General features: G+C 39.8%; 1 protein-coding gene across 1 annotated transcript; it reads right to left on the bottom strand.

The window, feature by feature from the left end:
- Positions 1-16,752: 16,752 nt before the first annotated feature.
- LOC121482642 (heterogeneous nuclear ribonucleoprotein D-like) lies at positions 16,753-51,139 on the bottom strand. The gene is made up of 2 exons (XM_041740478.1): positions 51,009-51,139; positions 16,753-18,050 (listed from the first exon to the last, which is right to left on the bottom strand). Exons 1-2 carry the CDS (start codon positions 51,137-51,139, stop codon positions 17,036-17,038), a joined length of 1,146 nt encoding a protein of 381 aa, XP_041596412.1. The 3' UTR covers positions 16,753-17,035.
- Between the last annotated feature and the right edge of the window lie 20,950 nt (positions 51,140-72,089).

The following is a 72,089-nucleotide window of genomic DNA, read 5'->3' on the forward strand; positions in this document are numbered from 1 at the left end:
TTTATATGTTGAAGCCCTAATCAATAATTTGACTCTATTTAGGAGATAGAGCCTTTAAGGAGGTAATTAACATTAAATGAAGTCACGAGGTAGGGGGGTTTCCTAATCCAGTAGTACTGGTATTATAGGAAGAGAGAGAGACATGAGAGGTACATGCACAGTGAAAAGGGCATGTGAGGACACCTGCAAGCCAAGGAGAGAGGCCTCAGGAGAAACTAAACCTGCCAACACCTTGATATTAGATTTCCAGCATCCAAAACTGTGAGAAATAAATTTCTGTTGTTTAAGCCAGTCTGTGGTCATTTGTTGTGTTAGCCCTAACAGACTAATATATCATCTACATAAGAAGCAGTTAAAGGTCTTGTTAAAAATGCAGTTTACAGGGGATCCCTTGGTGGCTCAGCGGTTTAGCACCTGCCTTCGGCCCAGGGTGTGATCCTGGAGTCCTGGGAGAGAGTCCTACATCAGGCTCCCTGCATGGAGCCTACTTCTCCCTCTGCCTGTGTCTCTGCCTCTCTCTCTCTCTCTCTCTCTCTCTCTCTGTTTCTCTTATAAATAAATAAATAAAATCTTTAAAAAAAAATGCAGTTTCCTGAGTGCTATTTCACATTTAATCAGAATCTCTCTGGTTGAGGCTCAGGGAAGCTTTATGTTTTCCTCAGGTAATTCTTATACACATAAATTTGAGAACCACTGAAACAGGGACCTCAGGGCACTAGAAGGGGGCTTTTTTCACAAATCTATTTCATGTTAGGTTTTTGTTCTCTCTTCAGGGACTTTCTACCTGGGTGTTAGCAGAAAATAACAGAGATTGAATATTCCAACTGGATATCTTTGGGATATTTGGAGGTATGAGTGAAGATTGCAGAAAGCCTGGAGGCTGTGGGGACTACATATAAAAGATGAATCAAGGAAGAGAGGAATATAGCATTTTAGGGAGCTGAAGTATCAAAACGAACCTAAAATTAGCTCTTCTAAAACAGCATTGGGAAAGCCGTTGAAGCTGTATTTGACCACTGATCACCTTTTCCCTTCTTCCCTCTTTGGAGCTAATAAATAACACTTGGACCTACTGCTTTGTCCCCTTCCTGGGGACGGGGGTGGGGGGTGGGGGGCGGGGGCCCTTAAGAAGCTTTGGCTTTCAGGTCTTTGTCTCTCAACCAACCTACCTCTAGTAGAAGCAGTTAGCCCCCAGGTATTAAATCCCATCTCAGAGGAGGCTAGATTAGTGACAAGGCAGGTAAGAGAAATGGATTCAATTTGATAAACATTCTATTCTCTAAAGCTTGAGCTGTTCATGCCTCAGAAGTTAGGTTACAACCTTAATGTCAGACCTCGTTGTAATTAGCATGAATCTCTGCCCGTTCCATGGCTTGTAGAAGTTGAAAGCCTCCCCTGGATCAGTAGAAATTCTAATTTCTCTCCAAATAACTTGAACAAAGCATTTTTAAGCAGTATAGATTTCAGTGAAAGTTTGTAGAGGATACAGAAAATAATTTATGTAGCAGTGTAAATGACTTTAATGGGTGCTGTAGGCAGTTCTTAACTATCCATTGTTACCACAACCCTGTGGAGTTTCACTAGCCCTGTCATCTGAACCCAGTTTCTTCTTTCTTTGACACTTCCTTTCATATTCGTTTATATTTTAAGATAACAACCAAGTTTCTTCCCCATTTCATTCAGAGCAACTGCTTCCCTACCCTAAGTCTTGGTGCTACCTGGCTATCCAGGGTTGTTGCTTGTTGCTGTTTTGGTTTGGAGTGGGGATGGTGGTGAGAAGGGTCACTTTCTATCTTTTTGCCCTAAGCACTTAGCAAGGCAGTCTTCCAGTTCAAGACTGTGCTATTCTTTTTTTTTTTTTTTTAAGATTTTATTTATTTATTGAGAGAGAGTACATGCGGGAGTGCAAGCTAGGGGGAAGGGCAGAGGGAGAGGGAGAGAGGGGAATCTTCAAGCAGATTCTCTGCTGAGCATGGAGCCCTCAGGACCTCGAGATCATGACTTGAGCTGAAATCAAGAGTTTGCTGGCTAAGGCACTCAGGTGCCCCAAGACTGCTATTTCTTGAGAAATTTGATCACTATTTCTAGTGATCAAATTTGTCTCCATCTCATTTTTCACAAAAGTATATTTACTATTGTTATTGCCATGGAGCATATAGAGATATGGCATAAATAAATGAAAAGAAAATTTTTTAAAGATTTATTTATTTATTTATGAGAGACACAGACAGAGAGGCAGAGACACAGGCAGAGGGAGAAGCAGGCTCCATGCAGGGATCCCGATGTGGGACTGGATGCCGGGTCTCCAGGATCACGCTGTGAGCCAAAGACAGGCACCCAACCCCTGAGCCACTCCGGCATCCCATGAAAAGAATATTAAACTAAAATAGAAGAAAACTAATTTTAACTGAATTTGTCCTTTACTTTCAGCACAAGGTACGTGTTTTAGGTTTTTTTCAGTCCTTATAATGTGAAGTAGATTATTATTATTAGTTCTACTTTATGGATGAGAAAGATTAAGAATCAGAGAGGTTAAGTGACTTCAGCTAATGAAAGGAAAATTTAGGTCTCAGTCTTCATGTAATTTCCACTATACCACCATATGCCTCTGAATCTGGAGTCTTGGGTCAAAAGTTCTACTAATAGTTTGTGTGCTGGTAGAAAAGTCATGTTCCCTCTGAGTTTTAGTTCCTTATCTATGAAACAGAGACTGGATTAAATTATTTCTTTTTTTTTTTTTAAGATTTTATTTATTTACTCATTAGACTCAGACAGAGAAAGATAGAGAAGCAGGCTCCCTGCAGGGAGTCCAGTGCGGGACTTGATCCCAGAATCCAGGGATCAAGACCTGAGCCGAAGGCAGACGCTCAACCACTGAGCCACCCAAGTGCCCCTGGATTAAATGGTTTCTTTCTTTCTTTCTTTTTTTTTTTTTTTTAATATTTCATTTATTTATTCATGAGAGACAGAGAGAGAGAGAGAGGCAGAGACACAGGCAGAGGGAGAAGCAGGCTCCATGCAGGGAGCCCAACGCGGGACTCGATCCTGGGTTTCCAGGATCACACCCTGGGCTAAAGGTGGCGCTAAACCACTGAGCCACCTGGGCTTCCCCCCCCCCCCTTTTTTTTTGATTAAATGGTTTCTGAAGGCCTTTTGAGCACAGACAGTATGATGTTCTCTCACCTCTCTGCACATCATTTGACAAAACTGGAAGGTGTAGTATGCCTTAGTTAAGGCAGGACCTCATTAAGATCTGGATCCTGAAAAAAAAAAAAGATCTGGATCCTGGGTTTTATTGTCCTGCACCTGAGGTAGGTGACTTATGTATAATTTGCTTTTTTCCATATTGGAGATTGACTGGGTTTAGATTCATAAGGTCCAGAATTTTTTATTTTTTTATTTTTACTTTATATTTTAGGCCCCAGAATCTTTTAAAAAGTGGGATTATTTACTTCGAATTTTATTTTCCAAATTTTGAAATGAATTTCAACTTTACCCTCAAATGGGAAGGCTGGATGGTCTTTACAATGCTGTGAATTATATGGCGACCTTGCCCTTGGTTGTAAGAAGCAGTATAATGGATGTTAGAATCAGCAAGTCTATAGCTATCAGTCCTTAACTGTGAAGGTTGTTTCTCATACTAAGCATCAAGGCCTGAAATGCTGCCATCTTTTTATTTATTTATTTATTTATTTATTTATTTATTTATTTATTTATAAAAATTTGTTTATTCATGGAGAGAGAGAGAGAGAGAGAGGCAGAGACACAGGCAGAGGGAGAAGCAGGCTCCATGCTGGGAGCCCGACGTGGGACTCCATCCTGGGTCTCCAGGATCATGCCCTGGACCGAAGGCAGCACTAAACCACTGAGCCACCCCGGCTGCCCTGCTGCCATCTTTTCTGATGGCTTGTTGGTAAGGTAGGGAAGACCAAAGACAAAGATACTTATTGTCATGATAAATGCTCAGACCAGGCTGCATCACCACAGTTGCCAATGTAGAGGAGATTGTAGAGCTTTAGGAAGCCTCTCCGTGGTGAAAAAATGTCACTGTATGAGATTCATGAGTTTGGTGGCTAGATATTGGCCAAGTGAAGAGGAAGAGATTGAAGGGTGGTATACAGAATCCGATTTGGATTTGTTTGAAAGAGGAAGAAAAGGAATTTCTTAGGAGAGATGCTAGGAGTTGTGCTTTATTGTAGAGAATTCAATTACTTGGGTTTTGTCATCCTTGTCTGGCTAATCCTCTTCTTCCAAAAAAGAAAAAAGCCAATGATATAGATACCACTTATATTAACTGTGCTTTATATGCATTATTTCATTTCACCATCACAACACTAGATAGATACAAGGTAGGTAGATCGATATTATTGTCCAAATTGTACAGATGAGGAATGTGAAGCTCAGTGAGGTTCAGTGACTTTCCCAAGGTCATGTGGCTAGTAAGTATCTGAACTAGATTGTGAACTTGGATAGTCCTCTCCTTGTTCCTTCCCCTTTATCTACTCTGCTTACATCGTTCTCACTCAGCCTGAATATCAATATTTAGTGATTATCTTATGAAATCATTTGCGAAATAACTTCAAAGAGAATTAATACCATGGCGCTAAGTAAATAAACAGATGGCAGTAGACTGATTAACTAATGAAGTAATTAAGTACTCATTGAATTGTTAATTGTGCAGGCTCTGGGGATACCATGTTACAAAAATGCCAGAATAATCCTTGCCCTCATGAAACACAGAATCTAATTGCTGGTGCTGTCCACAGTGACAGCCCCTGCAGCTAGTGGCCAATGTACTGGACAACAAAGAATATTTCCATTATCGTAGAAAGTTCTATTGGACAGTACTTAGATAATTAATAACAATTGTTTTGAGTGAATGTGTTATATGTTGAGACGATGTGTTGTTATTATTATTAGTTGATTTTTTAAAAAGATTTTGAGAGAGAGGGGGTGTGCAAGCAATCTGGGGGAGGCTCTGGGGGAGAGAGAAAGGGAAAGAATCTCAAGTGGACTCTGGTGAGCATGGCACCTGATATGGGGCTTGATCTCATGACCCTGAGATCATGATCTGAACTGAACCTGAGCCTAAATCAAGAGGTCAACTGACTGAGCCAAGGTGCCCCATGCGTTAAATTATTTAATGAGTGAGCTAGTCGGAGAGGCTTTCCTGAGGAAAGCGATATTTGAGCTGAGCTTTCTGTCAGAAATGGGTAAGCCAATAGTCCTAGGCCATGATTCTTCCACAATTGCTCCCTGATATGAGGTAAAATAACTCTCATAGAATTAAAGCAGTGAGGTGGATTTGCGCAACTTGTCAGGGTATAAAGATACCCTCCTTCTTCCTTCAGTAGACCCAACCTTGGCTAAGCAAGAGAGAATAAACTAGCGGAAGGTGCAGAGCTGTCTCACATCTGTGCCTGTTAGAGTCAGGACAGTAGAACCCGAGGCCATGAGTCCCTGCAAGTGAGGAACTGCATTCATTCTTCATGCCCTGTGAAGCAGTTCTGTATCTTTCTTTGAAATATTTTGGGGAGATCCAAGCTTAGGCACCAGGATTAAGTTTGATAAAGCCGTGATACGATTCAGGATATTCTGGGCAAAGTCAGAGAAAAAGGCTGAGCAGGGGAGAAAGGTGTTTGTAGCTGGGTGCGTGTGCTCCTTGAGCTTCTTAAGAAGAAGCCTGCACTGCAGAGGTAAGAGGTATTTATATACTCATGAATCTACAGGCACGAAGTGCAGTTCTAGTTCATCAGCCAGCCAAGATACAACCTGTGTGGCAAGTCGGTATATCTTTAAGTTAATTAGAATGAAATGTGAGTCCCATATTGTCATCGATCTCTGTCTCATCATTTAGATCTGTCATCTATTTCTATCACCCATTATCATCTATTATCTATCTAGATCTGTTTTCTGGAAGTTCTAGGCAGGATTTCCAATGCTGTACAATCCCCAGATCTTTCCTTTCTTTGTGTTCACTCAGGCTCAGATTCTTTTTCTGACCAGAGCACCATGGAACAAGGTGTGGGAAGGCCCGCTGTTTTTCCACTGTCAGCATCATGAGCTAGGAATATTTCATATTTACTTTGCAGAGAGAGACAACAGAGCCTCCAGAAGATGAATTTGACTTGACTGATAGTCATGTCAGTAAAAACTGCCAATAAAAACTACCTCTTGGGTATCATAGAAATGGGCAAAAAGTCTGGATGGTGGCATGAACTTGTCAACTCTCTGCCAGTTACATTGGTACCATGTGGATGTCGCAGTACTGGGAATTGGAATGACTCAGTTCTCCAAATGCTTCCCAGTTTTTAAATCCCAGAAACAACTATGTCAGCTTCTGCACATCTGCCTGCCGTTTGTCTCACTTGCATATTGAAGTGCTTTTTAAGTGCATCTCATTGCTACTGTTTTTCCTGGGGGCAAGGGGGAGGGGAGTTGCTTCTGGAGATGCTAGTCTCTTTAAAAAGTACTGCTTCTTCCTCTTCCTTCTTCTCTTTTCAGCATCCTGCTTGCAGCTGCCCCTCAGAGACCTTGACTCACTGGTTATGGCTGGAATCCAGGTCCTGTCTCTCTCAGTTTTCATTGCGTGTTCTGAACTTTGTCAGAGCCATTCTGTATTTGATTTATCTTCTACCAGGATGGTGGCTCCATATTCAGTCTGTGTGCCAAGTACTTCTGAGGCAGCATTTCCAAAGCAGATAATTTAATTTCTCCATTTTCAGAAAGCAAAGAGCAAGCCACCTTATTAACTAGAGATGTGCTTATTTGGTGCTGCGTGGGGGCTGACATTATCCCTCTGAATCTGAGGAAGCTCATCTTGTTCTTGAGGTTTAATTCTCCTTAAAATCTCTCTGCAACTCTCCCACCCTGACCCCCACACACATCCTCAGACACAAACATACATACATACTTCTGGTAGTTCTCTGAGGCTCCTTTAAGGCTTTTCCTCTCCATGGACTTTTTTCCAATTAGGGAACCTACGGTGTATTTTCTACTCTCCTCTGGTACATAGTGTCTGCAATTCACTATTTATTATTTATTTGTAATTTATTTTTATTTTTAAAGATTATTTATTTATTTATTCATGAGAGACACAGAGAGAGAGAGAGGCAGAAACACAGGCAGAGGGAGAAGCAGGCTCCATGCAGGGAGCCTGACGTGGGAATCGATCCCGGGTCTCCAGGATTACACCCTGGGCTGAAGGCAGGCCCAAACCGCTGAGCCACCCAGGGATCCCTGCAATACACAATTTAATACTTGCCTTATTATACTGTCTTGTACTGTCCTCTTAGTGGACTCAGTCCATATCTTATAATTCTCCTGGTGATGACTTTATTCACTCATCTATTCAACGAACATTTATTGACTACTTGATATATTAGGTCCTGTGCTAGGTACAGGAGCTTTGAAGATAATTATTGATACATAGTGCCTGTCTTCAAGGAGTGCCCAGTCTAGTAGGGGAGATAAATAACCATAGAAGTACAGTAACGTATTCTAGGTACTGTGATAGAAATCAAAATAGAGTATAGGGGAAGCATAAAGGAAGGAGTAGGGGCCAGTTCTACTCAAAGTAGGAAAAGCTTCATAATAGAAGCGATTGATTCAGCTTAGTTTTCCACACTTGGTCTGTTTTTAATTGGGAGAAAAGAAGAATATTCCAAACAGTAAGAGCATCAGAAGAAAAGTTGCAGAGGCTTGCAAAAGTACAAAACATTAGAGAAATGTAAGTGGTTTGGCATGACTAGAAGGCAGTTGGGTCTGGAGGTGGGTAGAACAACTAGTGAGAGGTAGATCTGGAGAAGTATTAAAGGCCAGAATATGGAGAGTCTTGTCACATTAAGGACATTGAACTTTAGGCTACAGGCAATGGTGAGCCACTGTGGAATTTTGTATGGAGGAGTTACATTGTCTGATTAGTGATTGAAAACATTTATTCTGATAGATGATGGCATGGGGGCTGATTAGGTTGGAGGTTGACACGATGAGGGACTGTTAGAGTGAGTATCTATGGCAATAGGAATTGAGAGGAAGCACAGGTTTTAAAGGTGGTATACAGCCAAATAGAGTTTAGTGATCGATCGGAGACGCAGAGCCAAAGACAGGGGGAAGTCTAGAATGCCTGTCAGGTTTCTGGTTTGGATCGCTGGGTGTGTGGGAGTGCCATTCACTGAGGCAGAAAACAGAGAAGTAAGCCCACTCTCTCATGGCTGTCTTCCACTCCCCACTGCAATGCCGTGTGGGTGCACAGTAGATGCTCAGAAATGCTGAACATTTATTCAATTTTATTCTGTTAAGAGGGAGAGGAGAAGGTCTAACCTTTTCTTTGTGTCCTGCCTTAGCTTACAGAAGATAATTTTCTGCAGTGCAAAGGACCTAAGTTTAAGTTTCTTGGCCTCTTTGTTGATCCTACTTTATGACCCTTTTCTCTGTTGCTATGATCTAGTTTTGCATTTCTCTGTCTCTGGTGCAGGTTCTGGACTCACTACTCATACCCAGCTTGCCTTTCTTGTAGTGCTTTGTCTCCCTGATCCTTGTCCATACATATGATTTAATAATAATCACTCACATTTGAACAGTGATTTGGAGTTGATAAGGCATGTTCTAATATCCTTTATCTGCTTTGATCCCTATTACCAAACTGTGATGCGTAGGCAGTGAAATATGTGTTTTTTTTTTTAAAGATTTTATTTATTCATGAGAGACGGGGGGAGAGAGAGAGAGAGAGAGAGAGAGAGGCAGAGACACAGGCAGAGAGAGAAGCATGTAGAGAGCCTGACCCGGGACTCTATCCCGGGTCTCCAGGATCACGCCCTGGGCTAAAGGCGGCGTTAAACCACTGAGCCACCCGGGCTGCCCTGAAATAAGTTTAAGTTTGCATTTTGTAGAAAAGGAATTTAGGCAGCGGTGATAGGATATGTCAAAGATCACAGCTCTAGTAAGTGGTAGAACCGAGACTCTGGGTTGCCCCCATACCCGTTGTACTTTAATAATGCAGTCCTAATCCATGCCTTGCTCTTTGATACCCATGTGCTTCCAGGCTACCTCATGGCCTGATTTCTGTCCCCTGCCACACTCCTATCTCCTGTGCTTATTTGTGTCTCCAGTCCACGGTGACCTTCTGATTTCAGTTACCTCTCTTGCTTAGACCTGTACTCTGCCCTGTATATTCATCTCTCTTTTGGCTTTCTCAGTCTGGGCATCTTGCCTTGTCTCTGTAATCCTTGTGTACCCATAGTCCTGGCAGTGACACAGCAGGACTTGCAGATGGATTTGTGGCGCTAGAACTTTTCTTCCGAAGAACATAAAGGAACGCCCACTGTCAGTCTGTTGGAAGGAAACCTGACCTGAGGAAATATTGGCCTTTTGGGCTTTGTTACTTGCCAAATATTTAATTTGTGGATATGGGCAGTGAAAGAAGACATGATGAGCAAGGCACATTTTCTAGCCTACAGCCTGTGTCTTATCTGACACGTTTCTCTCTCTCTCTTTTTTTTTTTTTTTCTGACACCTTTCTCAATTAAGGTTCTCAATGGGCTACATTGCCTGAGCCTTTGTCTCCCTGTGGGTGCATGAATCTTCTGAACTCAAATGTTCGGACTGACCATTTTGAACGAATTTTCATTTATATGGTAGCAAAAGAGCTTTCAGGAGTATATAAATTATTGGAAGGTGTCTTCTTCTCAATACTGATAATGGGTGGCCCTGTCTACATGAGTTTCTGTGGACCCAGTGGGGGCCAGGGTTGCTTAAGCTTCCTTAGCACTTCAGTGTTTTGTAGTTGATCAACAACTCCTACCACATACCAGGGATGTTTTGTACAGACTCCTTACACTTGAGCCTACTGTATAGTTGGGAAGAGAAGCCTAACCTTTTTTCTGCCATGACTGAGTAGCACACAACACAATTATAAATATATGCTAAGAAGTTTGGGATAGAAAATGGGCTATAGGCCTGGCCACTTAAGGAAGCTTCCTAAAAGATGACATTTGAATGGAGTTGTAGAGAATGGGTAAGATTTCAATCACAGAGTGTGTGTGAGTCAATATTAGTGCTGCTATTCTGGGATGGCAGTAGGGCATGATAGAAACCCCATATTTAATTCTTTTTCAATGAGTGTTTCTCTCCATCTCAGGTCACAAATTCAAGAGGGGGCTTATCAAAGTAGGCTTTTTAAGCCACGTCAAATCTTGCCCAGTTCAATAGTTTGGTTCTTTTGCAGCATGATTTTAGGCTCTGATGTGAACTTAGCTCAGGAGACTCCTTTCCCAAGTCAGATTTCCACTCCAGGTGAAAACTGAATTTGTACTTTTGAGATAATTGTTGAAGGAGGCAGTGCTGCTAAAATACAGGCTAGAATAGAAAAGTTAACTTTGTGTAGCTGTGAGATGCAATTTTCTCTGTTCTTCCTTGGCAAAGATGATGCTGTGACTGGGGAGCCTTCTCAGAGTGACAGATCTGTGTGGGCTGAAGCCCCAGTTTGATCATGAGGGGGCGGGAGATGGAAATTTCTTTCTCTTCTCTATGATGGTTTCTGATGCAGGCAACTCTTAAGTTCTGGGAGCTATTGTTGGGGGCATGATGTATGCCTCGTTTTTCAGTGGAACATAATGGAGCAAACAGTACCAGAAACATGGTTTTGCAAGGGGGACAGAGGGCATGATAGCCTATCAGGGGAAATAATTTATTGGATAATACAGATTATGGAGCTGTGGCCTGCAGAAGTGTTGCATCCAGTATCAAACCCATTTGCCTCACTCTTTGTTCTACTTTTCCAAAGATTTTCCTAGATGCTAGGGTGAATTGAGGTAAGATTCCATTTCTCAATATAGGGGAGGGGACTGTTAAATAAAAATGGGCTGAGACGGTTGGCCCTTGGCCAACTTTGAACTCGGCAAAATATGTCTGTTATTTTCCCACTTTCCTATTGGTTTTCCCTCTTCCCTCTTGGTCTTCTCCCCCATGCAATCTAGAATTCTCCTCTATTAAGTCTGTACTGAGACGTTGATAATAACTTGTAGGGAGAGGGGAGTATTCCTGGGACGCAGGGATGGTGGCTCTGTCTCAAGAACAGTAGGCAGCAGCCTAAGCATGATATCCTGAGGATGTAGCAAATTCTTGTTCATTATGGGCTGTTGTGTATGCCCAAGGATATGAATTAAGGGACTTACTCATTAGCAGGAATTTGTGCTCCTCCTGAGGGCCCATCTGCTCTGCTGAATGGACAAGGTGCAGACATATTTTGAAAGGATAGGAAAATAATGAAAGTGGAGATTAAGAAAAATGATCTCAGGGAGTTCATTTAGGATGGATTCAGTGGGGGTGATATTAGTATCTACAGGGTAAAAAATAACTGCTAGTACTTATTGAGACCTTATTCTATGCTGAGCATTTTATATAAAGTTTTCATTTAATTCTCATAAGCCTATGAGGTAAGTAGCTTTATTATTCACATTAAAAAATCATTTTTAGATTTATTTATTTTAGAGAGAGAGAGAGGGAACTGGGGACAGAGGGAGAGGGAAAGAGAATCTCAAGCAGACTTCATACTTTGTGTGGAGCCCTACATGGAGCTCTATCTCATGACCCTGAGAGCACGACCTGAGCCAAAACCAAGAGTTTGAATGCTTCACTGACTTCACCACTCTGGTGCCCCTATTATTTACATTTTAAATACTAGTAAAATGAGATAAAATTGCCCAAGGACTCAGAGTTGGTTAATTATTGAACTAGGAATGATTGATTGACTTTTTTTTTTTATTGTGGCAAAATTATATAACATAAAACTTACCATCTTAACCATTTTGAACCAGATTTATTTTATTTATTTTATTTTTTAAAGATTTATTTATTTGAGAGAGAGAGCAAGAGTGAGAGAGAGAGCACAAGCAAGGGGAGGTGGGGGGTGCAGAAGGAGAGGGAGAAGGAGGCTCCTTGCTGAGCAGAGTCCAATTTGGGGCTCAATCCCAGGACCCTGGGATCATGACCTGAGCCAAAGGCAGATGCTTTCACTGATTGAGCCACCCAGGTGCCCCGACCCAGGATTTATTTTTAATTTTATTTTTAAAATTATAGTTCAGTGAAGGTGCTCTTTTTTGGTGTGGATTTCTATGAGTTTTAACACGTATACAAATTCATGAAGCTCTCACTGATGAGGATACAGAACAATTCCATCTCCCCTGAAAACTTCTGCTATTTTTTTTACATACTGTCTACCCCCTTCTAGCCCCTAGAAAGCAGTGATCAACTTTTCTTCACCATAGTTTTGTCTTTTACAGAACGTCACTCAGCAAAATTATCTGGAAATTCATTCACTTGGTTGCATGCTCATCCCTTTCTATCACTGAGTAGTATTCCATTGTATGGATATACCACAGCTTGTTTATACATTCATCTGTTAATAGCCATGTGCGTTGCTTCTGATTTGGGGCAGTTATGAACAGAAACTCTAAATACTCATTAGAGGTTTTGCTGTGAACACCTATTTTCTTGAGGGTAAATACCTAGGAGTGGGTTTGCTGGGTCATACAGTCCAGTGTGTGTTTAATTTTATAAGAAATGGTCAAATCATTTTTCAGAGAGGCTATACAATTGTGCATTCCTACAAGGAGACATGGGAGTTATAGTTGATTGCATCCTCACCAACTTTTGGTATTGCCAGTATTTTTTAATTTTAGTCATTCTTAATTGCTCTGTAGTGATATATCATCTCATGGTTTCAATTTGCATTTTCCCAGTGGCTAATGATGTTGAACCTAATTCCTTTATTAATTTTTTTGCCACTTGAGTATCTTCTTTGGTGAAGTGTCCAGTCAAGTCTTATGCACATTTAAAAATTGAATTATTTGTTTTCTTACTGTTGAGCTTTGAGATTTCTTTATACATTCTGGATATAAGTCTTTTGTCAGTTCTGTGATTTGCATGTATTTTCTCCTTGTCTGTAACTATCTTTTTATGCTCTTCACAGAGTCTTTTGCAAAGAAAAGAAAACCTTTTTCATTTTAAATTTTGTGAAGTGTACTTTATCAGTTTTTTTCTTTTATGGATCATGCTTTTGGCATCATATCTAAGTACAATTTATAACAACAGAAAGCAGACAGGAGATTCCTTAGAAATAGTGGTCTTGCATCATTTAAAAAAATAATTCCATTATGGAGGCATATTTTACCCTTTCATAATTCATCATTTTATTTTATTTTATTTTTTTTAAATATATTTTTTTTTAATTTTTATTTATTTATGATAGTCACAGAGAGATAGAGAGAGGCAGAGACACAGGCAGAGGGAGAAGCAGGCTCCATGCACCGGGAGCCCGACGTGGGATTCGATCCCGGGTCTCCAGGATCGCGCCCTGGGCCAAAGGCAGGCGCCAAACCGCTGCGCCACCCAGGGATCCCCATAATTCATCATTTTAAAGTATACAATTCAGTAATCAAAAAAATTTTTTAAGTTCTACAACCATCACCATGAATAGTTTTAGAATGTTTTAATCACCTCAGAAGATCCCTGATGCATATTTACTATTTATCTCCATTAATCTCTAACCCTTTTCCAGGAAACTTTGGTAGATTTTCGATAATTTTTTCCAGCACCCATTTTTATTTTTTATTTTCATTTTTAAAATTTCTTAGTTTTTTGTTTTTGTTTGTTTTTAAGTAAGCTCTGTGCCTAACATGGGGCTTGATCTCAGGACCTTAAGATCAAGAATCACATGCTCTATTGACTGAGCCAGCCAGGTGCTCCCAGCACCCATTTTTAACTTAACAATGTAAAAAATTGTAAAAAAGTGTACCATCTTACCATTTTTGTGTACAATTCAACAGTGTTAAGTATATTCACATTGTTGTTTGTCCAATCACCAGAAATTTATCTTGCAGATCTGAAACCCTATATCCATTAAGCAACTCCCCATTTCCTCCCTCCCCATTCTACTTTTTGTTTCTCTGAATTTGACTACATAGATACCTTATATAAGTGGAATTTTATAGTATATGTCTTTTTTGTGACTTATTTCACTTAGCATAGTATCTTCGAGATTTATCTGTATTATAGCATGTGTCCGAATTTACTTCCTTTTTAAGGCCACATAATATTGCATGTATGTATGTATCACATTTTGTTTCTCCATTTATGTATTGATGGACACTTTGGCTTTGTACACATTTTGGAGACTTTGACTAATGCTGTGAACACGGGCATATAATTATAAATTTCTCTTTGAGAACAGCAGCATCATTTGTCTTGAGAAGACTACTTTCCACACAAAATAGCATTTTAACCTTTTATAAACATAAGTTTGCCATATGTGTGTAGATCGAATTTTAGGCTGCTTATTCCATTGCTCTGTTTATCCTTTTGGTATAATACCGAGCAATCTTGACTATTGTAGTTTCATAATAATATGTTTTAAATTTGGATCGTGTGAATCTTTCAACTTAGTTCTTTTTTCAAAATATTTTTGGTTACTCTAGGTGTTTATTTTTTAACCTTTCCATGTAGTTTTAGGATCAGCTTGTCTGTATCTACAAAACAAAACAAAAGAAAAATTTGGGATGCTTGGGTGGTTCAGTGGTTGGGCTGCTGCCTTCAGCTCAGGGCATGGTCTTGGGACTCGATCCCGGGACTGAGTCCCACATCGGGCTCCCTGCAAGGATCCTGCTTCTCCCTCTGCCTGTGTCTCTGCCAATCTCTCTGTATCTCTCATGAATAAATAAATAAAATCTTTTAAAAAAATTGCTAATGGTATTGAATTAAACTCATCATTTAGGGGAGAAGTGACATCTAAACTATATTGAATCTTTAAATCCATGAAAACACTGTCTCAACATTTATTTAGGTTTTTGTTGATATCTTTCATTTAGTTTTTGAAGTTTTCTGCATTTATATCCTGTACATTTTTTGTTGGGTTTATACTTAAGTAGGTCATGTTTTAAAGCTATTTTAAATGGAATTATCCATGGAGCACGTGCGAACTTTTCAGAACTGTCGAATGGATCTTATCCATTGCTCTTGGCTACTGAAATAGCTGATAAGGGTAGTGATCTACTTTAAGCTGTAGTGATCTGGATGGAAGTGTTATACATGGTTAATAAAAGGAAACTTAAAAATATGAATAAATAAATAAAAGGAAACTTACAAAAAGTTCAGTTTCCAACTGTACATTGTTAATATATAGAAATGTGATTGATTTTTTTTTTTTTTGATTGACTTTCTGTTTTACAATCTTATTAAACTTACTAGGAGTTTTTTTTTTTTTTTTTTTTGGTGTTGTTTGCTTTTAGATTGTTTGGAATTTTGTACTTAGAAAGTATGTTATTAACATATAGGGATCAGGGGGATCCCTGGGTGGCTCAGCGGTTTAACACCTGCCTTTGGCCCAGGGCATGATCTTGGGGTCCCAGGATCGAGTCCCACATTGGGTTCCCTGCATGGAGCCTGCTTCTCCCTCTGCCTGTGTCCCTGCCTCTCTCTGTGTGTCTCTCATGAATAAATAAATAAAATCTTAAAAACAAACAAACAAATAACATATAGGGATCATTTAATTTCTTCTTAATTTCCAGTTGGTATGCATGTTTTTTCATTCCCTTTTTGTACTGCATCCTTGCCTTATTCCGGACCATAAGAAGGAAACCCATTTAATCTCCATTAGGTGCAATGTTAGCTATAGATTTCATAGATGCCTTTTATTAGGTTGAAGAAATTCCCTTCTATTCCTAGTTTGGTGTGTTTAAAAAAAATCACATTTTAATATTGAATTTTGTCAAATGCCTTTTGTACATCCATTGATATGATAATGTGATTTTCTACATTAAGCCATTTAATATGTTGGATTACATTGATTAATTTTAGAACCTTGAACCAGACTTGTATTCCTGGTACAAACCCTATTTGGTTATAAGATATTATTTTTATATGTTGTTACCTGATTGAATTTTCTGATATGTTGTGGAGGATTTTTGCATTTGTATTCATGAGGCATATTGATCTGTAGTTTTCTTGTATTATTGACTGGTTTTGGTATCAGGATAATGTCGACCTCATAAAATGAGTTGAGAAGTATTCCTTCCTCTATTTTCTAGAGGAGATTGTGTAGATTGGCATTATTTTTTAAAACGTTTGGTAGGAATTGCTAGTGAAACTTTCTGGGCCTGGAGATACTTTTTTTTGTTTGTTTTTTAAACATTTTATTTTTTATTTATTTATTTATTTTTCATTTAAACATTTTAAACATTTAAACATTTAAACATTTTTTAAAACATTTAAAGAATGTGTGCATGAGCGGAGGTGAGTGGCGGGAGCTGAGGGAGAGAGAATTTTAAGCAGCCTCCACACTCCGTGCAGAGCCCAAGGGAGCTGGATATTACTCATAACTGGCGCTGAAATCAAGAATGGGTACTTAACTGACTGAGCCACCCAGGCATGCCCCGGAGATACCATTTTTGGACACGTTTCAAAATTACATTCTCAGTTTCTTTATTTTATTGCTTTTTAAAGATTTCATTTATTTATTCATGAGAGAGACACAGGCAGAGACACAGGCAGAGGGAGAAGCAGGCTCCATGCAGGGAGCCCGATGTGGGACTCGATCTCAGGTCCCCAGGATCGTACCCCAGGCTGAAAGCGGCACTAAACCGCTGAGCCACCCGGGCTGCCCAAGTTTTTTCAATACTTAAGGACTGTGTATATTACCTCTTCATCTTGAGTTGAGTTTTGACAGTGTGTGATTTCTTTTTTTTTTTTTTTTAACAATCACATAAGGAAGCATTTATTTGAGGTTTAACATGAAATCATACAAATAAAATTTGTATAAACACAAATCCACATCGAGTCGTAACACAGATAGCAAAAGACAAAGTAAAAACAAAGGAAACTAATTGGCGGCTATATACAGTTGGACACGGTTGTGTCTTGTACACTAGAAAGTCTTTTACAAAATAATCATCTTAGATCAACAGAAGACCAATCTTCAATGTCGTCCTGCAAGATGGGTTAACTTTAAGCAATCTCCTCCTGTTTTCTCCAATGTCCTCCTTTAGTATGGCTGGTAATTGTTTTGGTGATTGCCACCCCCTCTAGACGCCTTGTCGTAAGTGCTCTGTTGGCCACTGTAGTCTGCATGTCCCTGTCCATATCCACAGTTCCCATAGTTATACCCAGTATAATCATAGCCGCCATAGCCACTATAGTTTTGATCACCACCATAGGCACTATTGTAATTTCCATATCCTTGATCATAATAGTTATTAAATCCTTGGTTCCAGTTTTGGCCCTGACCTCGTCCACGACCCCTAGTACCACCTCGTCCACCAGCTGCAGCACCTCTTCCTCCTTTTTGTTGTTGCTGTTGCTGCCTATATACCTCTTTGGGTTGTGCAACTTTGATTTCACACTTCCCAGAACCAATTTGATGATATCTGCTTTCTAACAATTTCTTTACTGGCTCTTCGTCTGTATAGGTAATAAAACAAAATCCTCTTCTTTCGTTTGTTTTTGTATCCATGGGAAGTTCAATATTTTCAATCTCTCCAAAGGCTCCAAAATATTCTTTAATTTGTTCTTCGGAAGTATCTGGGCTCAATCCACCCACAAAAACCTTTTTTGGGGGTTCTTTCCCTTTTAAAGCTTTGGCCCTTTTGGGGTCTATCAACTTGCCATCCAGTTTGTGTTCTTTCAGTTCCAAAACCTTATCAACACTAGCAGCATCTTTGAAAAGCACAAATCCAAATCCTCTTGATCTTCCAGTCACTGGATCTGTTTTAATTGTACAGTCTACAACTTCCCCAAATCGAGACAAATATTCAGTCAGATCTTTCTTGCTTGTATCCCAGCTCAAGCCTCCAATAAACATTTTACCGTCATCCTGCTGATTCTTGCTCGCGTTGATCTTGGATCCCTCTGCGAATTCCTCTATGTTGCTGTACTCGTTCATGTCCTCCATGGTGGCGGAGTTGTCGGCCCGGGGGTGCTGGCGCGCAGGCCGGGTCGCGGCAGCAGCGGCGGCAGAGCGTTGTATGGAGCTGGATTTAAAATGCGGCAGTGTGGGATCCCTGGGTGGCGCAGCGGTTTGGCGCCTGCCTTTGGCCCAGGGCGCGATCCTGGAGACCCGGGATCGAATCCCACGTTGGGCTCCCGGTGCATGGAGCCTGCTTCTTCCTCAGCCTGTGTCTCTGCCTCTCTCTCTCTATCATAAAAAAATAAAAATAAAAAAAAATGCGACAGTGTGTGATTTCTGAGGAATTGACTATTTTATCTAAGATTTAGGTACATAGAGTTGTTGATAGTATAGTTTTGTTACACTTTTAACGTTTGTGAGACTTGTAATATCTCTCTCTTTTTTTAAAAAAGATTTTATTTATTTATTCATGAGAGAGAGAGAGAGAGAGAGAGAGAGAGAGGCAGAGACACAAGCAGAGAGAGAAGCAGGCTCCGTGCAGGGAGCCCGATGTGAGACTTGATTCAGGGCCTCCAGGATCACACCATGAGCCAAAGGCAGACACTCAACCGCTGAGCCACCTAGGCATTCCTCTCTTTCATTCCTGATATTAATGTTTATTTTTTTCTCTTTTTTCTGTTGTGCTAGAAGTTTGTCAATTTTACGGTTCTTACAGAATCATCCAAAAACATCAAGACCTAGGACAGACAAAGCACATAAAGTTAACCTAATGAAAGAGGATTGTTATTTATTTATTTATTTATTTATTTTAAAAAAGATTTTATTTATTCATTCATGAGCGACAGAGAGAGAGAGGAGAGAGAGAGAGAGAGAAGGGCAGAGACATGGGCAGAAGGAGAAGCAGGCTCCCTGTGGGGAGTCCGTCGTGGGGACTGGATCCTAGAACCCCGGGATCACCACCCTAGCCGAAGGCAGACACCACTTAACTACGCAGATGCTCTCAGAAGTCTGTTTTAAAGAGTCAGTTTTTTTTAAGTTGATCTATAGATTGAAGAAAATGCTGATTATGATCCCAGTTCTTTTTTTAAAAATTGAAATTGGTAAGCTGTTTCTTAAATTTATATGGAAATAGAAATACCCTAAGGTAGTTAAAAAAAAAAATCTTGAAGAACAGTGCAAGAATGTTCATACACCAGCAAATATCTAAGTTTATAAAGTTTTAGGGTATCCAGTGAAACAGTGTGGTATTGGTCAAGAATAGAGAAGTAGGACAGAAAACATGAGTCTATGTGTCTTTGAGATTCTTGTCTAATAGATACGAGTCTATGAAAGTGAAAACAGTCCAGAAACAAACTCACATATATATGGAACTTTGACATATGACTTATTTGGAGTGGAGATCACTCTGTTATGGGGAGACTATTAAATAAATGAAGTAGAAAACTTGATTATTCAAAATGGAGACAATATGGATTTCTATCCCTCATGTGGTATATGAATGTGAACTTCAGAAGAATTAAGTGTGAAAAGCAAAACATTTTATTTATTTATTTTATTATTTTATTTATGATAGTCACACAGAGAGAGAGAGAGAGAGGCAGAGACATAGGCAGAGGGAGAAGCAGGCTCCATGCACCGGGAGCCCGATGTGGGATTCGATCCCGGGTCTCCAGGATCGCGCCCTGGGCCAAAGGCAGGCGCCAAACCGCTGCGCCACCCAGGGATCCCCAAAACTACCTTTTTTAGTAAAAAACCTTCGGTAAACATCTTGAGTTTTGGGATAGCAAACTATTTTTTAAATGTGACATAAAGCACAATCAAAAACCTAATAAGCCTGATAAAATAAATCACATTCAATTACAAATTTTTGTTACTGGAAAGACAACTTGTTGTAAGTGAAATGATAATCTAGACTCTGAGAAATTATTTGCAACAGATAAAATCAAAACGTTGGTATCACGAATATGTAAAGAACTTGTAAAAATCATTAAAAAGGATGGGACGCCTGGATGGTTCAGTGGTTGAGCATCTGCCTTCGGCCCAGAAGTGATCCTGGAGTTCCAGGATTGGGTCCCACATCGGGCTCCCTGCATGGAGCCTGCTTCTCTCTCTGCCTATGTCTGTGTCTTTCATGAATAAATAAATAAATAAATAAAATCTTAAATCACTAAAAGGGATAACCTAATAGAAGAATGGACAAAAGACATAAATTTTGTAGCTGAGGAAATAAATAAGGATGATAATACATAAGCTAGTCAACATCACTATTAGAAAAATTAAAATCAAGGCATGAAAGAATATTTTTTTTTGAAAGAATATGTTTTAAAGATTTTATTTATTTATTCATGAGAGACACAGAGAAAGAGAGAGGCAGAGATGCAGGCAGAGGGAGAAGCAGGCTCCATGCAGGGAGCCCAATGCGGGACTCGATCCCGGAACTCCAGGATCACGCCCTCGGCTGAAGGCAGGCACTAAACCACTGAGCCACCAGAGATCCCTGAAAGAATATTTTTAAATATTCGTTTGAAAATGATTAAGAAGTTTGACATTGCCAAGTCCTGAGGAAGAGGAGGATAAACAATATTATTTGTATGTTGATGCTGGAATTATATATTAGTATAATTATTTCAGAAAACATACTGGTATTATCTTGTAAAGTTGAATATTCACATTCACTGTGACCTAGCAATTCTAATCCTAGGTATATTCTCAAGAGAAATGTTAGTAACTGTAAACTAGGAGTCATATCTACAAATATTCATAGCAGCCTCTATTATAACCGAAAAAAACCAGAAGGAACCCAAATCCTCATCAACAGGAGAATGGGTAAATTGTGATATATTGACAGAGTGGAATATTATAAAGTATGAAAAGTGAATGAACTATACTATGTAATAGCCTGGATAATCTTATAAAGTAAAAGATTTAAGTCTTACGAGTTACTCTTTACAGTATCATCCCCTTTATATAAAGTGCAATCCAAGAAAAATCAAATATATTGTTTACATTGCTTACTTGCATAAGCATGTATGCATGCACACATACACTTATGAGATAAGATTAAAGAAAAAGTAAGAAATGTTAAATATAATCCTGAAATTCAGGATGATTGTTATCAGCAAGAGAGAGGAGACTAGGATGGGGAGAAGCAGATAGGTGTAGGTTATTGCTAATGTTTTAGTTCTTAGATTGAGCTAATGGGATCATGGGTTTATAATATTATTAAAATAATGAATTCATAAGTCAATAAATAAGACAGTGCCTGCATGGGTCTATCATGATAGCAAGTTTTGATTAAGGACCCAGTTCTGTGCATCTTAGGTGCTCCAAACAAATGAACCTTAGATTAGTGGGATTAAGCAGTAAGTACATTGTAGATTTCCACTAGGTTGTTTATTGGTGAAAATATGTGGAATTAATTATTCTCTACATATTTTACTTAATTTTGAAAAAAATATGTTAACAACTACTAAAATTACTTACAATCATAGTAACTACTATGTAATAGAGTTAATGTCTACACTGCTATTTGATTAGATAGTGGCTAAAATAGACAAGATAACAGGTATACAATGTAAGTACTCTAAGAACCCCACTGGGCCAATTTTTGCAATGGAATGGCTAGGTGTGTAATTACAGTGGTCGTATTAAGGACTCAAATGCCCCATAGCTGCTATGTCTCAGGGAAGGGGAAACCACAGATATATAAATATATAAATTCTCAGAAAACCTTTTCTGTCAATTAGATAGGAACCAAAAAATTAACCCAAGCCTTTAATTTGGCGTGGAAACAGTGTAGCTGCAGCTCCAGGTTTTTCCCTGACAATAGAATTTTGCTTTTTCTGTGGAAGCTTAATGATAAGAACATATATTCATGGAGCATTGTCTCAGGGACATATAGTTCCTCAGGATCAGTCCTTCTAAAAAGATTTGGTAGGTCCAGAAATATCAGCGTCAGTTGAGAACTTGGAGGGAATGGAGGCTCTCAGAACCTGTTCCAGGAGTACTGTATCAGAAGCTGCATTTTAACTGGATTTCTTTAGGGGTTTTGTATGCACATTAATGTTGGGGAAGCAGTTAGTTTAAAGCAGAGCTCCTTACCTGAAGGGCCTCAGGAAGCCTATACACTGGGCTTCAGGAAGTCTATACACTTCATGATATTTTATGTAAAATTTTGAGTTTGTGTGCATGGATCATTTTCTAGGACATACTACTATATGTTTTACTCTTGGATCAGGTGAGACCATTGGAAAGCTGTGTAGTCCCCAAATTTTGGCTGTTTCATAGGGCATGCTTTCGTTTTGTATTTCATTTACTTGCACTGAAGAGCACTATGAAAAGCAGCTGTTGAAATTCATTGTATTTATTGACAGATACTACGGAGGCTATTATAACACTACACAGGTGGTTCCAAGGCCAGATTGTACAAAAGAATCATCCTAGGTGTTTGTAAACTACGGATCTGAGCTACCACCCGGGAATAAGTATTATTATAGCAAGGGGTCATGGTGATTTTGGTGAAATAGGCCTACCCAGTAGTAGTTTGGGAAGTTTTGCAGCATCTCTTGTCTCTTCCTTAGAATCTGCAGGGATTTTATTTCTTCAAGCTTTAGTATCAGGAAAAGCTTTATTTCTTTTTTTTTTTTTTAATTTTTTTAAATTTTTATTTATGATAGTCATACAGAGAGAGAGAGAGAGAGGCAGAGACATAGGCAGAGGGAGAAGCAGGCTCCATGCACTGGGAGCCTGATGTGGGATTCGATCCCGGGTCTCCAGGATCGCGCCCTGGGCCAAAGGTAGGCGCCAAACCACTGCGCCACCCAGGGATCCCAGGAAAAGCTTTATTTCATTTGGGTAACTGATATGCAGTTAACCATATGAATAGTATATAAATTAACATGTACTTGCAAAAAGTACATGTTAATTACTTTAACTTACAAAACTGCATTTGTGACCTACTTTTGACAGTTGTATAGAATTTCTTTTCTTTTTTTTTTTTTTTTTTTAGTTGAATAGAATTTCTGTTTTATATTTTTGTGTTTGTAAAAATTTTGTGTTACCTTTGCCTTCATTTTGCTTTGGATTTTTTCCTTCTCTTTAATCTTTTCACTTACTGTCCCCTAATTGTCTATTTTTTAGTTGCTTTTACTTCTTTTGAATGAGGTTGGCCATAAATTAAAATATGTGAACAAACAAGTAGATATTTATTTATTTTTAAAAAGATTTTATTTATTTATTTGAGATTGAGAGTGTGTGAGAGAGAGAGGGGGAGAGAGAGAGAGACAGCAGGAGCATGAGCAGAGGCAGAGGGAGAAGCAGCCTCCCCTGCTGAGCAGGGAGCTTGCTGCTGGGCTCCATCCCAGGACCCTGAGATCATGACCTGAGCCAAAGGCAGACACTTAACTGACTGAACCACCCAGGCAGGCACCCCACAAGTAGATATATAAATAATTATTTATTTATTGGAGCTATGTAAACCTATTCACTGTTAACTTTTTTTTTCCTCCCTTGGAAGAAGGGCAGTTGACTTTTCTGTAAAGTAACATGTTTTTGCCTTTTTCTGTGTTTGGTTCTGAAAGGTACCTTAGGTTCTAGCATTCAGTTTATACTAAAACAGATTAGTTTTGAGATTGTGTTCCACACATGCAAATCAAAATCACAGTGAAATAGGACTTCACATCTAGCAGGATGGCTATAAAAGAAAAGATAGACAAGTGTTGGTGAGGATGTGGAGAAATTAGGACTCTTATACATTGCTGTTGGAAATGTAAAATGGCACAGCTGCTTTAGAAAACAGCCTGGCAGTTCTTCAAATAGTTAAGCATAGAGTTAACATATAATCAGGCAATTTCACTACTAGATATATAGCCAAGAGAAATGAAAACATGTCCACATAAAAAAATTGTACGAGCATATTTAGAGCAGCATAGCCAATAAGTAATAATGAACCAGATGCCCATCAAGTGGTAAATGGAGAGACAAAATCTATATTCATATAATAGGATATTATTTGGCCATAAAACAAAATGAAGTATTGATACATGCTACAGTATGGTGAACTTTGGATATATTATGGCAAGTGAAAGAAACCTGACACAAAAGGTCACGGTATTGTATGATTCCATTTATGTGAAATATCCAGAATAGGAAAATCTATAGAGATAGAAAGTTGATCAGTGTTTGCCAGGACCTGGGGTTTGTTTTTGGGGTGATAGAATATTTCACAATTAGATAGTGGTGATTGATGTACACCTCTGTATATAGTAAAAATCATTACATTGTATACTTTAAAAGAATAATTGTATGGTATATGAGTTACATCTCAAAGGTGCTTAAAAAACCGTGGTCCACAGCCCTTTCACTAGCAAGCATGCCTTTTCTTGTTACCCATCACTACCTGCTTCACTTTTCCCCCATGGTTATCGTTGTGTGACCATTTTTTCATATTACAAGTGGCATTTATTCACTCATTAATTACTGTCTCATTTTTTAAAAATCATAGGCATAGGTATTATCAATAAGTATTTTTGTTCATCATTAGATAACCAGTATTTCCAAGTGGAGCTTCTTTGATTGCTGTTAAAGACAAGAAGCTTGATATTTTTGTAGATTGTTTAGTCTTCTCTGTAGGGGAAATGTATAATATATATTAAGTTGTTGAAGGTAGTAGAAGAGATTCCAGACTTTTTATTACTACTCTTATGGACTCCTGGGTGTTAGGAGCCCTTAGGTTATGAATCATAACTTTAAAACAATTATTCTAAATTCCGGGTATGATTTATATTTTAAAATTCAACAATGGGCTAGGCTAGGCATTAAGAGATTTTCAGTTTAGGTTTAGTTGTGCCGGTAACAAATTCTATGACCTTGTTCAAGACAAATATATTTTTTACTGGCTTCTATTTTCTCATCTTCTATGTGGATGCCTTTCACCTTGCAGGATTATGAGGCTCACATGATCAACATTGACTGACCAGCTAATATATGCTAGACACTTTTCATAGACTTATACTCTTTCATTTAATCCCTCAAAACTACCCTATGACATAGATATTGTTCTTGCCCCCTTTACATATGAAAAGTTAAGCTCAGGGAGGTTCCATAATACATTTTATAGACATCTGAAATGGAAGTTAAATTTGAGCTTTTTGAATTCAGAGTCCAAATTTGTAATCATGAAATCTATATTACGCAGCATAGGACATTGTGTTTCAGGAACAAACTGTGACTCTTGGGGATTAAAGTAACAAAACTTAATATCTTGTTTTGGCTATATAGTTTTGGTTGCTTGAGGGTCTGACTCAGGTCATCATCATTCCAGGACTCAGGTTGACAGAGTAACTGCCATCTCTAACATTGCGGGCTCCCTTTCCTTGACAAAGACTGTGTGATGTATTATGCACTGGCTCTTAAAGCTTCCACCCAGAAGTGACACGTTTCACTTCCACTTGGGCATTGTTGACCAAAGTTAGTCACGTGGCCATACCTAATGTGTGTATTTCTGTAGGGAAAGCAGTCCCAGTATCTGGGAAGGAGGAGAAATATAAATGTTTGGTGAGCAGCACTTATGATTACCATATTTTTCAAATGTGTTTATTGATATAACACTGTTATTATTATGACTATGAATACTGTTCCTACGTAAGAAGCAGTGAGGTGTTATTTTCACTGAATATTATTCTTAAGAAGCAGTGAGGTAGATTTATGTTCACATTTCTTAGAACAGTCTCTTTTACAAATCATACATAAAGTCTGTGCATGTGCTGCAATTTATAATTAAAAATATAGAATGATATGTAAATAAAATAATGCAATAAATGAATAAGGATCTGAGCTGTTTAACTGATATATTTTAATGTGGTTTTCTTGTCCTAGAAGGTTAAGGTTTTTACCCTGGCATACATTAGAAGAAAAAAATGACATTAGAAGGAACGAAAGTACAACTAATGGGGCTATATATAAATTGGAATGAATGCCATAAACATTTAAAGAGGTTTGTTATGGCTTTTGGGTGTGGCTGATTTCATGCATGTGATTATTGCAATGCTTAACACAGCCATTTATAATTTTCAAAGTGCTTCTACAGAATTAAATGAACTAAGGCATATGAGAGAGCTTTCTGTAAATGGTAAGCAGTTACTATTGTCACATGATCTCATTTGATCTTCGCAATTACCCTGTGAGATAGACCCAATCAGTGTGTGTTACTGTTGTTTTCATTGTCTTTATTGATAGTGGAGGAAGCTCAGAAGCATCAAACTATTCTCCATGATTATGTGGTTACTAAACAGAGGACTTGGGGCTAGAACTCTAGTCTATAACTCTTAGGTTAGCCTTCTTCCCACTGCACAGTGCTGCCTCTTTAGTTACATTCTCGGGTGTAACTTAAATGCAGCTAGGAGAAATAAAAAATTACCCATTTGAAAGAGGAAAAGATAGTTTTCAATTTCCCAAGACACAGCTGGCATTGTGCATGCAAACAAGTCAAGGGAAAAGAATCTACGACCTTTCTGATGAGGAACTCTGGAAAGGATGGAATCATTCTAAGGCCTAACATTAGTGGTGAGAAAATGGTCTTTCCAAGGGGCCAATTAGTGGCTTGGTAGCCTGAAGTATTTCACAGAATGTCAGAGCTCAAGGAAGCTGAGGAAAGGTAGTTAGGCCTGCCTTGAAGAATTGTGCAAAGTAGGTTAGCAGCATTGCTTCCATTTTTGTGAAAGAGAATGCCTTTCTAATTTTAGAGTCTTTTAAGAGGTGGGTAGGCTTTTGTGTGAGGGGAAGCTTTTCTCAGTGCTCATTTCGAGAGGTGCCTGTGAAATCACTTTATATCCTGTTTGGAAAAGGAAGACAATGTGGTAGAAATGAAAAATGAGTTTGTGTAAAAAGTTATCTTTCCCAGAAGAGACGGCGGAAATAGTGCTCCACAGCCATACTTATTACTTTATTCCCTGAGTTACAGAGATGTGTGTTATCAGTTCTATGCAGGTATTGGGTTCCTTTAACCGTAACGTGTCTCCTAAAGTTATACAGTAGGAAGTATTTATTTAGCAGATCATTCCAGAAGGGACAAAGGCTTTCTTTTAACTCCTGGAGAGTTGGGTATTCCCCAGCTTCTCAATGTAGTTTATTTGGTAAATTCCAATTTTCAGAGCATTAAAATGTAGTTTATAAAATGACCTTTTATTTTTCAACCCATTTTTTCCTCTGGTAAACCAGCAAATATTTCAAATGCAAATGTCCTCATAAAGAAAAGAAGGGTTCCCCCAAGGACCTGCGGTCTCTTTATAGGAAATTATGTGTAGCTTTAAGTAACTGAGGTTGAATTTTGTTCCAAGAAGCCACTTTTGAAACTTTGTTTTAACTGAAGAATTTTCACTTATTTTTAAATTAAGAATTCTTTTTTTTAAGATTTTATTTATTTATTCATGGGAGACACACACACACACACAGAGGCAGAGACAGAGGCAGACTCCATGCAGGGAGCCTGATGTGGAACTTGATCCCGGGACTCTGGGATCATGCCGAGTCAAAGGCAGACGCTGAACCACTGAGACACCCAGGCGTCCCTAAAATTAAGAATTCTATCTATAAAGATGAAGGCTTAGAGAAATCTGGGATCTAAGATTGTAAAATTACCAAGTGGTCTGGTTGTCAAGTCCAAGGAGGCTAGGATTACATATATTGGTAATTAAAGGTGGTCTTTTGGGACGCATGGGTGGCTCAGTGGTTGAGCATCTGCCTTAGATTTAGGGAGTGATCCCAGAGTCCTGGGATTGAGTCCTGCTTCTCGTGGGGGACCTCCTTCTCTCTCTGTATGTCTCTGCCTCTCTCTCTGTGTGTCTCTCATGAATAAATAAAACCTTTTAAAAAAATAAAGGTGGTCTTTTCAGGACCAAAGGCAGTGAGATTCTCCTGAATGGGGAGTATGCTTTAGACTTCCATTACCTCCAGAGAGAGTGCAAATATAAGGAGGAAATGGAATGAATGATCCTTTTTTTTTTTTTTAAGGATTTTTAAATGTATTTCTGAGAGAGAGAACAAACAGGTAGAGGCAGAAGGAGAGGGAAAAGCTCCCACTGAGTAGGGAGCCTGACGAGGCTCAATCCCAGGACCCTGAGATCATGACCTGAGCCAAAGGCAGACACTTAACCAACTAAACCACCCAGGTGCCCCTGAATGAACTATCCTAATGAGTATTTAACTTCTGTAGTCTGATTTAATCCTCAGAAACTGCTATGGAGAGTCCCTATTTTATAGAGATTTAGATTTAGATTTAAGTCCAAATCTATGAGACCCTCAAACCTGTGCTCATTTTACTGTACCTCTATAGGTTCAAAGAGACCTTAGGTGAAGTCTTAGTAGATGGAGTTATTAAGAGAAACCAAGGGGATCCCTGGGTGGCACAACGGTTTGGCGCCTGCCTTTGGCCCAGGGCGCGATCCTGGAGACCCGGGATCGAATCCCACGTCGGGCTCCCGGTGCATGGAGCCTGCTTCTCCCTCTGCCTGTCTCTGCCTCTCTCTCTCTCTCTGTGACTATCATGAATAAATAAATAAAAAAAATCTTAAAAAAAAAATAAGAGAAACCAAGGATATCAAAGCTTTCTTTTACAGTTCATTTTTAAAAAAGATTTTATTTATTTATTCATGAGAGAACTAGAGAGAGGCAGAGACAGAAGCAGGCTCCCTGCAAGGAGCCCGATGAGGGATTCGATCCCGGATCCCAGAATCATGCCCTGAGCCAAAGGCAGACAATGAACCGCTGAGCCACCCAGGCATCCCCCCTTAACATTTCGACCAAGGACAACTAGACCCTCTTACCTTGAGGTTCAAACATGGAATTTAAATAGATGATAAAGCTGAAGTTGCATTTATGCCAAGCTCCCCTGTAAGCCAGTTAGCAACAGCCGACTTTATGTTAGACACACTTCCAAAGGCCCAGTCGGCTAATTTTAGAGTGATAGATTTTAAATCATCATGATCTTTGAGACATGTGTAACCTATAAGAACTCTTTGTTCATTTGTTCATCTGGGGGTTGTGATAGGCATGTAGGTAAGAGTCCTGTCCTGTACAGGTCAGTGCATTGTAGGGACGTATATAGGACAGAATTGTCATTTATTAGTATTGGCCATGCTGCTTCTAGATTCAATAATATTTGTGCCCATTGATATTTGGCTTGAGTGGAATTCTGCAATACAATAAGTCATTTCTCTAGATATTTTCCTTTTTGTTCATCTTTTCATGACAGTATGGATCTTGTTTGTTTTGTGTGCTGCAGTAACACTAACTCCTAGAACAGGTGCTCTGCATAGAAGAGGCCAGTAAATGTTTGTTCAGTGAACATAAACACTGCAGGCCTACAGTGATTCTTGTCAGTCTGTTTCCTTGCTCGGTTCTTTTGCTTGTTCACCACACAAGTTATTTTTTCTTCTCTACTTCTCCACTCTCGAACCTCCAATTGTTGCGGGAAAACATGCCATCTCCTACATTGCAGAAAAAATAGAAGGCATCAGATGGGAATTTCCTCAACCTCTCTCTCCAACGCACGAACTTTTATTCACTTTCCTCTTTTCTTATTTCTCTACTGTTTTAATAGAAGTGTCCATTTCCTAAGACCAAGTCCTCCAATTTTTGTTTTGTATCCCCTCATTTCCTGTCATTTCAGGGACTTCTGTTATAGTCGTTAAGATAATGGTATACTTTCTGTAACAGATAAATCTGGAAAGCTTATTGGATTAATAAAATATATTTATGTCTCATTCAGGGCAAGTCCAGTGGGCAACATGGGGTGGGAGTGAACGTTGCTGTGTTCCTTGTCGGCTCAGACTAATGTAGGCTCTTTCCTCTTCAGCCTGCGGTATCCAGTGTTTGCCTGGGTGTAGAGATGGCCAGCCAGCAGATGAGGGAAGGGAGAGAAGATAATGCTTGAAAGCTTGTATGGGTCAGATCTGGAAATGGACCGGAACCCAGACACATGGCCACTTTTAACCATACAAGAGTCTGAGAAGTGAATTCTTTTTGCTTGCCCAACAAGAAAGGAAATGGCAAACATTGAGCTAGTCTCTCTCATCCTATTTTGTTTTATTTGCTGTGCTTTTACCTTCATCTTCTAGATTGGCTCATTCCATCAGATTTTGAAAGCATGATTAAGTTTCTTCCAATTTAAAAAAAAAAAAAAAACAACACTTTCCTTGCATCCCCCTATGTATTCCTTTCCTAGGGCTGTTGTAACGAAGTACCACAAACCTGGTGGCTTACAACAACAGAAATTGATTCTCTCGCTCTTCTGGAGGATGGAACTCTGAAATCAGGATGTTGACACGGCCATGCTCCTTCTGAAACTCTATTCAAGCGAGAATTTTTTACCTCCTCCTAGTTTCTGGTCATGGCCGTTTTTGTCCTTGGCATCTGATCTCTCCTTTCTCATGGCATTCTACCTGTGTGTGTCTTTTTTCACATTGCATTCTCTTTTTCTTATAAGGACACCTATCATTTTGGATTAAGGCCTTACCCTACTCCATGACCTATTCTTTTTTTTTTTTTTTTTTAAGATTTATTTATTTATTTATTTATTTATGACACACACACACACACACACACACACACACACACACAGAGGCAGAGACACAGGAGGAGGGAGAAGCAGGCTCCATGCTGGGAGCCCGATGTGAGACTCCATCCTGGGACTCCAGGATCAGGCCCTGGGCCAAAGGTAGGCGCTAAACCGCTGAGCCACCCAGGGATCCCCTCCATGACCTATTCTTAACTAATTATATCTGCAGTGACTCTTTCCAAATAAGGTCACCTTTTGAGGTACTCAGGAGTAGGACTTCCCCAATATCTTTTTGGGGAACACAAGTCAACCTACAACACCATCTTTAATTGCCCTGTATAATTCCCTTCTTTTCCCTACAAGCGTAGTTATCATCTGTCACCATACAAAGTTATTACAATATTATTGTAATATGTAATTTTGTATATTGTAATATATAATGAGATTACTTCATTCATCTTCCTTTAATTCCACACTTGGGGAATGATTTCTCGGTACTCACTGTCTATACTTTTCAGTCCTCAATACACTTAAACTGTTAGTGTCAACACTCATCAAAATGTACTTTTCCTATCTCCCTTGTACAATGTCCAGTGGGTACTTTTCTCTCTTTTTTGAAAATTATATTTGGGGGATCCTTGGGTGGTTCAGTGGTTTAGCGCCTGCCTTCAGCCCAGGGTGTGATCCTGGAGTCCCAGGATGGAGTCTCACATCGGGCTCCCTTGTCAGGCTCTCTGCATGGAGCCTGCTCCTCCCTCTGCCTATGTCTCTGCCTTGCTCTCTCTGTCTCTCATGAATAAATAAATAAATAAATAAATCTTTAAAAAAATAAAATGATATTTATTTTAGAGAGAGAGCAAGCAAGCACTCAGTGGGGGGAGGGGCAGAGAGCCCGACAGAGAGAGAGAGAGAGAGAGAGAGAGAGGAAATCTCAAGCAGACTCTGCTGAGCGTGGAGGCCCAATAGGGAGCTCGACTTCATGACGCGTGAGAATATGACCTCTGCTGAAATCACTAGTTGGATGCTTAACTGACTGAGCCACCCAGGTGCCCCTACTTGCCCCTACTTGCCCCTACTTTGTCTTGTCTTCCTAGTCACATTTCACATTGCTGGCCACTCCCTTCTCAAACCTCTTTTCCCAGGACTTTGGTGAAACATCTTGTCTATTTCTGGGAACTCTGTCCTTGTTGTTGCTTCTTCTGTCCATCTCATAAATGTAGGTGTTTTGGGGGTTACATTGTAGACCCCCTTCTCACTCCACATAATTTCTCAATCTCATCGGTCCTGATGGCTTAAATTACTCTGTATATACAGATGATTTTGAAATCTCTGTCTTCAGCTCCTACCTCTTCCCTGAGTGCCGTACTCATCTTAAGGACCTCCCCAGTAGCTTACCTTGGACAGTGTAAGGCACCTCAAAGCTGAAATCATCTTCTTTCCACAATACCTAATCTCTCTTATTTTTAGTATTGTAGGTATTTCAATCTAATTGAATTTATTTTGATTTAAGGAATGGGGCTAGGGCTGCAGCCTTTCTCATATTTCAAATAACTAGCCACTTGATGCAAACAATTTACTGAATAATTCCTTCTTACCAACTTGGAGTGCCACTTTTATCTGAAACAATTTCTATATTTTGTTTAGGTCTATTTTTCTGTTTAGTCTCTTTCAGTGATCTATGTGTCTAGTTTTTCTTATTAGCAAATAGTTTTAATTATTGAGCTATATATTATGCTTTAACAGATGATGACCTTGCTCTTGAACTTTTGACATATCTCCCCTTTATTCATTCAGTTTCTCATTATCAGTAGAAACTTCTTTCCCTATATGATTTTCATGAGTGCCACAAGTGCCCCCAATTTTTTTTTTTTTTTTAAAAAATTTTTTTTTTAAATTTTTTATTTATTTATGATAGTCACAGAGAGAGAAAGAGAGAGAGGCAGAGACATAGGCAGAGGGAGAAGCAGGCTCCATGCACCGGGAGCCTGATGTGGGATTCGATCCCGGGTCTCCAGGATCGCGCCCTGGGCCAAAGGCAGGCGCCAAACCGCTGCGCCACCCAGGGATCCCCCCCAATTTTTCTACTTATTGTGATTCTAGTACTTTCCTGGACACTGTGGTGTGATTTCCAATGGGAATTTTGGACGAAGGAGAGAGTGGCTTTTGCCAAAGCCTCAGTTCTTTCAGCCTAATCAATTAGAAGTGCTCTGTGGCTGCTACTCTGGAGAGGATAGAAATTTGTAATTATCATATTACCAGCTCTGTAATCCAGCATGTTGCATTTCAGTCTTTTACCCTTAGAAATTTCTAAGAGTATCAGCAACCCAATTTTACCCTTTGTTCCTAAGAAGGAGAGTACAGAGACTGTTGTAATTTGACTGGGAGCCCTAAGGAATAGGTAGTGTGTATAGTGTCACCACAGAGTATTCCTTTTAAATTTCCTATATAATTTACTTCCGTGGCTGATCATCTGTTGGGATTTCTTGTATATTTCCTGTCTTTTATTTATTTTAGAGAGAGAATGCACATGAGCAGAGTGGGGGGGGTGCATAGGGAATCTTTTTTTTTAGTTTAAAGATTATTTATTTATTTATTTATTTATTTATTTATTTATTTATGGGGGGGTTGTGCAGAGACATAGGCAGAAGGAGAAGCAGGATTCCTGTGGGGAGCCCAATGCAGGACTCGATCCCAGGACCCCAGGATCATGCCCCGAGTCGAAGGCAGACACTCAACTACTGAGCCACCCAGGTGTCCTGGAGAGAGAGAATCTTAAGCAGGCTCTATGCAGTGTGGAGCCCGATGAGGGGCTCGATCCCACGATGCAGGATCTCATGACCTGAGCTGAAACCAAGAATCAGATGCACAACCGACTGAGCCATCCAGGTGTCCCTTTCCTGTCGTTTTAAGAGAACTTAAACTAAAATCTTTAAAAATATTTTTAAGTATGTCTAGGGTGGAACACTTTTATTTTTCTATTAACAGAAAGCAAACTGATCTTTTTGGCCCCAGTCATTGCACCCTTCCAGTCATGCTCTTCACTATAGCCAGTGTGATTTGACTCCCTTGTCTCCATCTCCAACGTATGGCCCTTGTGTACAGCTACCTATGTGACATCTTCTGGATGCTTCCAAATAAAACTCCTAATCCTTTCTCTGAAACCTACCTTCCTTCCAGAATTTCTTCTTTTGGAAAATGATCACCCACGTCCAGAAAGGCACTAATCAGTTTCAGTCATTTCCTTGTAACAGCCTCCTAACTGGCCTTTTTGCTTCTACCTCAGTTCTTCTCCAAACTATTCTCTACCCAGCAGTTGAAAGAGCTACAGAAAACACAAATCTTATCACATCAAATTCGTGCTTACATCTCTTTAGTGGCCTCACATTGCTGTTGGAATATAAATCATTTGTAAATATAAATCATTTGAACATGCCCTGAAAAACCTGACTAGTCTGTCTACCTCTATACTTCCTCTCCTTTTTCTTCTTTCCCATGTCTTGTCCACTGACAGTCATGGAAACTTTGCCGTCTAGATATATTCTGAACATACCTATGTATCTCTGTCCCTAGTGCCAGCATTTTTCTAGCGCCTCCATTTCAAGCATTCTTTTCTTTACCTCATGTTCATTTTTTGGGTGACCAACTGGTTTCCTGATCCTGCCCTTATCTTCTTACAATGCAAATGCACACTCCTGTCACAGTAATCATTTATCTATATCTATATCTGTCTCACAGCAATCTTTTAAACATAGATATGTTCGTGTCACTGCTCTGTTTTTTTCATTCCATTCATCTAGAACGTAAAACAACCATCTTTTTAGTAGAGCACATAGGGAGCTCTATGATCTGGCTTTTATCCCTATAATTTTCAGCCATGCCCCAGTGTTCATTTGCCTTGTGTTGTAGCTTTAACAACAATTATAGGGCAGCCTGGGTGGCTCAGCGGCTTAGCGCTGCCTTCAGCCCAGGGCGTGATCCTGGATGCCTGGGAACGAGTCCCACATTGGGCTCCCTGCATGGAGCCTGCTTCTCCCTCTGCCTGTGTCTCTGCCTCTCTCTCTCTCTCTGTGCTTCTCGTTAATAAATAAATACAATCTTTTAAAAAAAACAATTATAACAATAACAATAATCCCCAATAGTAATAGCAGTTACCAGTTTTTTTTGCAGTTATAGGTTTTAACCATATTTAATGCACCAGCTCTTTAAATATCTCTAATTCTGAAAATACTCTATTTAGGTATAATAGAACCACTGCTCTAGGTTTAGTATTAATTGGGATGCTGATGCTGGCTTTTGGTTTGAAATAAAAATATTCTTTATAATGTTAAGTGATTATCCTTCTATTTGCAATTTACTAAGATTTTATGAGGAACACAACTTGGAATTCAATAAATATCTTTTGATATCCGTTAAGAGGGTTATATAGAAACTTTTCATTGCTGTATTAATGTGGGATATATTATGATTGTAGATTGCTGATATTAAAGGAATTTGAGGAATTAATCTTGCTTGTGTCATAAGATTTTAATCTTAATATACTGCTATATTTGATTGACTAATATTTTATTTAGCATTTTTAGATCTATTCATAACTGAGATGGGTCAATACCTTATATATGTATGAGTGTGCATGGACATGTGTATGAATGTTGTCTTTATCATTTTGGATATAAGAGTTGTGCTACCCTCATGAAATAAATTGGTAAACTTAAAATTGCTTCTTATATATCTGTGTCTCCTATTGGACTGTAAGCTCCATGAGGTAAAGAACCATGTAGAGATAATCCTAGCACAGTACATGTACATTAAAATCAATATATAATTATTTGCTGAATGTTTGAAGAAATACTCATGTTCTAGGTGGGGAGCTGAGGATCAGAGTGTTGAATCAACTTGCCCTGGGCCATACAGTTAGTAAATGGCAGAGCTGATCCTGGGAATATATAAGTTGAATCTAATGGCCTAGACTTGGAGAAGGAAAGAAGGTAGCATGCATGGGCTGGAAACTTGACTTTGTGGTTAGAATTTTATTTTCTTTATTTTATTATTTTTTTGTGGTTAGAATTTTTAAAATGGCAAATCAAATCATCCAGTAACTATCTTGCCTTGTTTTGGTTCAGACTTATGCCTCCAGAGTCTGTGCAACTTCTGCTTTATCATGCTGCCTCTCAAACTACTTGGAGTTCCTCATATATGCAGGGTGACTGCATAATATATTGTCCAAACTGGGACATTTTTGAAAATGAAAAAGGCTGCTATTTATAATTCTGCCTGGGTAACAGAAGTAAATTGGGACTATGTTGGGTACTAGGCTCAATGGTTTTCCTACCCATACATAACATGATATGTTATGGCTCTTGTATCCATTTCTTTGCCCTTGTTCCCTGCCTGAAATGTTTCCTTCTTTGTCTAGCTTACTCTTACTATTCTTTCAAGTGCTTCCTGCTTTTTGAAGCCTTCCTGCTCAGTCTCTTCCTTTCCCCTTAGACTCAATCAAGTGTTCTAACGTGTCTGCAGCACTTTGTGATTATTCCATTCTAGGATTTATCATACTCTCACTCTCTCTCTCTCTTTTTTAAAGATTTTATTTATTTATTCATGAGAGACACAGAGAGAGGTAGAGACATAGGCAGAGGGAGAAGCAGGCTCCCCATGGGGAGCCTGATGCAGGACTTGATCCCAGGACCCAGGGATCATGACCTTAGCCAAAGGCAGATGCTCAACCACTGAGCTACCCAGGCACCCTATTATACTCTCTTATAACTGTGTGTTTAGTGTTTCATCTTCCTGATAGACTATGAGCTCCCTGAGGGTAGGGACCATGTCTTTCTTTTCGTCTGGTGCCTGGCAGTGCTTGGCATGTTGTAAGCACTCAGTAAATATTTGTTGAATATGTGAATGCATAAATATACACAAGGACTAGCAAAATAAAAATTTTTGCCCATATCAGAGAACTGTTATCTTTTGTCAAGGGAATAGAACATGGAATATGTTCATGCTTGACACTTGACATACATGAGTCAGCTCTCTCCCCTGTCCATCGTTTAGGGAACATTAGGGCAGGAACAGATGGCTTCACTGTGCAGTGAGGTGTGCTAAATGAGAGCCAAACTATACAACTTCCCCTGGTGTGCCACACTGCTTTGAATGCCACCATCACAGCCATTCCTTTGGGATGAATACTGTCGCCAAATGGCCACTCCTAAAATCATACATAGATTATCTGAGAGAAGTCGCTCTCTAAAGATCACTTTTCCCTCTGCCTACTTGGATTTTGCTGGGAATGGGATATATAGTATATGGAACGGGTAAATTCGGGTTGCAATGAGGGAGGTGTAGTAGGTAGATTTTTCCTTGTCTGTAATTATTTATCTGTCCATGTGTCTGGCGTCTGTCTCCCACACTGTGCTGTGAGCTCCATGAAGGCAAAGATCTGTCTCTTTTGGTTTACTCAGCACCCACTGTAGCTCCTGATTTATAATAGGTATTCAATAGTATTTGTTGACTAAGTGATTCTGTGCTCATATTTACTTTGTACATATTTATGGGCCTTGTATCATTGAACATCATTTGTTTATTAACATGTTGGCAGACCTTGGTTTTCATCCTCATTAGAACCGAGGTACATTAAACCTCCAGGGTTCAACCTGCACAGCCTAGCCCAGTATCAAAACTGGCCACTGCGGGTTCTGTATCGCCAATTGGAGCTCTAATTTGTTTTGATTCCCAAGTCTGGTAATGAGAGGGCCGAGAGAGAGGGCACACAGGCCACACCTGAGAACATCTGGGTGCTTAAGGAGTCTCTGCTTTCCTGCTAACTTCTGAGTTTCAGAAAACCCTGATAGGTTCTTGCCAGTTTCCCTTCTCCACCATCGTGGGATTGGATTGTGCTTCTTGTATTCTGAGATTCTAGTTTAAAAAAAAAAAAAAAAAAGATGCCTCGTTATACCAGAAATACTCCTTGTGATCCAATCAGATGGGTCAGTTTATGCTTAGCTGACTCATTCTTGCCTTTGTAGCTGTTTATGCTGATCTTTGCCTGGATTACCTTCTGTCTATGTATGTAACTCTTCATCTTTCTCGATTTTCTCCTTTTTCTCTTTTTTTTCTCCTCCGCCTCCTTTCTCTTTCCATTTTTTTCTCCAACTCCTCTTCTGAATAATGACAAAACACCAAGGAAAATAAAAACGGTGGCTTGCACTTAATGATTACTTAAAAGAATTGTCACATAGTCCCTATACACACTAAATAGAAGTTACCTGAGTGCTCTCTCTTTTGAGAAAATTTTTTCTTTTATAATCTTATGCATATGGAGTGTGTAGAACAATAGTTTAAGAACCAAAATAGCTCTCAGATACTGGATAAATGATTTCCAACCATTAACAGGAAAGAATCATCCAGAAAAATGAAGAAAAATTTGTGCGGTGAAGGGGAACATACAAATAATATGTCACTGGTATGCATAGGGACTTGTGGCCACCCTATATAATGTGATCTAAACTGTGCTATTTTATTTAATCTTCATTATTTTTTTTAAAAGATTTTATTTATTTATTTATGACAGACACAGAGAGAGAGGCAGGGACATAGACGGAGGGAGAAGTGGGCTCCCTGTGGGGAGCATGACGTGGGACTCAATCCCAGGACCCCGAGATCATGACCTGAGCCGAAGGCAGGTGCTCGACCAGAGCCACCCAGACGTCCTTAATCTTCATTATAGTGATTAATCCTCACAACTACCCAATTGGAAAGATAGCATTATCTTTATTCTAAAACAGATGGTGACACTGAAGTTCAGAAAGGTTAAATAACTAGCTCAAAGTTAAGTAGCTAAGGAATAATGGAGTTGGGATTTGAACTCATGTCAGTATTATTCCAAAGACCAATTCACATTCTGCCTTCTAGTTCTCAAGATCCAGCTCATTAAAGTCCACTTTGAGAACTCTAGCTCTGTAAGTTGGTTAACAACCTGTACTCATAATCACAGTCTTTTTTTTTTTTCTTTTTCTCCCCCCCCCCTTCATAATCACAGTCTTAATTATCAAATCTAGAACTGGAATATACACTCTCAAAAGTTATCCTTTGTTTCATGTGAATAAGCTTGATTTTTACCTCTAGACTTTTTCTTTTTAAATTTTTTATTTATTTATGATAGTCACAGAGAGAGAGAGAGAGAGAGAGAGAGAGAGAGAGGCAGAGACATAGGCAGAGGGAGAAGCAGGCTCCATGCACCGGGAGCCCGATGTGGGATTCGATCCCAGGTCTCCAGGATCGCGCCCTGGGCCAAAGGCAGGCGCTAAACTGCTGCACCACCCAGGGATCCCCTTTACCTCTAGACTTAACTGTCTTTTGCATACAATGCTGAGCATATAATAGGTACATTGGACATACAATTCACCTTGAAGAAGAGGGAAAGTTGTGGTTCTGAAAATAGAGATTCCAGGAACAAGGAGTCTTTGTTACTTAAAGTCCAAACAACTGGATAAGACCTAAAACCAATCCAATTAAATGTTGGGAATTGGTTTGTTTGGGAAGAATTAGGGTGAAACACTGCAAGAAGGTAATTTGGTTGATATATTTTTCTTCGTCAATTGACCAGTTGATGTTTTAGCGCCATCTCAGACACAGTGTTTTGACTATGTTGGTTGAATCCTCCAGTCAGTAACCAATCATGAGATAGATGAGACAATATCTAGATAATTAAAGTTGGCTTTATAGAGGAGCCACATTCTACAAGTTGATCCTGTGAAGTAGATGTTGATGCAAACCCTCTCTTTGCTCTTTAACTTTGGTTATTGTTTCAGATATGCTTTGTCTTCGACTGACAATGATGTATAAGATACTAGCTTTAGGGGATATAGCCCTAAAATGTATAAAACGCATAAGATATTTAGCTTTAGCCACTAGCCTGGGTGGCTCAGTAGGTTAAATATTTGCCTTCTGCTCAGGTCATGATCCCAGTGTCCTGGGATTGGGCCCCACGTCAGGCTCCACGAGCCTGCTTCTCCCTCTCCCCACCCCCTGCTTCTCCTCATCTTCTGCTTCTCCCCACCCCCTGCGCATGCTCTCTCTCACTTTCTCTCTGTCTCAGATAAATAAATAAAATCTTAAAAAACAAAAAAGATGTTAACTTTTTCTCTGACTCCCTTCCCTGTCAATTACAGTTGACTTCTTTAAGGAGCTAACTCCACAAAATATTGTAGTGAGGGAATAACTACTTGCATTTTGAAATCATTGACAAGATTTCTTTTTTTTTTAAGATTTTATTTATTTATTCATGAGACACACACACACACACACACACACACACACAGAGGCAGAGACACAGGCAGAGGGAGAAGCAGGCTCCATGCCGGGAGCCCGAGGTGGGACTGGATCCCGCATCTCCAGGATTAGGCCCTGGACTGAAGGCGGTGCTAAACCGCTGAGCCACCTGGGCTGCTCTCATTGACAAGATTTCTATGTACAGTTTGCCTTAAATTTTTTTCTTCAAATTTTTAAGTAGGATTAAATTTATAAAATTTTCCCATATATATATATATATATATAAATATGTCTATATTTATAATCAAGTCTATTCTATGAAGGAAGCTATAGTTAATCAGTCACCCATAAGTATATTGAGTTCTGGTATTGAAAGGATCCTTTGGGATGCCTGGGTGGCTCAGCAGTTGAGCCTTTGGCTCAGGGCGTGATCCCGGACCCAGGATTGAGTCCCACATCAGGTTCCCTGCAGGGAGCCTGCTTCTCTGCCTATGTGCTTCTCTGCCTCTCTCTCTCATGAATAAACAAATAAATCTTTTTTTTTTTTTTTTAAAAAGAAAGGATCCTTTGGTAAAGGCTTTTTGAAATGAAATTATCGTCTGTTACTCGTTGGCATTTGTCCCTTGGAGTTTTACTTCATTGAGTTTTCAATAAAGTGGTGATTGCCTATATGCAGGTTTTTTCAACCTTGATTTTATTAATAGTTTGGGCCAGATAATTCTTTGTGGTAGAGGTCTGTTTTGGATGGGAGGATTCATTGTAGGATGTTTAGCGTTGTCCCTGGGCTCTACCCCCTAGAAGCCAGTAGCATCCTCTCGCCCCCTTTTTTGGTGACAAAAATGTTTCCAGAGATTGCTAAATGTCCCTGAGATAAAATAGTCCCCGGTTGAAAACTACTATACTATGTAGATCTTGAATATTAGGAAATACTTATATATTGGAATAATTATAGCAGTACTTCTATAACACTTATTTGTCGCCAGTGTTTTGTATATATAACTTATTTAATCCTTATAGTTCTGTAAAGGAGATTCTATTATTATCCCATTTAGCTTTTTTTTTTTTATTATTAAGTACAGTCCAGGCCCAGTGTGGAGCCCAATGCAGGGCTTGAACTCATGACCCTGGGATTTGAGACTTGAGTTTATATCTAGAGATGGACGGTTAACTGACTGAGCCACCCAGGTGCCCCATTTTCCCACTTTAGAGATAGGGTAATGGAGGCACAGAGTGGTTAAGTAGTTAAAGATAGTTGTAGTGCCTGAATTTGAATTCAGGGTGAGTGGCATCAGCATCTAACCTCTGAAACACTGGACTATCTTTACAATGGAGTTGCAAGATAACATAATTTTTTTCTGGAGAAACAATATTTGTGCTCTTTCCTAGTTATCCACATTGCCCATCCAGAGGGATGTTGTGTGTGGTCAGTTGTGGGCCTGCCACTGTGAGGGACTTCAGATAAAGGCTAAAGTAGCATAGTTAAAATTTTTTTGATATTTTATTTTTATAATGATTTTATTTCTAAGTAATCTTTACATCCAATGTGGGGCTTGAATTCACAACCCTGAGATCAAGAGTCTCATTCTCTACTGACTGAGCCAGCCAGGCACCCCTATAGTTAGAAAAATGAAAAAAAAAATGTTTAAATCAACTTTAAAAAAAAAAATTTATTGGGGATCCCTGGGTGGCGCAGCGGTTTGGCGCCTGCCTTTGGCCCGGGGCGCGATCCTGGAGACCCGGGATCGAATCCCACGTCGGGCTCCCGGTGCATGGAGCCTGCTTCTCCCTCTGCCTGTGTCTCTGCTACTCTCTCTCTCACTGTGTGCCTATCATAAAAATAAATAAAATTAAAAAAAAAAATTTATTTGACTAATTTCTACACCTAACCTGGGACTCAAACTCATGACCCTGAGATCAAGAGTTGCATGTTCTTCCTACTAAGCCAGATACATACCCCTCTACTTGTTTTTTATACCAAACATTTGTAGGTCTATGCTTTTGCTCACTAACTACTTTTGATTGAGTCAATGAAAATGCTACTATTTGATATCAAGACTGAGTATGGCATATGTACAAGCAGGGCTCATCTTATGCTGACTCTAGAGTTAAACACTGCTGGTAGGATTGTATTCTGTAGTTTTATGAAAAATGATGAAATTTTAGCTGATCTTTGTGGACTCACTTTGCCCAGAACTTGACTACCCAGCCTGAAGAGTGAGGGTAGTTCGAAAATTCCAATGTATTCTTGGTGGGCAGTTATACAAAATTTTCAGATGGGAACTTTGGGTAGTATGTGGATTAAGGAGCTGCTGAGAACATAACCCAGTGTCTCCTTGGGTGATTAACAGGTGACATTAAAACACTATTATTTGATCTCTTGCTTTTACTTTGGGCCTGATTTTCTTTTACTAGTAGGTGGTACCAGACCCTTGATCGGTCTTAGCCTAAAGGAGAGTACATAGCTGGAAAGCCTGTTTTAGGTAAGACAGTTCTATATTTTAATTCATTACATTTCTTTGTTCTTTCACCATTTTTTTTAGTATATGTGCTGCTGAAGTGAGCACTGTTCCTTCACCATTTTTTAAAAAAGATTATTTATTTATTTGAGAGAGAGAGAGTGAGCAAGAGGGAGAGCACTAGTAGGAGTGGGGAAGGGCAGAGGGAGAGGGAGAAGCAAACTCCCTGCTGAGCAAGGAGTCCGATGCTGTGGCTTGATCCCAGGACCCTGGGATCTTGACCTGAGCCAAAGGCCAACCCTTAACCAACTCATCCACCCAGGCACCCCTAGGGGAAGGTCTCACTCACCATTTATTAAGAGTCATGATAGTATATTTTTTAAACACTGCTGACTGAAATCAGATTCTACATATGACACCTACTAGTTGTATGATCTGGGACAAATTAATATTTTCAAGCCTAGTTTCTCCTTTGTAAAATTGAGATAATGTGAATAATATTTACTTCAACACGATTGCTAGGAGTATTAAATCAAATGATGTACATAAAGTACTTCACCGACACTTAGCTAATAGTATATATGCAGTAAGTGTTAGCTATTACTAGTATCATGTACGTATCATGTCATGTGTCTGTCTACTAGGGAGAGGAAACAAGAATATAGATAGCAACAACATGAGGCAGAACGTCCGATGTCATGAAGGGAGGAAAGATAAAATCCTCTGGTAACTTCAGAAGAGTGTAAGAGTCCTGGATGAAGAAACAAGGAAGGAATCATGGAGGAAGTAACAGCCAAGCTGAGCCTTGAAGGAAGGATAGAATTAAGGCATGCAGTTGTGAGAACATTATTTCTAGAGTTGGCTATAAATACCTACTGAGACTGGACTGCAAGTGATGAGTCATCCTTTTCTTCTTCTTAATCCAAGCAATGTGCAGTAAGGAAATCCACAGTGGTAGCAGATTCTTACCAACTAGTGTTCCATCCCCTTCATTTTCTGTGGAGCACATCGAAGGGCAGTCTTATTTTCTGCTGCAGCACTAGAGGCACTAAGTTCAAGGTCATGTAGTCAGCCTTAAATTAGACTCAGGTGCATGAGTTCTCTTAGTAATCAAGCACCACGTACATTCTTATTAGGCATTTCTCTCACCTAATATTATGTGGTGCTTTGAGGGTACAGAAGTAGCATGCCCTTGAAGAAACTGGTCACAATGGGGAATATGACATAAATACACTAAATAGTATTATAAAATAATGTAGACTCTAATATTCAGGTATGGGGTGTGGACTCCTTATCTAAAATAGGTTCTGAAAGAAAAGATTAGTGGAGCCTGGGATGATATTGGAGAAAGCTTCATGGCATAGGAATTTGAGTTTTGGATTGATGTAGGCGAGGGGAGAGGAGAGCATTTGAGATGGGGAAATTTATTTAGCAGTGCTGGTAGTTCATGAATGAATGAAAATACCTTCTAATTCATGTTTTAAAATTTCAGTGATGTCTGCATCTCTTCAACTGAGTGATACTTGCAGAAAGCTGTGTTTGGATCTTTCCTGCTGTAATGCCACCACTCCAGGTGGTTTATAAACCATGCATGTATGTGGGGCACTTTCTCAGACTCTTGCTCTTGCTGATGCTTTCCACCATCCAGAAACTATGCATATGTGAGCTAAACAAATGTCATAGCATTGACAGGAATAATCTCCATTTCTAGGCATTTTGAGGAACTGAATAATTTTGGCTCATTTCAAAAAGGGGTCTTTCAAAGTCAGCACATTCTCCTGACAGTCTCCCTTCCTTCCCTTCACGGTGTGAACCCCACTGATTTCTTAGGAAGATGCACTCGTTGTCATGGTAAAAACTACGCTAATTGGGTTCCTCTAGTTGATGCTCTGTCAGGCTCACTGCCCTACTGAGGATTTGGAATAGAGCACTTAACTTTTTACTTCTCAAAGAACAAGTTCCCAGCAAGTCAGCTGGCTCAGCAGAAAATGGAAGGTATTTGAAGTGTCCAATATATTATCCAAATATTTCACCCTTCATGGGGCCAGACATGCACAGTTTCACTTTCATTTGGTATCTTCTTTCCACAGAGAGTGCTGATGGAAACTCAGCTGGAGATTTTTAACTGTGTTAAGTGGATTTGGGGCATTTGTAAAGAATGAAAGCATGTGGGCAGACCATTAATTTGAGAAAGGAGACCTGAGTCCAGGGCACGGTTGGTCCGAAGCAAAAGGAAGTAGTCCTCTTTTGTGGTTGTCTCGCCCTGTTCTCCCCATGGCTACAAGGAGTAGGAAGGAAAAAGGAAGGCAAGCAAGCCTAGGACCTCCCCCACAAATTGTGATCTTAACTTCAGACCATTCCTGATAACCCTTCACTTGTGAGGTATTTTGTTTGCTTGGGAGCCCATCGAAAAATCGGAACTGTGGTTTTCATGGCTCTGAATGATTTAACATATTACTTATATAATTTATCATTTGAGATTGTCCTCAATGACCACTGGGATAGATATTTTGGCATTCCTTATATGACATCAGGTAAACAGTTGCCATCATCTACATATTGGTTTAATTTTCCCAGACTTTCTTGGTAACATCGACTCATTGAGAAAATCTGAGTCTATTCTGTAGCTCTGTGCTTCAGGTTGGTGTTTTTTTTTTTTTTTTTTTTAACTCATGAGACACACACACACACACACACACACACACAGGCAGAAACATAGGCAGAGGGAGAAGCAGGCTCCACGCAGGGAGCCTGACGTGGGACTTGATCTCAGGTCTCCAGGATCAGGCCCTGGGCTGAAGGTGGCACTAAACCGCTGAGCCGCTGAGCCACCTGGGCTACCCATGTGCGTCAGTTTTTGAGGCTGGTTTCTGTTGACTTTGGAGGAGCAAGCACATGCCTAAGTTGTAGGAGATCCTAGGTTCCCCTAGATCTTTTTGTCTTTTTACTGTCTCCTGTAATACTTTTAGTGATGTTGTAAACTCATCTGAAGACTCTTCATTCCATCTCTTTGAATCCTCTTAACTGTCACTGGTCCTCTCTAACTCAGCGTAATGGGTGTGGGAGAAGGTTTTGGGCACTGGCCACCTGAGGGAGAAAAAGGAATGGAGGAAACACTAGGGAAAAAAGTGCCCCTTGGGTGTTTGAGGCTAGGAAAACAACTTGTCTTTTCAACAATTTTGCCTCAGGCTGGTAGTGGGGATAATAATGATCATTATCATCATCAGCAAGTGGTGCTCAATTAAGTGCCTAATTGGGCATGATGCTGTACTTAGAGAACTTCACAGACCTATCCATTTCTGCATTGTGCCTGAGACAAACACACCGTTATAGAGACTGGGTTATTCAATGGTAATATGAGGTCAGTTGATGCTAAATGTGGGGTCTGCATCACACATGGGCTAAAGATCAGTTCATTTTCGAGGAATGAGGGGCAGTGAGATTAAAAGTATGAAGGCAAATGGAACCTGAATATTATCTTTACTTCTTACCAGGTATGAAGAAATTTTTAGGTTCTCTTCCCTGCTTCAGAAAGTAACATCACAAATTCTTTTTGTTTGCACTATCAGCGATCATTGTCTATTCTGGGAAATGGGGATGAAATAGGAGAGGGATGGATGGGGACTCACCCCAAAATGTTCTCTGGAAGATGGTTTTGGATGACTTTATAGAGTAGAAATATATGCTAAGATTTGAGTTCTTACTAAGTTCAGGTGCTGTGTGAAGTACCCTATATCGGTTATGTCAACCCTGCTAACACCACTACCTAGACTGAAGAACTAGAGGACCAGAGAGTGTAAAGAAGTTGCCCTAAATCACACACCTATACAGATTACCCCTCCTGACACACCCATTTTGTACTCAGTTTATGTGGTAGTTTTGTTTCTTATCATGGGCACTGTTTCTCTGCAAAAGGTGGGTACAGTGAGCTGAGGATTCTGCTTAATTAGATTCTGGTTGATTGAGGTTTGGCTCTTTTTTTTTTTTTTAAGACTATTTATTCATGAGAGACACAGAGAAAGGCAGAGACACAGGCAGAGGGAGAAGCAGGCTCCCTGTGGGGAGCCCGATGAGGGACTTGATCCCAGGACCCCAGGATCACAGCCTGAGCTGAAGGCAGGCGCTTAACCGCTGAGCCACCCAGGTGTCCCGAGGTTTGGCTCTGTCATACAAGTTTGCAGATGATTCAGCTCAGGCAGAGAATTAGCCCTTTACTGTCCACCAAATAATTACATCTCATGGTTTTTCTAGAGATTGAGGGGTCTAATATTTATGCACCACAGAAACCTGATATGTCAAAGGAGTGGCCTGAGTTAAATAGCTCAAAGGGCCTGGAACTCTGTTGAATTCAAGCTGTTCTTATAATTCCATTATTATTAAATCCCTTCCTTCCCAACAACCCACAAGCTGCCCAGCCAGAAGGGCTTGTTTACACAGGGTTCCTTTATTTTAAAGGGAAAAAGAGCTTTGCAGCTCATAGGGTGGAGGTGAAGCCTGCCTGTGCTGTAGTTCCTACAGATGCCCTTACATGTTTCCATAGAAACAGAATTGTTGCTTGAACTAAAAATTCTTAGATTTGTTTTGAACTTAGATTTGTTTGAAACTTGTACTAACTATCAAAATTGGGAGAGAGATTCCTGGCTTTCCATTCTACTGGCAAATAGTGGAATCTATGTGCTCGGAGGGGAAAAAAAGCCCAAGGACTCTTTATTTTTTTATTTATTTTATTTTTATTTTTATTTATTTATGATAGGCACACAGTGAGAGAGAGAGGCAGAGATAGGCAGAGGGAGAAGCAGGCTCCATGCACCGGGAGCCCGACGTGGGATCCGATCCTGGGTCTCCAGGATTGCACCCTGGGCCAAAGGCAGGCGCTAAACCGCTGTACCACCCAGGGATTCCCCCAAGGACTCTTTAGAGTCCAATTTGCATGAACCCTTAATATCAGTGGAGAGAGAGACACCCAGTGTGTGACTCCCCTTCCAGGTCTTTTCCAACTCAATCTTTCCATTTAGCTCAGCCATCTTGCCACAGGCTATAGGGTCATGTTGGAGGCAAGAATATAGTTAAGGCTACAGTTAAGAATGTAGTTTAGGCAAGAATGAGTCCTGGAGGACTCAGTCGGTGAGGTGTCTGACTCTTGGTTTCGGCTCAAGTCATGATCTCAGGGTCATGGGATCGAGATCCACGTTGGTTTCCCTGTGCTCAGCGCAGAGTCTACTTGTCCCTCTCCCTCTCCTCACCACCCATCTCTGCTCAGGCTGTCTCAAATAAATAAAATCTTAAAAAAATTTTTTTATTTTTATATATTTTTAAAGATTTTATTTATTCATGAGAGACACACACTCAGAGAGAGAGGCAGAGATACAGGCATAGGGAGAAGCAGGCTCCATGCAGGGATCCCCATGTGGGACTGGATCCCAGGACTCCAGGATCATGCCCTGGGCCAAAGGCAGGCACTAAACCGCTAAGCCACCCAGGGATCCCCTAAATAAAATCTTAAAAGAAAAAAAAAAAGAGTGTAGTTAAGAGCATGGGCTCTAGATTCAGGCTAATTTGGTTTTTTGACTTTTGGTCCCACTACATTGCACCTTATGTGAGCTTGGGCAAGTAATGGAAGCCCTCTGATCCTCAGATCTTCATCTGTAAAATGAAGGATAGGTACGCCTGGGTGGCTCAGTGGTTGAGCGTCTGCCTTCGGCCCAGGGTGTGATCCTGGAGACCCAGGATTGAGTCCAGGATCGGGCTCCCTGCATGGAGCCTGCTTCTCCCTCTGCCTGTGTCTCTGCCTCTCTCTCTCTCTCTGTGTCTCACATGAATAAATAAATAAAATCTTTAAAAAAAAATGGAGGATAAAACTGATACCTGCACAGTAGAAATAATGTGAAGGCATAGTGCCTGAAACATGGTAAACATTCAATAAATGGTAGGTTTTGGATAAGTTACTTGTCCTCCCCTGAAACCTCGCCAATCTTTCTTAATCCATCATACCTTTGAAGACCTTTTCTTGAACATCTCTCATGTCGCCTGCTTTGATGTCACATTACTTGGCACTTTTAAAAAAATTGCCTGGATTTGTTGTTTTCTTTCTTTCTTTCTTTCTTTCTTCTTCCTTCCTTCCTTTTTCTTTCTTTCTTTCTTTCTTTCTTTCTTTCTTTCTTTCTTTCTTTCTTTCTTTCTTTCTTTCTTTCTTTCTTTCTTTCTTTCTTTTTCTTCTTTCTTTCTTTCTTTCTCTCTTTCTCTTTCCTTTTCTTCTTTTTTTTAAAGATTTTATTTCTTTATTTGAGAGAGCAAGCAAGCCAGTGAGCAGGAGCCAGAGAGAGGGGCGGAGAGAAGCAGACTCCCAATTTGGCAAGAAGCCCTACACGGGGAGGGGGTTTCCATCCCAGGGCCCTGGGATCATGACCTGGGTTGGAGGCAGATGCTTAACTGACTGAGCCACCCAGGCGCCCCTGCTTAGCACTTTTGAGGTGGTTACCAGGTGAGTTCTAGTTTTTTTTATGGTGTGGCTCTCAATCAGCTAGATTGTAATCACCTGAGGGCACAAGTGGACTTTTGCCTGACACAAAGCTGGGTACCCAGGAAATACTAATTAAATACTCATGGGGGGGGGTGCCAGGGTGGCTCAGTCGGTTAAGCGCCTGCCTTCAGCTCAGGTTCTGATCTCAGAGTCCTGCTTTTGAGCCCTGCATTGGGTTCCTTTCTCAGTGGAGAGCTTGCTTCTCCCTCTCCTTCTGCCTGTTGCTCCCCCTGCTTATGCTCTCTCTCTCTGTCGAATAAATAAAATCTTTAAAGTAAAACTAGTGGGAGTAAAGACCGGGCTTTGGGCTTCAGCAACTTATCCATAGATCGTTTGGAATTGACTTTTTATCTTCACTGGAGTCCAGGTAACCACTCTGCTTCATAGCTTTTGCTGTTCCCACTACTAATACAATCCTGGTAAAATATATCTAGTGTGCCCAATGTAATAGATTCCATCTCTAAGGACTGATGAAGATGAAAGAATGTTCTTAAACAAACCTAATGTTTCTCTGCGTGTAGCGGCGGCCCTGTGCCGATGGCTCATTTTATTTGGGATAACACTGTATTAAGTTTGGTCTGCCTCAAGGAAAGCTACTGGGGCTTCTTACTGGATGTGAACTGGCAATGCCTCCAGCCAAGCAGAGCTGACCTAGGCTAAGATCAAGTTCACTTTAAGATTCTCTTATCAATCACCATTGGGTGGTGGTATCGCTCAGACTGAAGTTAACCTTCAGCCCGGGCTACTTTTCTCAGATATTTTGCAGTTAAAAGTCATATATCAGTTATGAGACAGTGCTCAGGTTAAATGGTGAGTGGCTCGTAGGTAGCCTGTTGGGGCAAAAAGGGACACAGTAAGGCATAATTAAGGGAAAAATCAAATCATTATCAGGGCTTTGCAAGATACAGGGGGAAATGAAAATAGAGCTTCTTTGCTAAACGAACAAAGAGCTTGATTTGCCTCACTTCTAAACTTTTCTGTTACTCTAGTCAAATAGTGGAGGTTATTCAAACTTGAATTATTTTTGACACACTGAATGAAGGAGGAATCCAAGGAGGGTCTTTGGGAGATTTTCAAGTAAGAGCAGCATCCTAGGGAGTGGGTAATTTTGTTGTTCCCCTCTTTAGCTCTCCCTGTCACTTTGGTTGGCATCTAGATGCCAAGTTGGTTGAATATTTTCCATGAAGAAAGATACAGTATTGGGAAGTTCTCCCTCCAGCCTGCAGAGCCACCTGCATTTCTACCAAGGACCAAGGGCAGGCTCGAGACCCTGGTTTGAAGACAGAGGAGAGGAGAGGAAGAAGGGAAGTGTGTGCAAAGGGAGATGAAGAGGAGAGAGGTGGATGGGCCAGTATCTGAGCTTAAACTGAGCCAGTCTTGTTTATTGTGTTTGCTCCCACTGGTCCTGCCTCTCTTTAATCCATTCTTCACACAGCCACCACTGATTTTCCTAAGCATGAATCTGATTGTCTCATTCCTTTTCTTAAAATCCTTCAGTGTTGCCTATTAAGCTGAACATCAAGCTCAAGCTCCCTGACATGAGGTACAAGGCGCTTCACAATCTGATTCTTACCACCATCTCTCACCTCTACCTACTTTCTGTGTCACACTCAATGCTACAGTAATATTGAATGGCCCTCAGATCTTTCTGCCTCTCCTCCCCTGCCACACTCTTATACACACAAGAGGCTGCCCCATGTCCTTGCCTATACACCTCCTTCTGCATGGGACACAGTTTCCTCCTTTCTTTTTTTTTCTTTTTTTAAAAAAGATTTTATTTATTTATTCACAAGAGACAGAGAGAGAGAGAGAGAGAGGCAGAGGGAGAAGCAGGCTCCACACAGGGAGCCCGATGTGGTACTCAATCCTGGGACTCCAGGATCACGCCCTGGGGCAAAGGCAGGCCCTAAACCGCTGAGCCACCTGGGCTGCCCCAGTTTCCTCCTTTCTTTGCTAATTCCTGTTCCTACTTCCAAGACACAGCTCAGATAATCACCTCCTCTAAGAAGCATTTGCCAAACCCTTCCTGTGGGTTTATGTTTCTGCTCTGAGTTCCATGGCTCCTGTGTATACTTCTGTCTTAGGACTTAGTCCATTATATTGAAATTACTTGGGGGCGCCTGAGTGGCTCAGTTGGTTACGTATCTGCTTTCTGCTCAGGTCATGATTCCGGGGTCCTGGGATTGAGCCCTGCATCGGGCTCTCTGTTCAACGGGGAACCTGCTTCTCCCTCTCCGTCTGCTGCTTCCCTGCTCGTGCTCTCTCTCTGTGTCAAATAAATAAATAAACCCTTTAAAAATAAAGAAATTATTTATTTACGTGTCTGTTTTCCCCACTAGACCAAAAGCTTCTTGGAAAATGGAACTAAAGGCATTCAGTATTTCAGATGGCGGTGAGCGGTACAGAGAGGGCCAAGGCAGTGGTCTTATGTACCCGTCAGAGGTAGCCATGGTTCGGGCTTCCTTCTTGTTCAGCAGATGCCTGCTTTCTCACTGGCTTAAATACTTGTGAAAAACTGTCCACGCAATTATCCATTGGACTCCTGGCTATGGATATGAAATGTTGAAGTGTTGGCAATTTAAATGGGTATTTTTCATGCCTTCCCTTTAGGGAACAATGGAATTTCAGGTCGTAAGGCGGGCTGATGTAGAGATATTTGCCTTAGCCTGTGGAGCACATAGTGTAGGTAGCTATCCCTTTCACCCAGGTTTAGGGTCAACCCTCAATTCAGTGAACTCTGATCACCATAGTGATCTGTGAATACTCAATTTGTCTTTCAGAAGAACAAAATATGGGCATCTTGATTCTGGGGCTCTAGCTAGAGTGTGAGGTCCTTGAGGAGAAAGACTGTCCTCAACTTGTGTGGGTTTCCTTAGAGGGCTCTAATATGGGAGAGGCTCTGAGAGGCTTCTGGCCAATCCTGCTGATTTACGTGGGTTTCCTCTTTTTGCATTATGCCTAAATCAGCATGGAGGCAACGCTTTGATAAGTTCAACCAAGATTGGTTGTCTTGTGCTTCAAATCCCAGGGTGCTATCTTTACTAAGTCTTAAATAGGAGCTAGTGCAAGAGAAGTTGAAGGGTAGATGGATGGACCATCAAACTTGGCTGCTCTCATCACATTATCATTTCTCAGAAATTTTAAATGATTCATACCGAACAATTTAAAAAAATGAAGGAATCCTATCTTATAGTATCTGTAGGAACATGCGCTTTAAGTAGCAAGATCCAGTCTGTCCTTATTGGAGAAATGCCAGTTCTACTGATGGAAAAGACTTTCTCAGACCATCTGTCAGTTATAGCAGTCTGTATTTAACCCCTTCTGTACCAGCAGAAAAGAATTCACGACTCTAGTAAGTCTCTCTGCATTGGGTGTCATGGGGGATAAGACATGGCACTTGACTTCAAGGAGCTCAAAAATGAAGAGAGGCATGAGCTAGAGGATTATGTATAAAGTAGGCCGAATGTACTAAGTGCAATAAGAAGTTGCCAAATGTGGTGGAGGCACTTGTGAGAGGGTGATTACTTTTGGCTAGGGGCTGGGGATATTTCGATGGAGGCATCTGAAGGTGGGGAGAGAGGGCAGGAATCGTGGGCAATGTGCTAGGAGGACTTGCAGGTTGAATCACAATTGAGGTGTAAAAGTCCATCATAGGTCTGTACAATGGGGATAGTCTGGTAATATAGGAATAGAGGATGTGGAAATGGAAGTAGATGGGGATAAGATGAAGGAGTCGTTTGACTGCCAGTTAAGAGGTTGGCATTTTATTCTGTAGACAATGGGTTGTCAGTGGCAGGTTTTATAGTCATCCATACCTTGTTCAGAGCTGTGTGCAAGGATTATTTGGGCAGCTTAGGGAGTATGGGTTAAGTACTGAGCTAGTTTCTCTAACCTCACGGGAGGTAGAAATGGATTCATGGTTTCTGCTAATCAAGATGTGTGTGCTACATTAGATTTTAGAGACTTAGGACGATATTTTTATTTTATTAGTTGTTACTAGATTGATAGCCCTGAGGTCACTGCTCAGGGTAAGACAGCTAGCCTAGGTGGCATGGGTGGGTACATTTTTCTGTTGGACATTGGACCTATTTGAACTTGATAGATTTTGAGTTAAACCTGGGACAAGTCAGTTTGATACCCTTTTTTATTTTGTGAGTGTGTATGTGTGTGTGTTGTTTTGATTTTTTCCCCCCACTTTTTTGACTCAGTTTTTTTGTATCCCATGCAATAGAACAGCTGGAGGTTCGGGGTGGTGGTGAGAAGGATGTGGGATCACATGAAATATCTGTATTTTTATTCTCCTGAGTTCCTTCTGGCCTGGTGCAATTTATAAGGCTTACGTTATGGGGTATGTTTCTGGTTGGAGTAGCCCTAGTGTTTATCAAAGAGTGGCTTTCTTTGACCAACCTGTAATAGAATTCACCAAAGGAGGAATCTGGTTAAAAATGCAGGTGTAGGGCCCTGCCCTAGATTGCCTGAATCAGAGACCAGGTATCTACTTGTTGAATCAGCTCCCTAGGTGCTTCGGGTGAATGCTCAGGCTTGAGGACTACTCAAATAAGTAAAGATTAAAAGCTAAGGAATTGAGTTTTGAATTTAAAAGGGAGGTCATAAGGTAGCACAAAGGTAGATCAAGGCTATTAAAAGGAGTTTTGAAAAGTCTAGAAAACTTGGCCTTTTGGATTTTTTTCTTTTAGTTTGTCAAATTTTTGGGTTGAAGAAGAGTAACTTTGGTAGAAGGATCTTCCTAATTCTGGAATGGTCTTTCTTCTTTGTCCCGGTACAAATCTGATCATTCCTCAAGGCTCTCCTCTCCTCATATATGTTCCAGGACCCTTGCAGTCAGTGAAGACTTTCTTGGTTTTCAGAGTTTGCCTTCCTTTTCTGGTTGTTCCTTCCTTTTCCCTTTTAGTCGTGGGGCCTTTTGTGTGTCAGCTTGCTCTTGAATTGGTGATGACTTTGCCCTTGAATTTGGATTTGAGATTTACCTGCTTCATGCCTGTTGATGTTGTGTCCTCAACTAGTCTCTAAAGTCCTTAGGGCAGAGGCTGCAGGTTATTCTTTACATACCACTCCTCTAGCATCTGACGCAATGCTTGTCATCCAGTAGGAGCATGATAAATGCTTGCAGGGTGAATGGAACGATTTCAGAGGACATGATGTAGCTTTGCTTGAGAAACACAAATGCCAAAGCTATGTTGAGGAATGAAGGGAAAAGTGAACCTAAAACACACGCTCATATTCACTAAAATAGTCAAGTCCTTAAAAATGAAGTGTGCAAAGTTCTCCGTCTTCTCGGTAGCTTTTAGAGAATTGCAGCAAGTCCAAATTCTTTATTTTCATTTATGAGAAACCCATTTCCATAACTCGCCTTCCATTTCCAACACTTTCTTTCAATTCCAACTCTGACTCAGGCTTGCTTTATTTCTGGCAGCATGTTGTCTTTAACTGGGGAGTGAAAAGAACTTGGAACAATGACTTTCAAACTTCCCTAGTCCCTGGATAATAGTCCTTCCTAAGTGCTGAGGGATGATAGCTGGTGGTGCAATCGCTGATTACATCATCCGTTATACTGGCCCTGCCATGGGATCTTCTTTCCTCCTTTTGGGGTTTGATGACTGACCCTGTTTGATTTCATTTGTCAAAGTGCATCTGATCCGTCTCCCCCTTCCCCCTCTGCGTTCCTGTGAAACCACAGCTTTCTTGATTCTAGAGTGTGGGGGACTAGGGGTGGGTGGGAGTTGATGCCTGCTTGGGCTTTTTAAGTACCAGCAGCAACATTATTTCTATATTTTTTGTTCTGCCACTGAAAATGCCTCAGCCCACACATAACTAGTTCTCGTTCTCTTCTGGTTCCCCCCACCCACAGCATCCTCCCGCTCCCCCTCAGATGCCTGCCCCCCTTCTCCGTGGCTACTTTCCTTCACAGTTCCAGAATGGTTTCATTCATCACTGTCACAGTTCCTGTCGATGGTAAACTATTCCATCTTATCTGCGGCCACCAGTAAATGAGTTTGCATTTAATATTTTAAAGAGTTTTCTTTGTTTCTGACATTTCCCCGCCCACTGATACTTGCACTTAAGTGGCTTGCTGTCACCTTTTTCTCTGCCAGTTGGTTGTCAGGAACCATTCTCCCCCAGAAAATGCGAGAGGATCATCCTGTCACTCAGGAAATCTGTCTGATTTTCATCTGACATTGGTTACAAGTGCTTGCTTTCTTCCTTGGTTGAGGAAGGCAGACTTAAGAAGAGGAGGAACAACCGAAGAATTTGGCAGAGGAGGCTCACAGTTGCCAATGATCGAGCTGGACGCTGGGAAATTTTGGATTTGAGTTCCTGCCTTGGGCTGACCTGCTGTCAGTTCTGTGCGAATTACTTACTCTATCCTTGTCCTCTTCTGTCCTCTGGGAACGATGTGAATTTCTAAGCTGGGATGGGGGACAGGAACAATGGATACCATATTTTGAAAATAAAAAGAACTTCAACAATAGTGCTACCACTTGCTGAAAGCTTCTTGCTATGTGCAAGGGTGGCAGGTTGTTTGTAGGCATGATCTCTACACCTCAAGACAACGTTGAATAATTTGATGCTCAGAGATAATCAGTTTCTTGCTCAAGACCACACAGCTTATAAGAGATGGAACAAAGATTTGAACATAGTTCTGTCTCCAGGGTTTACATTCTTAGGATTTTGTTATGTGAGCTCAGGGTGTTAGTGGGAGTGGTTGGGTGTTCTCAAGGATTTGTGTCCCCTCTTGCCTTGTTTTCCGTTAAGACTTCCACTAACATGGGGTTGATGCATGACTAGGATTGTCTGAGTTTGAATTTTAGCTCAGCCTTTAACTAACTATCTCAATTTGGGCCTGTTATTTAACCTCCTTGTGCCTTGTGCCTCTTGTGTCTGTGAAACGGGGATAACAGCTTCTACCTCCCAGGTTTGTTGTGGGGCTTAACAAGTTAATATATGTACAGTACTTTTGCTTGACATGTTGTCAACCCTCAGTGATCATAGCTGTCACCACCATCAGCCACAGCATTATTTCCCCATAGTGATTCTCCCCAGACTTGTTCTGTGTGGCTGGTTGGCCATGCCCCAGATGTTTTCTCCCTTATTAAACAAGGAAACGAACAAAACTCTTTGTTCTCTGTCATCTTTTCAGAGTCTTACTCTGTACTTTCCAAGGTGACTGATCCTTCCAAGATGAATTAACTCATTCTGGGGTATTAGTAGTAGATATTTTACGTTGGACATGAAGTTTCTGGTGAACACCGTTCTTGAACTCCAAGAGGTAAAATCACTTAGTGTAGGTTTTAATTTGTGGTGCTCTGAACCTGAATGGAATAAGGCGTGGGGTGGTTTGTGGTATAGTTAGGACTAGAGCATGTTTTATTCAAATAGAGCAGGGCCACTTTTATATCTTTGATGCATACATTTAACTTCCTGGTAAAAATTTGTTGGAATTATAAAAATAGCAGACACTTACATAGTAAGTACTTTGTGCCTGACATTGTTCTCAACACTAAATATTATTTCATTTAAGCCTCAAGATAACCTGTGAAGTAGACATTATCCTCATTTTACAGAAGTTAGGGCACAGACAAGTACCTTGCTCAAGACTAAATAATGAGTAAGTGGTTGAATTGGCATGTAAGCCCAGGCTGTACTCTTTGCTACCATACTGTATTGTTTCTGTTTGAAGAAAAGGTTGGCTTTTTTTTTTTTTTAATAAGTTTGAGAACCAACTGATCTTTAATAATGAACGTTTAGGGCATTGATTTGTGGTGAGAAGGTTAGGTGACATCAGAAAGCTGTCACTTTGAGACTGTAGTTTTTGTTTCAGTATTGCAGTGTTTTTATACTACCCCATCATGGGGCTCCATCTCATGACCCTGAGATCATGACCTGAGCCAAAATCAAAAGTCTGATCCTCGGCTGACTGAGCCACCCAGGCGCCCTGCACCCTGTCATTTTCAAGCAGTAATCTGCAACCAAGTAGTAGAAGAGAGTTATAAGTCATATGATTCATAAAGCTTGAGGCACAAATCAAAATGTCCATGTGTCCTTTTTAAATTAAAATACTAGCAGAAAAACTTTTAACACGAGTGTTAATTTTTCTTTTTTCTTTTTTTTAAGGTTTTATCTATTTATTTACGTGAGATACAGAGAGAGAGAGAGGCAGAGACATAGGCAGAGGGAGAAGGAGGCTCTCCACAGGGAATCTGATATGGGACTCGATCCTGGGACCCCGGGGTCACAACCTGAGCCAAAGGCAGTTGTTCAACCACTGAGCCATCCAGGGGCCCCAAGTCTTAATACTTCTTTTCAAAGATTTTATTTATTTATTTGTGAGAAACACACACACACAGAGACAGAGGCAGAGATACAGGCAGAGGGAGAAGCAGGCTCCATGCAGGGAGCCCGAGTGGCCTCTCGATCCTGGGACTCTGACCCGGGACTCTGGGATCACGCCCTGAGCCAAAGGCAGACGCTCAACCGCTGAGCCACCCAGGTGTCCCTCAGGTCTTAATTTTTAAAGAATTCCTTATGGGACAGAATCACAATGACATATAGCGTCTATAGACCATCCATATTATACCCCGCCCCCCCAAAAAAAACCGGCCCAAAGAATTAAGATTTCACCCACAGAGAGGAGACTTAATGGAGATGAGAAGTATCTTAAAAAATGTGAGCATCACATGACTGTCACGGAAGTGGGACTTGGATTGCTCTCTTTTGTACTTAAGGGCTGAGCTAGAGGTAATACATAAAAATTATAGGGAAAGTAGATTTTTTGCTCGGTGTAAGGGAGGTTTTTAATAAATAGCTCTTATTTAACAAAGCAAACTTGCTAATGACTGCTATATTACGACTTCCATATACTTGGGGAAATAAGACTTTCTGAGATGCTTATTAGAGAACACTTGATAGGTATCTTTTCTTAGCTATTTTTTAAAAGATTTTATTTATTTATTCATGAGAGACAGACAGAGAGGGAGGCAGAGAGACAGGCAGAGGGAGCAGCAGGCTCCACGCAGGGAGCCCGATGCGGGACTTGATCCCAGGACTCCAGGATCATGCCCCGGGCCGAAGTCAGCACCAAACCGCTGAGCCACCCAAGGATCCCGCTTTTCTTAGCTATTAAGTGTAATCTTTCATTTAGTTAAAATATGGTCCTAAAAGACAGTGGCTTCTTACACATGCAGCATTTATGGGATTCTTCTTCTTAAGTCTCAGATCTTTTTTTTTTTGAGCTTTGGCTCACTACTCAGAAAACTTTTTTGTGGTTGATGGCTCCTACTCTCCTTTTAGGTGGTCTCTCATTTGTTTTCTACCCTCTGCCTTCTGACTTGGAAAACCCAAGAGACTTGATCTTTAGACTTGTAAAAGCACTAGAAATCCCACATACCACCACCAGGAGGAGGGAGAGCATTGAATTCTCTAATTCATCTAGAGCTTCCTGGCATCCTAACATTTTTCCTGAGCAATTCCCCTAGAGTGGAGGGAGATGGGATGATAAAATGACAAAATCTTGTAAATCAAAGTGGAATAGAATATGAAAAAAATTTAAGGTTTTACTTCAATTCCAGGTAACATACAGCATTATATTAGTTTTAAGTGTATAATATAGCGATTCAGCACTTCCATATGTCACTCAGTGTTCATCATAATAGATGTACTCCTTATGTCATCGGTTGTTTGATCCATCCCACCCCGCCTTCCTTCTGGTAACCATCAGTTTGTTCTCTATAGGTAAGAGTCTGTTTCTTGGTTTGTCTCTCTATTTTTCCCCCCTTTGCTCATTTGTTTTGTTTCTTAAATTCCACATATGAGTGAAATTATAGGTATTTGTCTTTCTCTGACTGACGTATTTCGCTTAGCATAATATTCTAGCTCCATCCATGTCCTTGCAAATGGCAAGATTTCATTCTTTTTGATGGCTGAGTAATAATTCCATTGTTTATATACCAAATCTTTATCGATTCATAAGTTGATGGACATTTGGGCTGTTTCCATATTTGGCTATTGTAGACAATACTGCTATAAACATCAGAGTGATTGTTGTATCCATTTGAATGAGTTTTTTCCTATTCTTTGGGTAAATACCTGGTAATGTGATTGCGGAATCATAGGGTAGCTCTATTTTTAACGTTTTGAGAAGCCTCCATACTGTTTTCCAGAGTGGCTGCACCAGTTTGCATTCTCACCAATAGTGTGTAAGGGCTCCTTTTTCTCCACATCCTCACCAATACCTGCTGTTTTTGTGTTGTTAATTTTAGATGTTCTGACAGGTGTGAGGTGATATCTTTTGATTTTGATTTGCATTTCCCTGATGAATGGTGTTGAGTATCTTTTCATGTGTCTCTTGGCCATCTGTATATCTTTGGAAAAATGTATATTCATGTCCAGAATCTGAATTTTTAAAAATATTTTATTTATTTATTCATGAGAGACACAGGGAGAGAGAGGCAGAGGGAGAAGCAGGCTCCATGCAAGGAGCCCGGTGTGGGTACTCGATCCCGGGACTCCAGGATCACGCCCTGGGCCGGAGGCAGGCCCTAAACCACTGAGCCACCCAGGGATTCCCCAGAATCTGAAAATTTTAAAGTCACAGGTGGACCTTGGAGTAGCCCATGATAACTTCAAGGTATTTTCCCTTTTTCATCCTTCAGATTCAGGGAAAAGGTTTTATCATTTGTCTTGGGAAGGATAGTTTTGTTAAAAAAGAACTTCGGTTTCTTTTCAGAGAGCAAACTCCTGTAAGAGCTCTTGAAATATGTTGTTCAAGAACATTCTGAGACAGAGTTGAGGTTAAGGATGCTATTTCATCTGTAATCTGTCCTGGTAATATCAAATATTCCCTCCATTTATAATTTATCAAATTTCAGTATCCCATGACAGATAGAAGCCCACTTTGATGAAATGCTGAGGAATAGATGGTATCCTGTGTGTCTTACATATAGTAAGATTTTAAACAATTTAGAAATCACTCTTGGAAGTATGCACTAGTTTATTGGTTGAAAACCCTTCAATAATTCTATTTTATTAAAAATCAAACCAGGTCTTTCCCCAACCCACCCTCAGCTTTCTGTTAAATATTTTCTTCTTATCTCATATGCATGGGCTAAATATTATGTCCCTCCAGACTTATATTAGGAAAGAGGAGGAGATGTATCATTTTTTTTTTAAACTAACCACACTAATGAGTCATGGATAATAAAGACAAATTAATCTTTCAAAGCAGTCTCCATTTTTATTGAGGCTTCACCCTCACTATAAACCTTTACATGGAGCTGTGAAGTATCCATCTAAACTCTTATATTTGGAATTCATCTTTTTTGTTTCCCTAGTCTGGAAGCTATGGGAACCAGGAGCAGGTTAGGGAAGAAGTAGCCTAGAGCCCGGTATCTGACTTAAAAGGTATTAATATCTTTTTTGTTAAAGATTATATTTGTTTATTCATGAGAGACACAGAGAGAGAGAGGCAGAGACACAGACAGAGGGAGAAGCAGGCTCCATGCAGTGAGCCCAGTGCGGGACTCGATCCTGGGTCTCCAGGATCACGCCCTGGGCCGAAGGCAGGCTCTAAACTGCTGAGCCACCCAGGCTGCTCGATGTTAATGTCTTAATATACGACTGGCTCAGTCACTCCTCAGTGCATGAAAAATAACTGAAGAATCCAGAGACTGCTTTCAGGGAGAGATGGCTTTCTTTCTTTCTTTCTTTCTTTCTTTCTTTCTTTCTTTCTTTCTTTCTTTCTTTCTTTCTTTCTTTCTTTCTTTCACTGGTTGCAAACTGAGGTTTGGTGGAGTTATAGTGGCTAGAAGTGGTATTCCATTTTTTTCCATGAATCAGGAGAGAGAAGCCAGCTTCTTCAGGACTACTTTCACTTTTTCCTGCACCTGTGATAAGGAAACCTCTATTAACCCGAATGCTGGCGTGTAAGAAGAAGCAAAGCATGGAAGGTTATGATTAGTGAGATTTTTCAGGATTACTTTTAAATTCTGTTTCTCTTTCTCTTTTGGTTGAAACTATTTCTAAAACATTTGAATAAGAATAGCTCCTATTAATTGGGGCTCAACTTGGTCAGTGCTTATCTTAAAACTACCTTGGGAGGTAAGTGGTAAATATCTATCCTGATTATGCAGAGGATAAATCTGGAATTTGGAGAGCCTAAGTACATTTTCCCATTGAATTATTGTTAACTGGTACTTGTGAAGCCATTATCAAAATCCTGTGATTCATCCTTTTGAAAATAAAGCAAATAACCCCCCAATTGAGTTGTTTTCATAATTTTGAATTTTTGTCTATTGAACAACATAAGGTGGAGTGGATCAACACACAGAAACTGTGGGCAGTTCTTCAATTTATTGTAATGGGATTTTAACTTTATTTCAAACTACAGTTAAATGCCAAGGGGATTGTGGAGGAAAGAAGAGCTAGTTTCTGGGAGAGGCTGTCTTTCCTCAGCAATGTGAACAGAACAGCTTGTCTGTTTTCTTCTTAATGAGAAATGGCAGGTGAAGTAACTTCTGGTATGCTGGATTTCTGATAAATACCATGGGGATTCTGACCGTAATTCAATTAGGTCAGCCCTGTGAAGCATTTTATGTTTAAAAATACAGTGCAGAGTGCCTGAGGACAGTGTGTTGGAGGAGGGAGAGTGTTTGAGACGCGGTTTAGAGGGAAAATCTCAAGGAGAATCTTTTAGTGAAACTGTAGGCAGTTTCTTCTTTGGAGTCGTGCAATTTTGGTGGCTATCTTTGGTAATTGTGTGCCAAGACCAAACCTATAATCAGCTGTCTGTATAATTGTAAAGGAATTCAGGTTTTCATTTTGTTACTCATGGCCATATTATATATGAATGCACTGATAAAAGATAAATACGTCAGATTAAATTTGCTGTGGTTACCTAATTATGCACTGAGAACAATACGTAATTAATAAAAGGGGTCCTGAAAAAAAAATAAAAAAAAATAAAAAAATAAAAGGGGTCCTGGATGCAGAACCATATAATAATACTCTAATAACTTCCGAGTAATTTGTAGATATCAATTTCCATTAATTTCCACTGTGGACGTGGTAAGTAAATAAGGAAAAAAAAAAGGTAAGTAAAGTATTTTCATAGATAGGCATAACATGGCAAAATGTCATGAAGGGATCTAGATGTATGTTTCACAATTGGTGATGTATGCGCCTTTGGGCATATCTGGCAAAACATCAGCATTAGCTAATGTTGTTTAACAAGGAAAAAGCAACCAGTAATTCCCTAGCCAAAGTTAACTGTTTGTTTAAGGGAAATAGAGGATCAGTATTCTTCAAAGCTGTTCCTTAAGAAAGAAACAAAAATATATCCAATTTATTGAAATGTATTAGTAGTTTATGTAAGCCAAGTGTCTATCACTGAGTCTACAGATTATAATGTGGGGCAAATATGGCTACCACATGTTTTTGTGAGTAATGTTTTTTTGAAATGATCACACCATTTTAAAAAATGTATTATCTATGGCTGTTTTCATGCTATAACAGCATATTCAAGTAGTTTATTTATTTTTTATTATTTTTTATTTTTTAAAAATTTTATTTATTTATGATAGTCACAGAGAGAGAGAGAGAGAGGCAGAGACACAGGCAGAGGGAGAAGCAGGCTCCATGCACCGGGAGCCCGACGTGGGACTCGATCCCGGGTCCCTAGGATCGTGCCCTGGGCCAAAGGCAGGCGCCAAACCGCTGCGCCACCCAGGGATCCCATATTCAAGTAGTTTAAATGGATATATTATAACCTATAATTTTTATTATTTATAGTCACTCTCTGACTCTTTATAGAAAACCTTCATTGATCCCTGCTGTCTAGTACTTCACAGAAGGATCTGTGCTGAGACAGCATTCATTTGCTCACCCTTGTAATTATGACTGCCTTATTTCTTAGAGTAAGAAATTATATTTGTTTACAATATGAAAGACCCTTGAAAAATCAGTTCGAACCACGTGGGTTCATTATGTGAATTTCTTTCAGTAAATACAGTGCACTACTATAAATGTATTTTCTTTTCCTTATGATTTTCTTAATAGCAGTTTCTTTTCTCTAGCTTTTACTTTATTGTAAGAAACAACATGATATATATATTTTGACCTTTTCTGTTACTGGTAAGGCTTCCAGTCAACTCTTGGCTATTAGCAGTTAAATTTTGAAGAGAAAAAGTTAAACAGGAGACAACATGGATTATTGCCACATTTTGGTTATGGTGAATAATGGTTCTATGAACACTGGTATATAAATATGTTTAATTCCCTACTTTAAATAATTTTAGATAGGGGATCCCTGGGTGGCTCAGCAGTTTACCACCTACCTTCAGCCCAGGGGGTGATCCTGGAGTCCTGGGATAGAGTCCCGCATCGGGCTCCCTGCATGGAGCCTGCTTCTCCCTCTGCCTATGTCTCTGCCTCTCTCTCTCTCTCTCTCTCTCTCTCTCTCTCTGTGTCTCTCATGAATGAATAAATAAATAAAATCTTAAAAAATAATTTTGGATATATATCTAGGAGTAGAATTATTGGGTCATATGATAGTTTTATGTTTAATCATTTGAGAATCGGACAAAGTGTTTTTCACAGTGGCTGTACCAATTAACATTCCCCTCAGCACTATTCTTATAGTAGGGTTGCAATTTCCATACATCATTTCCAAAACTGATTTTCCATTTTTAAAAATTAGCGCTATCCTAGGAGGGTTAATGTGGTATCTTTTGGTTTTAATTTCCATTTTCTTAAGGAGTAATGGTATATAGTATCTTTTCATGTGCTTATTAATCAGTTGTGTATTTTTATTTTTGGAGAAATGACCATTAAAATTCTTTGCCCATTTTTTAAAAGATTTTATTTATTTATTCATGAGACACACACACACACACACAGAGAGAGAGAGAGAGAGAGAGAGAGAGAAAGAGAGGCAGAGACAAAAGCAGGCTCCATGCAGGGAGCCCGATGTGGGACTCGACCCCGGGACTCCAGGATCACAGCCTGGGCTGACGGCAGGCACTAAACCGCTGAGCCACCCAGGGATCCCTCTTTGCCCATTTTTGAATCAGGTTTTTAGTTTTAGGAGTTCTGTATATTCTGGACATTATTATAAAGTATTAAATTTATACATATTTTCTCCCATTTAATTGTTTGAATTTTCATTCTGTTCATAGTGTTCTTTCATAGATAAAGGTTTTAATTTTGATGAAGTCCAATTTATTTTTTTTCAGTAGTTGCTTGTTCTTTCTGTATTATATCCTTAAAGTTATTGCCAAACCCAATGTCAGGAATATTTTCTTCAATGTTTTCTTCCAAGAGTGATCTTTGATCCATTTTGAATTAATCTTTGTTTATGATAATAAGCTCCATTTTCATTCTTTTGCTTATGAATATCTGGCTTTCCCAGCAATATGTCTTGAATAGACCGTTCTTTCCCCAATGAATAGTCTAGCACCCCTTTTTAAAAGCAATTAACCATACACGAGAGTTTATTCCTAGCCTCCCTATTCTATTCTATTGATCTATTTGTCCTGATGCTAGTAACATAATATCTAATTATTTAGCAATGTTAAAACTTCTACCCATAAGATGGGATGCCTTTCCATTTATTTAAGTCTTCTTTAATTTCTTTCACTTTTTGTAGTTTTATGTATATAAGACTTTCAAATACTTGGTTACATTTTTCCTGAGTGTTTAATTCTTTTACATATTATTCTAAGTGGACATGCTTTCCTAATATCAATTTTGAGTTGTTCTTTGTTGGTGGACATTTTACCTGAACAACATGGGCAGTTATATATAACTGTATAGCTTTTGACCCCTCCAAAAATTTTATTAATTACCTACTGTTGACTAGAAGTCTTGCCAATAACATAAACAGTTGATTAACATATTTTGTGTGTTACATGTTATTCTGTATTCTTAAAGTAAGCCAGAAGAAAGAAAATGTTAAGAAAATTATAAGGAAGAAAAAATAAAATTATGGTACTAGTATTGTATTTACTGAAAAAGTACATATGTATGTGGCCATTCACATTTCAAACCCATGTTGTTCAAGCGTCAATAGTATAGAAACACAGCTGATTTTGCATGTTGATAATGTGTCCTACAACTATGCTGAATTCCTTTCTTAGCTCCAATAGGTTTCTTATGGATTCTTTGAGGGCTTCTATATATAAAATCATGTCAAGTATAAATACAGACATTATCTCTTTCTTTTAAAGGTGGATGCCTTTACACGAAACAGTGTTAGATTTTATCAAATGGCTTTTCTGCATTGAAATGATCATGTGTTTGTTTTCTGTTATTCCATTAATGTGATGTTTTACAATGTTTGATTTTTTTTTTTTTTATGTTGAACTATTCTTTCATTCCTGGGATAAATCTCACTTGGTCATAATGAATAATGGATTTGATATACTGATGTTTTGTTGGGGATGTTTGGATCTATGTATGGTATATCAATCTTTGATTCCTTGTCTTTGTGATGTGTCTTTGGTATCACAATAATGTTGGCTTCACAGATGAATTCTGAAATACTCTCTTTTCTTCTGTTCAGTTTTTGAAAGAGTTGAAAAGTTTTAAGAAAGATTGGTGTTAATTCTTTTTTTAAAAAGTACTTTCCATACCTAGCATGGAGCCCAACAGGGGACTTGAGCCCATGACCCAGAGATCAAGATCTCAGCTGAAATCAAGAGTCAGATGCTTAACCAACTGAGCCACCCAGGTGCCCTTTGTATTCGTATTTAAATGTTTGGTAGATTTCACCTCTGAATCCATCAAGTCCAGGACTTTTCTTTCTGGAGGTTTTTGATTATTGATTCAATCTCTCTGTTATAGGTCTGTTGAGATTTCGTATTTCTTCTTGAGTCAGCTTAGGTAATTTGTATGTTTTATGGAATTTTCCTGTATTTTCTAGGTTATATAATTTGTTGCTGTACATTGTTCATAATATTCTTTTATAATCCCTTTTATGTTTGTAAGATCAGTAGTTAATGTCAATATTTTTATTTCTGGTTTTAGTTATTTGTGTTTTCTCTTTGTTTTTCTCTGTAAGTCTAGCTAAAAGTTTGTCAATTTTGTTTACCTTTTCAAAGAATCATCTTTTGGTTCCATCAATTTTTTTTTCTTAATGATTTTTATGAATTTATTTGACAGAGAGAGCACAAACTGGGGGAGCAGCAGATGGAATAGGAGAAGCAGGTTCTCCACTGAGTAAGGAGTCCCATGTGGGGGTTGATCCTAGGACCCTGGGATCATGACCTGAGCTGAAGGTGGATGCCTAATTGACTGAGTCACCCAGGAGCCCCATCAATATTTTTCTTTTTTTTCCCCATCAATATTTTTCTATTGTATTTTTTTTATTCTCTATTTTATTTCTGCTCTACACTTTATTATTCCTTTTTCTATATTTGAGTGTAGTGTGTTCTTAACTTTCTAGTTCCTTAAGTTCTAAAGATAGGGTATTGATTTGGGATTTACTTCTTTTTTAATGTAAACATTTACAGCTGTTAATTTTCCTATTATTGCTTTCTCTGTATCCTATGTTTTGGTGTTTTGTGTTCCTTGATATATGATTAACTCCTTCCTCTGTTGGTTTCATCCTGTTACCCTCAGCTGACTGCAGTATTGTTTTTGATAAATGTGTATGTGGATAAATAACATCATACATTGCTAAATCTGATCCTATTAAATGTGGGCCCATTTGTAGAAATAGTCTTGGAGGCATTTTTGAAGTGAATTTTGACCCCAGTAGGACTCTCAGCTCTCTTCCTTATTCATTCTATTAAAATATTATGTGTGTACGATTTGAGTTGTTGCTCTTATGGAACTACCAACCTCCTCTTAATTTTGTATGGCAATAATATCCCTTGTTTTTGATAGCAGGCTTAGGCTTAGTTGATAGCAGGCTTAGTTCTCTGTGTTTTAATCCAAATAGAGCTCCCCCTGGGAAGAGCTATATAGTCCTCTCTTAAGCGCCCCCTTCCCCCATCACAAGGTTGTGTCCATGTTCTGAGGCTGAAGGTGGGAGAGTAGTCCACTTCTCTTGGAGTGACCCTCCAGGTTTTTTTTTTTTTAAGATTTTATTTATTTATTCATGAGAGACACAGAGAGTAGAGAGACGGAGAGGTAGAGACACAGGAAGAGGAAGAAGCAGGCTCCATGCAGGGAGCCTGACCTGGGACTTGATTCCAGGTCTTCAGGATCATGCCCTGGGCTGAAACCACTAAGCCACCCTCGCTGCCCGACCCTCCAGGTTTTAAGTCTGGCACGGGGCAAGAGTGGTAGCTTCTAGTCATCCCAAATTGCTTCTCCTGGCATGGTCCTATGAGCAATCTGGTTTGAAGGTAATTGAAGTTCAATGTCCCTCTCCTGTTGAGCCTGCAGTAGAGCTACCATTCTCTGGCTGTGGGCTGAATGGAGAAAGGGAGTCCCAGACTTCCCAGGTGCCCTGGCCTAGAATCGCCTTTCTGCAGCATGGAGTTGTGGGTGAATGGAATTCTCTCTTTCTCTCTCTTTTTTAAAAAAGATTTTATTTATTTATTCATGAAAAACACATCAAGAGAGGCAGAGACACAGGCAGAGGGAGGAGAAGCAGGCTCCATCCAAGGAGCCTGATGTGGGGACTCCATCCTGGGAATCTGGGATCAGGCCCTGAGCCAAAGGCAGACACTCAACGTCTGAGCCACCCAGGCGTCCTGGTGAATGGAATTCTTACCGAGAAACTGTAGCTCTAGATTGGAAGCTCAGGGAGAGAGAGTTCTGTGTTCTTTGCTGGATTCACCAGTAGAGTTTCCATTGTGTTGAGTGTGGGAGAGGGATGGGAGAGCACATCAGGGCATGAATGCTGCATTCTTGCTGTTTTAGTAGTTTTTTCTTGAGCACATGTTTGCCTTTTTACAGAATAGCCTTAGAGGATAACTTCTAATGTCATCAAATGATTGTCCTTTATAATTTTTACCAGTTATGGTTATTTCTCTAGAGAGAAGGTCATTGTAGCTCCATATGGTCCCTTTCCCATCACCTGTCCTTTTAACTATATACTCTGCTGCCTTCTGGAGGAGGCAATAGGGATTTTCTTCTTTTCTCTTAATAAGAATTGGCAGATGGAATAACTTTTGGCATGTTCAGGATTTCTGGGGAGAAAAAAAACATGGGAATTCTGATTCTAATAGAAATATTAAAGGAATATTCATTTTCAAAATTTTTTTTGTTCTGTGTACATTTGTCTAGTTTCAGTCTTAAGCTATTCTAATGCACAAACCACTTAATTTGTTTTAACTGAATTGGTGCATGTTCATTATATTGGGATTGGGATTTGCTGGTAGACACAGAAAACCTAAAATAATATTGGCTTAAACATGACAAAATTTTTATTTTTTCTTATGTAAATTACATGATTGGATAAGCATTCTGACAGCCCTGTGATCAACCAGGAAATAGTCTCATTCTCTGTTTTGCATCTGAATTCTCGACATTTCTACATCATAGTCCAAAAGGGTTGTTCCAGCTATAGACATCATGGATACGTTGTTGCCAGCTGGAAAGAGGAAGTGGTTAGAGGACATTTCTATTTTCATCTTGTTGGACATAACTTAGTCATGAGGCCAAACCTGGAGGCAGGGCAGTATGGAAAATACTCTTTTTTTCATGATGACCATGTTACTAGCTCCAAAGTAGAGGTTCTATTTTTACCAAGGGGTAGAGAAAGAATATTGGGGAAAAACTAGTCTCTGCCATGGTCAATAATACAGTGTTTGAACTAGTGTCATTTTTCTTTTCTGACTAGACTCTTATCAGTCAAATAAGACAAAGCAATCCATTTCTCCCACTTTTAGATAGAACATAAATTTGGAACTAAGATTCTTAAAGCATTTCATGGCAAGTATAAAACAGTTAATTACTTTAATTCTTCAAAGAGTAGGGCATCCATAAATATCCTGGGGAGAGTTGCCGGATTAATCAGCAGCCAACACGTATTTCTTTAGCAACAAATAATTGCCTGGCACCATTGCAAGCGCACATATGTGTTAGAGGAACAAGATTAATATGCATGAAGCAAGTGGAAAACAATAAAAAATTTTATTTTTTTGACCTTTGCCAAACACTGTCACCACTTTGTTAACCATATATATCTATGTATCCTGTATCTTGTCTCTGGACTATTTGGATTTTGGGGCCACACATGATTCATCAGTTTTACATCTTCGGTATTCAACATGGTGTTTTTTTCTAAGACCTTTTTTTTTTTTATTTTAGAGAGAAGGCATTCGAGCATGGGTAGGGGAGGGGCAGAGGAATAGAATCTTCAAGCAGGCCCCCACTGAGCATGAAGCCCCTTGAGTGGCTTAATCCCAAGACCCATGTGTCTTGACTTGAGCCTAGTCGGATGCTCAGCCAACTGAGTCACCATGTGCCCACAACATAGAGTTTAATTGTAGCTCTAAAATATATCTAGAATTCAGGTACCTTTCTTCACCTTTGTTTCTGTCACTCACACTAAGCCACCATTTACTGTAACATTGGGCTTCTGCAGTAGCCTTCTAATTGATTTTCCCATTTTTATGCTTTTTTAAATTTATTTTTTATTTTTTTGTTATGGTTTTTAAAAAATAAATTATAAAAAATTTATTTTTTTCACAGTAGCTAGAGTTCTATTCTAAACACATAAATCCAGTAATGTTACTGCCCTGTTTGAAAATACTCTGGTAATTTCCAAATATACAAGAATGAAACAGTAACTCCGTACCATAATTTGGCCCCTTGGCACCTCTCCACCATCATCTTTTACTACTTTACCCTCATCTCCAGCTACGGTGACCTTTCGGTTTCAAGAACATGCCTAGTTCATTTGCACAGTAACACCTTTGTACTTGTGCTTTCCTCTGCCTGAAATGCTTGCTCTTACTGTATATGTGTGTATGTCAGGCCTGCTCTTAAGTCATTTTCTCTCTGAATCCATTTGTGACCACACAATCTAAATTAGCCACACCTCCAATTCAATTTCTGTCATGTCACTTTATCTTTTTTCTCACAGTATTTATCATTATTTGAAATGCTGTTTATTTATCCATTTGTCCATTACCTCTGTCCGTCTACTAAAAATAGGCTCCACGAGATCAAGAGCTTTATCTTTCTTGTTCAGTGATGTATCCCTGATACCTAGAAAAGGTATTTGGTATACAGTAGGTCTTTGATGGATATTAATCGGATGGGTGTTTAATAAATTAGAATGCATCAGACATTTCTTATAATATTGCCTATGTTGTCATGGCTTGGGTTACCTTGGATGCAGACTCTGATATGGCATTTAGACTACAGTTTGTTTATATAGGAATACTCTTTGGATCAAAACCTATAGAAGGGAAAGGAAGGAAGTAGGAATGGACAGAGGGAGAATTGACCTACAGTAGCCTCAGGTAATCCCACAGGGAAATCTGGAGCAAATAGGTCCTTCAGAATTTTCCCAAGTTGGGTCAGAATGGCCTGGTCCTTACCTTTTGTCAATCAGTATTGGATACAGGTTTCCCCAAGAAGGATTATGACTTTGGGCAAGATGGCTCTTTGCAGTTGAGGTAATCTTTGAAGGGACTAAGCTGTCTGCAAAGTTGCTTCTGCAACTAAAACATTAGATATTTCATTGGACTACATCACAGTATTTAGCCCTTGTTGTCTTAGATCCACTTTTCCAAATATGTTTTGGATGCAGATTTTCTTTCAGGATTCTATAGCCCACTTTTCCTGGAGGGAACTTAGAAAGCGAAGGTTATTGGTAAAAATTACAGCTCCTACACTGCAGATGGTCTCAGGGCTTTTACTGATGCTCATAATTTCCCTCCTCTAAGGTCAGTTCTAGATTTCCTTGAAGCTCAGTATCTCTAGTGTTCTTGGTTGCTTACCTCAGGACCCATATCCTCTCCCCTCAGGGGTCTTTGGTGATATTTAAACGTGTTCACCCCTGTATATTCTCTCTAAACACTGTACTCCTTTTAAAATTGTGATGAAGTGTCTCAGTGGTTAGGTAAGGTCATGTTTGCCTGTTAGCAGGCGAGTAAAATCACCCGAAAGTGTTTTCTTCACACTATGGTAGCAGGTGCAGCCTTGGAATTGAAAATCTAAATGTGTCACTGAAACAAATTAATGGTTGATGAATTTTTTATAGAAATGTTTTCAGGTGCTGAAAGAGAACTGCCCATGGCCCCTTTCCCAGCAAAATAAGGCAGGAAGAAAATATCCAAAGTCTAAATAAACTAGCACTGACAAAATCTCCAAAGCTTAATTTGAGACTTTATTTAAACTCTGACCTTAAGGAAGTCAGAATACCTCATAAAGGCTATCACATGTTTCTAGATTCTTAAAAATTTGCTGCTTGTGGCCTCTAGTAGCTTTTTGCTATTTGAAAAATTACGTCTTTTTTTCTTATAGAAATTTTCCCCATTTCTACTTGGAAATTATCGTGTTGCATCTTTCTCTGTGATGTCTAGGGAGCTCGAATAAGTTCTTTCCTTGTTTTCTGGGTGCCAGTGTCATACAATCCATAGGAACAACCAGGGGTAATCAGCAACTCTTTGCAGCCAGTAGCCAAAAGAATAGTGGGCCCATGGACAGGCTCAGGGCCACCTTAAGGCAGATTGTATCACATCCTATATCACATGTACTTTTTTTGTTTGAAATCCCATACATTTTCTAAAGTTTCCAATGAGGACTTGGTTGAACTGTGTCCCCCATCCTACCCCACTGCCATCATTGGATGCCAGTGGCCTGGATTTCAAAGTTCCTGGCCCATGTCTTTCCTTCCTCCTTTCCTATACTTATTTATATCCTCTTAATGAATAAGAGTAGTAACTACAAATATTGAGTGCATATTATGTTTAATTACTTCGCAGCACCTTACTTGTATTTATTCATTTAATCCTCCCTATCACTTAAATGAAGTAGGTAGTAGTGATCTCATTTTATAGATGAGTCAACTATGACGACGACAGAGAGAGTTAACTTATCTAAGACCATTTATTCATTCACCAAATGTGCTCTGAGCCCTTGCTACCTTCCAGGAACAATTCTGGATAGTGGGGATGTGATAGTGAACAAAGCAGATGATAGTTCATGTCCTAATTTCGCTTATATTCCGATGTATGCATCCGGAGATAGGCAATAAACAGAAAAGTCATTATTGTAATTTGGAGGAAAATAATTGAGAGAAGGCATATTACAGCTTGGGATGGAGCCTGTGTTTACAATATTTAATAGGGGCAGGCTAGGCCTCCTTGGTCATTATATCTGATCAATACTTGTACAAGTCATGGGAGGAGGTAGGTGGTTATGTAGGATAGTAAGAGTTTTCCAGGTAGAGTTAACAAAAAGCCCAAAGAAGCTGAGGTAGAA

This window comes from Vulpes lagopus, chromosome X (assembly GCF_018345385.1).
Source record: "Vulpes lagopus strain Blue_001 chromosome X, ASM1834538v1, whole genome shotgun sequence".
Classification (NCBI taxonomy): domain Eukaryota; kingdom Metazoa; phylum Chordata; class Mammalia; order Carnivora; family Canidae; genus Vulpes; species Vulpes lagopus.

Excerpts from the sequence above, each read along its gene's own strand:
- LOC121482642 (XM_041740478.1), bottom strand. The coding sequence starts at position 51,139 with ATGGCTACCTCTGACGGGTACATAAGACCACTGCCTTGGCCCTCTCTG. Across the intron at positions 18,051-51,008 it reads CTAGTGGGGAAAACAGACAC|GGATCCCACACTGCCGCATT; the intron begins GTAAATAAATAA and ends TGCGCCACCCAG.